Source organism: Mesoplodon bidens, assembly GCF_964165515.1.
Source record: "Mesoplodon bidens genome assembly, chromosome: X".
In the NCBI taxonomy this organism is placed as follows: Eukaryota; Metazoa; Chordata; class Mammalia; order Artiodactyla; family Ziphiidae; genus Mesoplodon; species Mesoplodon bidens.
The window spans coordinates 37,247,957-37,318,950 of record NC_138163.1 but is presented as its reverse complement, the minus strand read 5'-3'; the positions used below and the strand labels follow the sequence as shown (position 1 = coordinate 37,318,950).

The following is a 70,994-nucleotide window of genomic DNA, read 5'->3' as shown; positions in this document are numbered from 1 at the left end:
ACCATTAAATGAAATTTAGCATTTCCTTCAATTATGAATGTAGACAACAAACCATAGCAATAATAGCAGTACTTGTGAGTTTGACTGATAGAAATCATAGATCTTCTCCTAGCACATTACAGTTGTTGCATGTAACATGAAATACTGTTTATGCTGATGCCTTCAGTTCCTGAACTTTTCTGGGTTTCTGCAGCACAAACTGGCTTATTTCCTGTTGGCTTTCCCCATGCATGTACTTAGTCTCATAATTCCTCCATTCAGCTAAGCAAGTTTTATGTCCTTGTGGGTCCATATCTTTTATCCATTATCATTTTAGTGGGATTTCAGAGTGTTGTGGAGATGAAAACATGTTTCCAAAGTGTTCTATATGGCTTTAGATTTAAATCAGATCTGTAGTTATATCTTTTTTTCAATATTATTTATGTATACCTTTAATCTTTTTAATAGGTCAATCTTTTTTTAAATTATATTTATTTGTTTTGTAAAATTTATTTTTGGCTGAGTTGGGTCTTAGTTGCGGCACTCGGGTTCTTTTGTTGAGGTGCACGGGCTTCTCTCTAGTTGTGGCATGCGGGCTTGGTAGTTGCAGCATGTGGGCTTAGTTGCCCCGTGGCATGTGGGATCTTAGTTCCCAGACCAGGGATCGAACCTGTGTCCCCTGTATTGGGAGGCGGATTCTTAACTACTGGACCACCAGGGAAGTCCCAGTAGGTCAATCTTGATAGAGGTAAGTCTGTTATGTTAGCCTTTTCAAAGAACCAGTTTTTGGTTTTGTTGATGATCTCCACTTTTTTGGGGTGTTTGTTTTATTAATTTTGCTCTTTATTATTATTTTTTCCCTCTATCTTAGGGATGTTCTGCTCTTTCTCTAGCTTCATGAATTGAATGCTTTATGCATTAGCTTGGAATATTTTTAGAGGTGCACTTAACACTAAATTTTCTTCATGATTCCATTTTAGATGCCTCTCCCATGTTTTTATATGTATTTTATTGTTATTCAGTTTTAACTTTTTCATGATTTTCATTAGGATATTCTCATTAACTCGTTGGCTATTTAGGGTTGTGTTTTTAGTTTTTAGATGTATGTTTTTGCTGTCTTTTTAGTATTGATTTAAAATTTCAACATGCATGTTTAATTTTTAATGAGTTTAGAGTTGATAGATGGAGTTTCTAGTGCTTTAACTCCAGTCCTTCCAATAACACCATCCACTTTTCTGTTATGGTTGTAAGGTATTTGGGTTTCATTTTTTTAACCTCCCCTTTTTATATTAACAGTTAGTACATATTTAGATTTTACAAAGTCTTTACTCACCATTTCTTTTTGCTTTGTTCTCCTTTTTGGGTTCAGTTTCCTTCTTGCAAAAATCTTCATTTTAATAGTTATGTCAGTGAGGGTCTGTGAATGAATAGTAAATGCCCACAAGCTTTATATATCTAAAAATGCTTTTATTTCTCTTTCATTCTCAAATGAAAATTTAGCTGGATACATTTAACCAAGTACCTCACCTTTGCTCCAATGTCACATTTTTAATGAGGTGACCCTGACAAACCTTTAATAACTTTCAAACCATTTCCTGCCCCAGGCAGTATCAATTCCCTTACTTGTTTTTACCTATTACATAATTCACCTATTTGTTTATTGTTTATTTCCTATCTCTCCCCACTAGAATGTCAATTCCATGAGGGCATGGATTTCTGTCTATTTCATGCACTATGTATCCCAAGCGTTTAGAAAAATACCTGGCAAGCAGAAGGTGCAGAGTTTTAAAAAAATAAATTCATTGCACTTGCTGAGTTTGTTGAATGAATATAGAATTCCTGATTGACTTATTTTCTTCAGCACTTTGGAGATATTATTTTATCACCTTATTCTATCATCTTTGGTATCTTTTTTTTTGAGAAGTCTATAGTTATTCTTCTTTTGTTACTTTTTGGGTACTCTACCTCTCTTATCTTTTAAGATTTTCTCTCTGTTTTTGATGCTCTGCAATTTTACTACAACATGTCAGATGTGGATTTGTTATAATTTATCTTGCTAAGTACTTAAGGTTGCTCCTTTAGCTTGAAGATTTACTTTATTTCTAAAAATTTCTCAATTGTTATCTCTTCAAATATTGTCTGTTTCCCATTCTCTCCTTCTTGATTCCCTATTAGATGTGTGTTAGAATGTCTCATTCCCTCTACCATGTAACCAGGTTTTCCTTTTCTTTTTCATTGTTTTACTGTGTTGGGTTCCAGGTCATTTCTTCAGATATATATTCCAATTCAGTAATTCTTTCCTTGACTGTGTCTAGTCCATAATTTTTAAACTTTGTTCAAAATTTAATGATATTTTTTTAGCTGTTACAACCAGGAGAGTGCTATTGGCATCTAGTGGGTAGAAAACAGATATGCTGATAAAATTTCTGTTTGTATATTTTTCAAATCCATCTTTTTTAATGCTTTAACATGTTTGCTTTATGGTTCTTATTCCTTCCTTTTTCCAAAAGCTCTTTTGGATTGCTCTATTATCTCTAGTTCCTTAGATGTAAATTATCCCATTTGTTGCCTCTTCTGACTCCTCCCTCAAGGCAGTTAATTTCCTGATGTGGTCTGTAATCTTAGCTGTAAGCCCATCTTCATTGGGCTTGCTCTCTGTAGAAGTCCCATGTACCTGGGTATGACAATGTCCTTACAGAGAAAGTTTGTGTTTGCCTTTACTGGGTCCCTTGATTCCCACCAGTTCAGATCTGTTTTACTGTTGTTTTTGTTGTTACTATTGTTTGTCTCTCAGTTTGAGGGACCCTGCACTTTGCAGGTGTGAAAAACTTAAACCCTACTCCCAAGCATCTCTGGGCCTGATGCATCCTTGATGTTGCACACACTTTTGCATTTGCTCACTCTTGTGCAAACTACCTCATGCCTCCTGGGATTCTGTTTCGCTCTTCTGCTTCAATCCAGGATAATGGGGGATAATTAACAGTTTCTATCACACCCATTAAATTATAAACCACCCTAGAATTAGGATTCTGCTTTATACCTTTTATGAAATTCAGTGCTCACAAGGAGCTCAATAAAAATCTCTTAATAATGATAATTAATCCTTTTAGCAAACATTTATTCAGCACCTATTTTTTTCTTTCACCTTTTTTTCATTCAGCACCTATTCTATGCCAGGGACTATGTTAGGCACTGGAGCTACAAAAAAATGAAATTAACATGGGAAACAAAGACTTTACCCAAGAAGTATTGCTTTAAAGCAGGTATTTGAACCATTAACAAAAGCTGTCAGGCAGAGGAGGAGGGGGAAGATATTCCAGGCAAAGGAAATAGTTTATGCAAATTATCAGAGGTATGAAACAGCATGTCATGTTAGGAAATGCTGGCTGTCTGGTATACCTAGACCAGCGGTCTCAACCATGGGCTATTTTTCTAGAAACAGGTGCTAACTTCTCTGCCACTGTGACTTAGTTTCCACCACCCCCAAATTAGGACCCACAATCTGACAAGTTTGATTTTGTTTTATTATCATTAGATAATGTTTATAAAATGCTAGTCACGTGTGTCTCAATAAATAGTAGCAGTTGTATGTTGCAGAGAAGTCAAGTAAGGTAAACACTAAAAAATGTAATTTGGAACTGGGTCGTACCTTAGAAAGGTATAAACCTTTTGCTAAGGCTGGGTGACCTTAGCAAAGGTCATTACAGTGGAGTGCTGAATTTTTTTTTAAAGCTCTTTATTTATTTATTTTTTTTGGTCACGCCACACGGCTTGTGGGATCTTAGTTCCCCCGACCAGGGATCAAACCCAGGCCACGGGAGTGAAAGAGCCGAGTCTTAACCCCTGGACCTCCAGGTAATTCCCTGGAGTGCTGAATTTATCAGAATAGGTTAGGCTATGTTGCAACTACAGACAATACCAGAAATTTCAATGGTGTAAGATAAGAGTCTCTTTCTCCTTCATCCAAAGTCTGCAGCAGGTCCAGACAACTCCTTAAAACAGCTGCCTTCCCTGGCTTGACTAAGCAATTGAATATGCTTTGATATGTTAACTTCACCATCTCAACCTGAGGCTTCCAAGTTCACTTGAGCAGAGGAAGAGAGAAACTGGAGAATCACATAGAGGCTTTGCGCACGTATTGCTTCTGCTCACATTTCCTTGGTCAGATCTAGTCATGTGGCACTGTGTAATACAAGGGTATTGGGAAGTGTAGTCTCCCTATGCCCCATAAGGAAGGGAAACAAGATATTGGTCAGCATTAATAATGTCCCTGAGAAACGGTAAAGCCAAAAGAGGGCTTTTTTGGTGAGCTAAAGAGGAAGTGGGAGGAGAGATTGCATTCTTGTAGACAGTATGAGGAGCTCCATGGACCCACTTCCCAGTGAAACTGGTGAAGATTATTAAAAACAACAACCATTTACAGTCTCTGGAAATAATCCTAAGAGTATACACCAAATGAAGAAAATATCTATTCAAGAATATCTACTAGGATTCCATAAGAACAGCAAGAGCCTGTGGTATTTGAACCAAGACTGTTCTCTCCCTCCCCTTCCCAGTTCAGTGAGATGGAAGCTCCATTCCAGATGGGTGCAGCCAAGAATACAGGGCTCCCCCTCTATGCAGCTCCCATAGAGGACTATCTTCCCAGAAGGGGTAGGACATCACCATTTTTCATCCTGCCTCTGGCTACCTGTTGCTGAAGCTAAGTTCTGGGGTAATGTGGCTAAAAGGTCAGGGTCCCTTCTTTCACCCAGCCCCCTCTGGTGGGACAGAGGCTCTACCTTGAGCATGGTTGGGCTGAAAATACTGGGACCCTGATTACCGTTGCCCTGGCTGGTATGGTGGTTCCACACTGGCAGAGGCAAGCTAAGACCTGAGGCTACTGCCCCACCTCTACCTACCACTTAAGTCCTAAAGTGGGGATGTTTCTCAGAGAGAAGCAACCTCACCCCTCAATCCCATAGTCTTGGCTTGGAGATTTTTCTTTGGGGGAGAAGGTTACAAAACAATCCATAATCTCTTCCCAAAGGAACTGACTTCATCAGCAACACAGAATAGGAAGTTCGAGCTTAAGGGTATTCTCAAAAACAGTGGAGGTAGTGGCCTTTGGGAGGAGATTGGTAGGTTCAGTGGAGATCTATAAACTAAACTGTAGGCCACCTCATCTACAAGAGAGAACTGGGTAAGGAGACGGATCGGAGGAGCCCTCCTAGGCTCAGGACAACTCTCAAACATTGATCTCAGGAATTGTTCCTCCAAAGGAGCTCTAGGGACTTCCCTGGCTGTCCAGTGGTTAAGACTCCACGTTTCCAATGCAGGGGGTGTGGCTTCAATACCTGGTCAGGGATCTAAGATCCCACATGAAGCATGGCCAAAAAACAAAAACAAACAAAACAAACAAACAAAAACCAAAGGAGCTCTAATTTGTATGCTGCAGAGAAGTAAGGTAAATACTGAAAAATGTAATTTGGACAGTAGAGCAATTTATGTCCCAGGGTGTTGTTGAAGACAATAGAGCAATCATTTTGCACACAGAGTTTAACAGCTGGGCACTGTCAGGAAAAGAGACAAAGAAAAACCTGTCAAAACCACTGTCATCTTGGGAGACTATGGGTTCACTCAAGGCCACAGCCCTTGAGGACCAACATCAGAAGATTAACACTGGGGGGTGGGGGGATAGCAGGGATAGACTTCAGTAATGATCCAGCCATTCACTAAGCAAGTAACAATAATAAGCCCAGAGTGGTGGCTGGGGGGGCCTGCACCCAGAGTTAGTATATTACCTAAAACATTCAGTTTCCAAAGAAAATATATTATGAGATATACAAAGAAACAGTAAAGTATTACCCATACACTATAGGGTGGTAGGGAGAAGCAGGTAGCAAAAACTTCCTGTGAGAGTAATCAGATGTCAGAGTTAACAAAGACTTCAGAGTAGCCATTATAAATACATTCAAAGAACTAAAGGAAACCATGATTAAAGAAATAAAGTATGAGACAATGTTGTATCAAATAGAGAATTCAATAAATATAAATTATATATAAAGAAGAACTGGGGGCCTCCCTGGTGGCGCAGTGGTTGAGAGTCCGCCTGCCGATGCAGGGGATACGGGTTCGTGCCCCGGTCTGGGAGGATCCCATATGCCGCGGAGCGGCTGGGCCCGTGAGCTATGGCCGCTGGGCCTGCGCGTCCGGAGCCTGTGCTCCGCAACGGGAGAGGCCACAAGAGTGAGAGGCCCGCATACCGCAGAAAGAAAAAAAAAAAGAAGAACTGGAAATTCTGGAGTTGAAAAATACAGTAACTGAAAAGAAAAACTCACTAGAGAGTCTTATATTACCTTATTAGGGCTGCCATAACAAATACCACAGACTGGGTGGTGTAAACAGCAGGTATTTATTTTCTCACAGTTCTGGAGGCTAGAATTCCAAGATCAAGGTGTCAGCAGGTTCGGTTCTTTCTTTCTTTCTTTCTTCCTTCCATTTATTTATCTAGCTGTGTTGGGTCTTAGTTGCGGCATGCAGGCTCTTAGTTGCAGCATGTGGGATCTAGTTCCCTGACCAGGGATCGAACCTGGGCCCCCTGCATTGAGAGCGTGGAGTCTTAACCACTGGACCACCAGGGAAATCCCCAGGTTTGGTTATTTCTGAGGCCTCTCTCCTTGGCTTGCAGATGGCTATCTTTAACTGTGTTCTCACATGGTCATTCCTCTGTGTCCATGTGCCCCTGATGTTTCTTTTTGTATCCAAATTTCCTCTTCTCATAAGGATACTGCTCAATGGTAAGTAGACTTATCATGGCGATCACTTTGAAATGTATATAAATATTGAATCACTAGGTTGTATACCAGCGACTAACGTAGTGTTGTAGGTCAATTATACTTTAAAAACAAACAAATTCATAGAAAAAGAGATCAGATTTGTGGTTATCAGAGTTGGGGGGGAGGGGGAGTTGGATGAAAGTAGTCTAAAGCTACTGGAAAAAACACATACAATGTAAGAGCTGTGAGTTGAGTCTATTCCGTGTCTTACTGAGGACTGTAGCCCAGGAGACAGCCCCTCAGATAGCTCTGAGAAACAGTTCCGAAGAGGTAGGGGAAGAGCCAGTATATATAGTGCAGTCAAGATCTCGGTAAAGGTTTACTGTTCATGAGGATCAAATATCTCAGTCAATGATTTTAGTACTTTTCTAAGTATGGGAAGGTGCGAGCATATGGTGTCATTGAAATTCTTCCTTACATATGCATTTTAACTATCCAGGGGCCCATATATCCAAAACACACAATGCTTCATCCTGAATTCCTTTCAGGGTGTCCTTGTAGGTCAGTGACTGCAGTGGCTAATGACTTGATCCTTGTAGAACTGGAATGGCAGGCCACATTCTCTGTTTACAGTATAAACTTCCAGTTATAAGATAAATAAGTACTAGGGATGTAATGTACAACATGATAACTATAATTAGCACTGCTGTGTGTTACATATGAAAGTTGTTAAGAGAGTAAATCCTAAGAGTTCTCATCACAAGGAAAAATTTTTTTTCTATTTCTTTAAATTTGTATCTATATGAGATGATGGATGTTCACTAAACTTACTGTGGTAATCATTTCATGATGTATGTAAGTCACATCATTATGCTGTATACCTTAAACTTACACAGTGCTGTATATCATTTATATCTCAATAATACTGGAAGAAAAAAAATTAGGACACCACTCAGATTAGATTAGGGCCCACCCTAACAGTCTTGTTTTAACTTAGTCACCTTTTTTTTTTTTTTGCGGTACGCGGGCCTCTCACTGTTGTGGCCTCTCCCGTTGCAGAGCACAGGCTCTGGACACGCAGGCTCAGTGGCCATGGTTCACGGGCCTAGCTGCTCCGCGGCATGTGGGATCTTCCCAGACCGGGGCATGAACCCGTGTCCCCTGCATCAGCAGGTGGACTCTCAACCACTGCGCAACCAGGAAAGCCCAGTCACCTTTTTTTAAAAAGTTTTAATTCTTTTTTGAATTTTATTTTTATACAGCAGGTTCTTATTAGTTATCTATTTTATACATATTAGTGTATATATGTCAATTCCAGTCTCCCAATTCATCCCACTGAGTTTTAATTTTTAATTTTTTTTACAGTAGGTCCTTGTTGGTTATGTTTTATTTTATTTTATTATTTTTAAAAATAATTTATTAATTTATTATTTATTTTTGGTTGCATTGGGTCTTTGTTGCTATGCACAGGCTTTCTCTAGTTGCAGCGAGCAGGGGTTTACTTTCCATTGCGGTACGCAGGCTTCTCATTGCAGTGGCTTCTCTTGTTGCAGAGCACGGGCTCTAGGTACACGGGCTTCAGCAGCTGTGGCTCGTGGGCTCTAGAGCGCAGGCTCAGTAGTTGTGGCGCATGGGCCTAGTTGCTCTGCAACATGTGGGATCTTCCTGGACCAGGGCTTGAACCCGTGTCTCCTGTATTGGCTGGCGGATTCTTAACCACTGTGCCACCAGGGAAGCCCTCCATGGTTACCTATTTTAAATATAGCAGTGTGCATAGGTCAATCCCAAACTCCCAATCAATTTTTAAAAAAATTTTATTGGCATATAGTTGACTTACAATGTTGTGTTCGTTTCTGCTGTACAGCAAAATGAATCAGTTATATGTATACATATATCCATTCTTTTTTAGATTCCTTTCCCATATAGGTCATTACAGAGTATTTTTTAAATAGTTATTTATTTATTTGGCTGTGCCGGGTCTTAGTTGTGGCATGCGGGATCTAGTTCCCTGACCAAGAATTGAACCCCAGCCCCCTGCATTGGGAGCATGAAGTCTTAACCACTGGACCACCAGGGAAGTCCTGGTCATTATGGAGTACTGAGTAGAGTTTCCTGTGCTATACAGTAGGTCCTTATTAGTAATCTATTTTATATATAGTAGTGTGTAAATCTCCCAATTTATTCCTCCCCCTTAGTCACCTCTTTAAAGGCACTATCTCCCAATGTAGTCATATTCTGAGGTACTGGCGGTTTCAATATATGACTTTTGGGAGGGAAACAATTCTGCCTATATAACAGGTCTCCACAGTAAATTTGAATTGGCAGAAGAATTAATAAACTTGAAGATATATCCATAGAGATTATGCAATCCAAAGAATAGAGAGAAAAAAGAATGAAGAAAAATGAAGAGCCTCAGAGAAATATGGAACACCATTATGCACACCAACATATATGTAGCAGAAGTACCAGAAAGAGAGGAGTGGGAGAAAGGAGGGAAAAAATATATTTGAAGAAATAATGGCTAGAAACTTTCCTGAATTTATTGAAAAACAATCTACCCATCTAGGAAGCTCAATGGACTCCAAGTAAAACAAATGCAAAAAGATCCATAAACAGACACGTCATAATAAAAATGCTGAAATATAAAGACAAGGAACAAATCTCAAAAGCAGCAAAAGAAAAATGACTCATCATTTACAAGGGAATCCCAATAGGATTAAAAGCTGACTTTTTATCAGAAACAATGGAGGCCAGAAGAAAGTGGGACAATATATTCAAAGGGCTCAAAGAAAAAAAATGACAGTCAAGGGGGCTTCCCTGGTGGCGCAGTGGTTGAGAGTCCGCCTGCCAATGCAGGGGACGCGGGTTCATGCCCCAGTCTGGGAAGATCCCACATGCCACGGAGCGGCTGGGCCCGTGAGCCATGGCCGCTGAGCCTGCGCGTCCGGAGCCTGTGCTCCGCAATGGGAGAGGCCACAACAGTGAGAGGCCCGCGTACCAACCCCCCCAAAAAAAAAAAATGACAGTCAACTAAGAATCCTGTATTGAGCAAAGCTATCTTTCAAAAATGAAGGTGAAATAAAGACATTCCCAGGTATATAAAAACTGAGAGACTTCATTGCTAGTAGACCTACCTTACAAGAAATAGGAAGTTTTTTAGGCTGATATCAAGTGACCCCAGATATTAGTTCAAATCCATACAAAAAACCCCAAAGAACAAAGGTAAAGGTAATTGTTGGAGGATGTCATCAAGATGTGATTGTTGGTTGACCCGAAAGCTGGACCCAGGCAATTAGAGGCTCCTTATCCCCCCACCACCTGAGTCAGTGGAATATGTATTCTACCCACCATTCCCACACTAGGTGCCATTTCAAGGATGTAGCCTTGAGAGAGTAATGCTGAATTGTTGAGACCACCTGGACTGAATATGTGACTAAACCCCGTTAAGGCCTCTATGTAAACTTTTAAGATTCTGGTGGGTGGATGCAGAGATTTACTTAGCTTGCAACCACCCAAGACAAGCCTCCTATGTAAGTTCCCTTGCTTATTAAAACTGCCACCTACAAATCTGGAGTGGTCTGCCTCTTTCATTAGTATCTCCTTACCCTCCGTGTAAGGGGGCCAATTTCAGATTTCACCTGGGGAACTCCTGAGGTTACAAACCAACAGTAGTTGTATAATTATTAAAGACAATATAAATGCATATTTCTTCTCCTTTCTTCTCTTAACCAGTTTATATATTAACTGTAGAAAATGATATGTCTATAGTGTATTGTTGGGCCTATAACATATAGAAATGTAATATATTTTCCAATAATAGCACAAAGGAGGTGGGTGGAACAAAGATGTATTGGGCTAAGGAAATGATTCCAGATGGTAACTCAGATCTACCAGAACAAATAAAGAGAATCAAAAATGATAAAAAGAAGGTTAATATAACAGAAGGTATAAATATATACTTGTTCTCCTTTCTTTTCTTAGCTCCTATAAAAGTCATAAAATTATATAAAGTAATATAATAATGTATTATTAGTTTGTAACATTTATAGATGTAATATGTGTAACAGTAATATCACAAAAAGGGGCAAAAGGGAATAGAAGTATATAGGAATATTTTATATCTCACTGGAAATAAATTAGTATAAATCTGAAGCTGAATTTTTTTTATAAAGGATATATTTCTTTTTTTAAAATTAATTAATTAATTAATTAATTTATTATTATTATTTTTTTGCGGTACGCGGGCCTGTCACTGTTGTGGTCTCTCCTGTTGTGGAGCACAGGCTCCAGATGTGCAGGCTCAGCGGCCATGGCTCATGGGCCTAGCCGCTCCACGGCATGTGGGATCTTCCCGGACCGGGGCATGAACCCATGTCCCCTGCATTGGCAGGTGGACTCTCAACCACTGTGCCACCAGGGAAGCCCTAATTAATTAATTTTATTTTTGGCTGCATTGGGTCTTCATTGCTGTGCGCGGGCTTTCTCTAGTTGTGGTGAGCAGGGGCTACTCTTTTTTTTTTTTTTTTTGCGGTACGCGGGCCTCTCACTGTTGTGGGCTCTCCCGTTGCGGAGCACAGGCTCCGGACGCGCAGGCTCAGCGGCCATGGCTCACGGGCCCAGCTGCTCCGCGGCATGTGGGATCTTCCCGGACCGGGGCACGAGCCCGTGTCCCCTGCATCGGCAGGCGGACTCTCAACCACTGCGCCACCAGGGAAGCCCCTAGGGGCTACTCTTTGTTGTGGTGAGTGGGCTTCTCATTGCAGTGGCTTCTCTTGTTGCGGAGCATGGGCTTTAGGCACGTGGGTGTCAGTAGTTGTGGCACGTGGGCTCAGTAGTTGTGGCACGCACTCTAGAGCCTGTGCTCCACAACAAGAGAAGCCACCACAATGAGAAGCCGAAGCACGGCAGTGAAGTAGCCCCTGCTTGCTGCAACAAGAGAAAGCCCATGCGCAGCAATGAAGACCCAGCACAGCCAAAAAAAAAAAAAAGACATGAATGGTAAACCCTAGAGCTGCCATTAGGGAAATAATTCCAAAAATGTGAAAAAATCATTAAAGAAGTTAAAATGCTACATTAGAAAAATATTCACTTAATGCAAAAGAAAGCAGTAAAGTTGGAATAGAGCAACATAAATGAAAAAAAGTGAAATACAAACATACATTCAACTCTATCAACAGTAACAGTAAATGTGAATGGATTAAACAATGCAAAAGATAAAGTTTGTCACACTGGGTAAAAAAACAAGATCCAACTGTTACTGTCTACAGGAGACACACTTTTTTTGAGGGGGGGGCTGTGCCATCTTAGTTCCCCAACCAGGGATTGAACCTGTGCCCCTTGCAGTGGAAGCAAGGAGTCCTAACCACTGGACCACCAGGGAATTCCCAGGAGACATGCTTTAGATTCAAAGATATAAATAGGCTGAAAAAGATATATCATGTAAACAGCAACCACAAGAGAGCTGAAACGGCTATACTAATATCAGACATAATAGACTTTAACACAAAAAAATGTTACTACAGATAAAGAGGGACATTCTATAATGATAAAGGGGTCAATCCATCAAGAAGATATAACAATTATAAAATATATGCACTTAGTAAAGGAGCACCAATATACATGAAGGAAAAACTGACAGGAATGTAGGGAGAGATGGACAATTCAATAATTTTTGAGACTTCAATACCCCATTTTCAATAATGGATAGAATAAGTAGGCAGAAGATCAACACAGAAATAGAAAAATCTAACAACACTATAAACCAAATAGATCTAAGAGACACATCCCACTCTTAGAACCCTCCACCCAACAAGAGAATGTACATTCTTCTCAAGTGTACATGGAACATTCTCTAGAATGGACCAAATGATAGGCCAAAAAACAAACCTCAATAAATTTAAAAGGATAGAAAGAATACAAAGTATGTTCTCTAGCTACAGTGGAATGAAATTAGAAATCAATAACAGAAGAAAAACTGGAAAATTTGTCAATATATGGAAATTAAACAACATACTCTAAAACAATCAATGAATCAAAGAAGTCAAATGGAAAATTAGAAAATACTTTGAGATGAATGAAATGAAGACACAACATACCAAAACTTATGAGATGCAGCAAAAGCAGTGCTTAGTGGGAAATTTATATCTTTAAATCTGTACATTAAAAAAAGAAAAATCTAAAATTAATCACCTAACTCTCTACTTTAACACACTGGAAAAGTGTCTTTTCCAACTAAACCTAAAGCAAGCAGAAGGAAGGGAATAATAAAGATTAGAGGGGAAATTAATGAAAGAGAGAACAGAAAAACAATAGAGAAAAATCAATGAAACCAGAGTTGGTTCTTTGAAAAGATCAATAAAATTGGTAAACTTTTAGCTAGATTGACTAAATAAATAAATAGCAAAAGAGAGAGGACTCAAATTACTAGAATCAGAAATGAATAGGGAAGTCCCTGGATGTCCAGTGGTTAGAACTCGGCACTTTCACTGCAGGGCCTGGGTTCAGTCCCTGATCGGGGAACTAAGATCCCACAAGCTGTGCGGCGTGGCCAAAAAAAGAAAAAGAAAAAAAAAAAAGAAAAGAGGGGACATTACTGATGACCTTATAAAGATAAAAAGGATTATAAATGAATACCATGAATAACTGTAAAAGAAATTAAAGATTAAAATGAATGGAAAAACATCCTGTGTTCACTGATTAGAAGATTAACATTAATTTTTTTAATTACTTTATTTATTTTGGCCACGTCGCCATGAGGCTTGCAGGGTATTAATTCCCTGACCAGGGATTGAACCCAGACCCTCAGCAGTGAAAGTGTGGAGTCTTAACCACCGGACTGCCAGGGAATTCATGATATTAATTAATATTATTTAGATGGCAGTGCTCCCTAAGTTGATCTACAGATTCAATGCAATCTCTATCAAAATTCCAGCTGATTTATTTGTAGAAATTGACAAGCTGACTCAAACATTCATAAGGAATTCATAAGGAATTGCAGGAGATCCAGAATATCCAAAACAATAGGAGGGCTCGCACTTCCTGTTTTCAAAACTTTTTACAAAACAACAGTAATCAAGACCTTGTGGTACTGGCATAAAAATAGATATATAGATAAATGGAATAGAATGGAGGTCCAGAAACAAGCCCATCTGTCTATGGTCAACTGATATTTTTACAAGACTGCCAAGAACATTCAATGGTCTTTTCAACAAACGGTGCTAGGTCACTGGATAGCCACAGGCCAAAGAATGAAACCAAACCCTTATCTCACGCCATACACAAAAATTAACTCAAATTGGATCAAAAACCTAAATGTAAGAGCTAAAACTATAAAACTCTTGGAAACATAGGGGTAAATCTCTATGACTTCATATTTATTTATCAGATTTATGTATTCTCAGATGTGATGCCAAAAGTATGAATAACAAAAGAAAAATGGTTAAATTGTACTTCATCAAAATTAAAACCTTTTGTGCTTCAAAGAATACCAACAAGAGGGCTCCCCTGGTGGCGCAGTGGTTGAGAGTCTGCCTGCTGATGCAGGAGACACGGGTTCGTGCCCCGTTCCGGGAAGATCCCACATGCCACGGAGCAGCTAGGCCCGTGAGCCATGGCCACCGAGCCTGCGCGTCGGGAGCCTGTGCTCCGCAACGGGAGAGGCCGCAGCAGTGAGAGGCCCGCGTACTGCAAAAAAAAAAAAAAAACCCAAAAAGAGTACCAACAAGAAAGTAAAAAGACAACCCACAGATTGGGAGAAAATATTTGTAAATTATATATCTGATATGGGCCTGGTATCCAGAATATATAAAGAACTCTTACAACTGAAGAACCCAAAGTCAAAAAACCCAATTAAAAAATGGGTAAAGGGCTTCCCTGGTGGCACAGTGGTTGAGAGTCCGCCTGCCGATGCAGGGGACACGGGTTCGTGCCCCGCTCCGGGAGGATCCCACATGCCGCGGAGTGGCTGGGCCCGTGAGCCATGGCCACTGAGCCTGCGCATCCGGAGCCTGTGCTCCGCAACGGGAGAGGCCACAACAGTGAGAGGCCCGCGTACCGCAAAAAAAAAAAAAGGGTAAAGGACTTGAATAGACATTCCTCCAAAGATGACATACAGATGGCTAACAAGCACATGTAAAGATGGTCGTCATTAGTCATTAGGGAAGTACAAATCCAAGCCATGATGAGATATCACTTCACAGCTACTAGGATTGCTATTAAAAAAGAAAAGGGAAATAAGTGCTGGTGATGTGGAGAAATTGGAGCCCTCTTACATCGCTGGCAGGAATATAAAATGGCACAGCTGCTGTGGAAAACAGTTTGCCAGTTCTTCAAAAAGTTAAAGATAGCATTACTAGGGACTTCCCTGGTGGCACAGTGGTTAAGAATCCGCCTGCCAATGCAGGGGACACGGGTTCAATCCCTGGTCCGGGAGGATCCCCCATACTGCGGAGCAACTAAGCCTGTGCGCCACAACTACTGAGCCTGTGCTCTAGAGCCTGTGAGCCACAACTACTGAGACCACGCGCCTAGAGCCCGTGCTCCGCAACAAGAGAAGCCACTGCAATGAGAAGCCCGTGCACCGCAATGAAGAGTAGGCCTTGCTCACCACAAGTAGAGAAAGCCTGCGCACAGCAACGAAGAACCAACGCGGCCAAAAATAAAAAATAAAATTAAAAAAAGATAGCATTACTATATGACCCAGCAATTCTACTCCTAGGTGAATACTCAAAAGAATTGAAAAACAGGTACTCAGAGATATGTATACATTTTCAGAGCAGCCCTATTCACAATTGCCAAAAGGTGGAAAATAAAAAATGTCCATCAACAGATGAATGGAAAATAAATTGTGGTATATACATACAATGGAATATTATTCAGCCTCAAAAAGGAAGTTCTGATACATACTACAATGTGAATGAACCTTGAAAACATTATGTTAAGTGAAAGCCAGACACAAAAGACTACATATTATATGATTCTATTTATATGAAGTATCTAGAATAGCTAAATCCACAGAAACAGAATGCATATTGGTGGTTGCCAGGAGATGCTGGGAGGAGAGAATGAGGAGCATTTGCTTAATGGGTATGAGGCTTTCTTCTGGGGTGATGAAAATGTTTTGGAATTATATAGAGGTAATGTCACCAAACTGTTCCTTTTAAACCGGTTAATTTCCTGTTATGTGAATTTCACTTCAGTTAAAAAAATGTTTGAAAAAAGGTTAAACAGTTACCATATGACTTAGCATTTCCACTTCTAGGTATCTCCCCAAGAGAAATGAAGATGCACATCCACACAAAAATGTGTGTACATGAATGTATCATTACTCATAATAGCCAAAATGTGGAAACAACCCAAAGTCCATCAACTGATGAATGGATAAACAAAATATAGTATAACCATAAAATGGAATATTATTCAGCCCCCTTAAGGAATATATTGATATACTCTACAATATGGATGAACACTGAGAGCATGCTCAGTGAAAGCAGGCAGTCACAAAAGGCCACATATTATATGATTCCATTGATATGAAATCTCCAGAAGAGGCAAATATGTAGAGACAGGAGATTACTGGTTGCCTGGGGGGATGGAGAGTGACTGCTAATGGGTATGCTTTTCTTTCTATTTTTTTTATTAGCAAATTTTTTAAAATTTTTAAAAATTAAAAAAAAATTTATTGGAGTATAGTTGATTTACAATGTTGTGTTAGTTTCAGGTGTAGGGTATTGTTTTTCTTTTTGAAGTATTGAAAATTTTCTCAAATTAGATAGTGGTGATGGTTGCACAACCTTGTGAATATACTAAAAGCCACTCAAGTGCATATTTTAAAATGGTGAATTATATGATATGTGAATTATATCTCAATAAAGCTGTTACAAAGAAGAGTACATGGGAGAGAAACAAAAGACATTAAGTATACATTATTCTTGGTTGGGCGAGAGGGAAGGAGAGATAAATAGCTAAAGAGGAAGATCAATGGAAAAAAAGCAAGGGAGTGATTATCATAAAAATCAGCATAGTGGTTACCTGTGTGTGTCATCTGGAGAATCTGGATAATGTGATGGGCTTCTTGAGTGTTGTCAGTTTTGTATTTCTTGACCTGGGTGGTGGTTATGCAAGGGGTTCCTATGTAACTACTTGTTATACTGCAAAGTTGTGTCTTACGTACTTTTCTCTATGTGCCTCTCTCCATCTCACTAAGTGGAACCACTTTCCACCTGGTTGCTCAGGTCAAAAATCTTGGAGTCACCTTGACTCTTCTATCTTACACCTCATATCTAACCTGCCAAGACAACTTGTCAGTTTTACCTTCAAACTACATTCAGAATCTGACCCCTTCTCACCACCACCTGGTTTGAGGCACGTACCATCTCTCACCTGGACAGCCTTTTTTTTTTTTTCTGGCTGCATTGGGTCTTCATTGCTCTGTGCTGGTTTTCTCTAGTTGTGGCGAGCAGGGGCTACTCTTCGTTGCAGTGTGCAGGATTCTCATTGCAGTGGCTTCTCTTGTTGCGGAGCACAGGCTCTAGGCGCACGGGCTTCAGTAGTTGCAGCATGCTGGCTCAGTAGTTGTGGCGCATGGGCTTAGTTGCTCCGTGGCATGGGGGATCTTCCCGGACCCGGGCTCAAACCCACGTCCCCAGCAATGGCAGGCAGATTCTTATCCACTGCGCCACCAGCAAAGTCCCAACAGCAGTAGCCTTCTAACTGATCTCTCTGCTTCATCCCTTGACCCACCTGCCCTGGTTTATTTTCTACATAGCAACCAGTTTCTTTGTTTTCTCCTTTGATCTGAAGGTGTTTCTTAATGAGATATAATCACATACAATGAAATGCACATACATGTACAGTCCAGTGAGTTTGGACAAATGTAGACACCTGTGTAACAAACACCCTGGTTAAGATATAAAACATTTCCATTATCCCCCGTAAGTTCCAGAAGGATCCTTTTTAAAGCCAGTGTTAGATATGTTAGTCCTCTGCTCAGAACCTCCCAGTGACCCTCCATGTCACTGAGAATAAAAACTCAAGTTTGTACAATGGCTCATAAGGCTGTACACAGTCTGCCCTCGCCCCCCCCCATTACTTTTCTTATCTAATCTTAGAGTTCTTTCCTCTTCCTTCAGTCCACTCTGTACGGGCTCCCAAAACAGATAATTACATTTCTTCCTCACTGTTCCTAGGACGCGTCAGGCACTTTCCTGCCTCAGGGCCTTTTCACTTGGTGTTCTGTCTGGAATGCTCTTCTCCCAGATATCTGCTTCATTTAGGTCTCTGCTCAAATGTCACCTTATCAGAAGAGGCCCTCCCTGACCACCCTATATAAAATAACATGGCCCCCCACCCCGCACTCTCATCCCCTTACCTTGCTTCATTGTTCTTCATAGCACTTAGCTCAATCTATTATATATTATGCATGTATAATTCTGTTACTCTCTCTCATGTAAGTTCTAGAGTGCAGGGAGTTGAATGCTTTTGCTTTGGCTGTTATCTCCAGTGCTTAAAATCAATGCCTGGCATATAGTGGGTGCTCAAAAACTATTTATTAAATGAATGTCCACAGCCTCCGGTCTAGTCCAGTCTGCCATCATATCGTCTGGACTAGTGCACCAGCCTCCTAACTGATCTCCCTGTCTTGTGTCCGATCTCCACAATCCATTTCCCACACTGCAGAATTATCTTTTTAAAATTCAGATCTGATCATCTCACTTTCTTTCTTAAAACCCTTTGATGGCATCCCTTTGCCCTTCTGATAAAGTCCAGAGTCCTTAACATGACTTGCAAGGTGGCTGACTTGGCCCTGACTACCATCTGTCTTTTTCCTCCAGCATCCTGGTCTGCTTCGAGTTCTTAGCTGAAGCCAGTCTCTCTCTTCAGGTCCTTGGTGTATACTAACCCTCTGACTGTGATACTCTTCCTACCACCCCCCTTTCAGGTCTCAATTTGAGGGTCATCTCCTAGGGGAGCCTCCTCTGAGCTCTTAGACTAGGTTAGCCCCTTCAGAGTCCAGCGGCAACTCATCTCTGCTGGCATGCTTTCTTCCCCCCCCACCGATATTTATTTTTTTTTTGCCACACCACAAGGCTTGCGGGATCTCAGTTCACCAACTTGGGACTGAACTTGGGACACGGCAGTGGAAGCCCGGAGTCTTAACCACTAGGCCACTAGGGAACTCTCTCCATATTTAATTTTTTTTAAATTTGTAGGAATAACTATTTAGTTTTCACCTATGAAATGAAGTTGCACCGTTTAATTAAAGGTGATAAAAATATTTCTTAAAAAAATTTAATCATAAACTTCGTAAACATGAAAAATACCTTGAGTACACCACTGATTTTTGCTACTCATTGTCCTGTTTCTTTCCATGACACTTTTTAGAACACTGTCTTCCTTTGCGTTCCACCTCAGTGTAAGCTTCTCTTTCTCCATCTGCCTCTACAACTTCCTCTTTCCTGTTCTGCAGTTTTTTTGTCTCATCTCTTTTTTTGTTTTTGTTTTTGTTTTTTGGGGGGTATGAGGGCCTCTCACTGCTATGGCCTCTCCCGTTGCGGAGCACAGGCTCCGAACGCGCAGGCTCAGCGGCCACGGCCCACGGGCCCAGCCACTCTGCGGCACGTGGTATCCTCCCAGACTGGGTCACGAACCCGCGTCCCCTGCATCAACAGGCAGACTCCCAACCACTGTGCCACCAGGGAAGCCCGTCTCATCTCTTAAATGCTGTTTTCTGTGTGATGCTTTCTTTAGCCCTTTCCCCACTAGGCTTCTCATGTATCCCCACTGTACTTAATACATTCTGTTAAAGAATGTTATCACATATCAAGTGAGTTTGATTCTGAACTCTCCCAAAGGCTGGGATTGACTTAATCCTGAGAGATCAACCCAGTGCACTTTTGTTCTTGTACTCATCACACCTGCACTATTTGATGTCCAGCTCCATGAGGTAAGGGGCTATGTCTATCTTGTTTGCTAATATCCCGTATGCCAGGCATGGTGCCTGACAGAGTAGTTACTCAAAGAATATCTTTAAATGGACTAACGAATATGAATATAAAAACTCTAACCCACTATTTATTTTTACATCTGTTTCCTGGGATCAGCCCAAATTCTAGTCAGATCAACAAAAATTTACTAGTCATTTGCCCTAACTGGCCTCCCTACCTTCCATCTCCCTGCCATCTATCTGATAGCCTGCAACCACAGTAACATTAAAAAAAGTCTGATTGTGTTCCCCTCCCCAAGTCTCTATCTCGTCATTACCAACAGAATGTAGTCAAAGCTCCTCCGCTTGGGTTCAAGGCTGTGGCCCTGATCTCCTTTTTCAAACCTCTCTGGGTTTATTTATTAAGTGCTTATTATATGCCAAGCACTGGCCTGGTCACTAAGGAGTTCACAAACTAGTTGGGAAGACAGGTAGGTACATAGATTAACTTTTTTTTTTTTTTTTTTTTTTTTGCGTTACGCAGGCCTCTCACTGTTGTGGCCTCTCCCGTTGTGGAGCACAGGCTCCGGACGCGCAGGCTCAGCGGCCATGGCTCACAGGCCCAGCCACTCCACAGCACGTGGGATCCTCCTGGACCGGGGCACGAACCCGTGTCCCCTGCATCGGCAGGCGGACTCTCAACCACTGTGCCACCAGGGAAGCCCTAGATTAACTTTAATAGGGCGTGATCAGCTCTATTACAGGGTCTGAGAGAACAGTTTCAGACAATGGATTATAAAATGTCAGGTTCACAAGTTCAGTCTAGAACTGCATGTCCAATACGGTGGCTACCAGCCACATTTCAAGTGCTGAACAGCCACACGAAGCTAGTGTAGTGGCTGTCATACTGGACCGCGGAGCATAGGCCATTTCAGTCATCCATGGCCGGGGGGTTACCTATAGGTGCTTTAAGGAGAGCAAGGAGCATCTCCCATATGCACAGGCTGTGCGGCTACAGCTACCAGTCTCGCGACCCAATTCTCCCACTCCCACTGCTGCCCTCAACCCCCAAAAGACACACCTTGGCTGAGGTGTATTTTGAAGTAGTACGTGCTCCCAAGACAGATAATGTATGAAAGTACTTCTGTAAATTATTAAGTGATGCAAAAATGTGCTATAATAAATAGGTCCAGTTCTTGCTTTCATCACAGCTTTGGTCACTTCAGGCAAATTCTAGCTCTTTTCTCGAACTTCTCCCATCCCCCAAATTTATGCTAAAGGGTTTTGAAAAGTATCTGTTACACACAGGCAGCATTTATACCAGGTAAAAATCCAGATTATACCTACCTTGGTGCTTTTACAAGCCATCCGTCCAGGACCCTACTTCACCACCCGCCTTTTACTCTCACTTTCCCTAGAAAGGAAGGACACAAATTAAGATTTCCAAAACAACAAAACATTTATTTTGAGATTTGAGAATAATGGGAAAATTAAGTAATGGGAATTGGACCCTCATCGGGGTCTTCTGGGAAATCGGAAGCACCACCCTCTTCTGCAGCTCTATGCTTCTCCAGTTTAGCAATCAATTCTTTCGCTGGATTGAAGACGCCATTGGTCTGCTGGTCACAGACATAGCAGCGCGGGGTGGTGCGGAAATGCTGCAGCGCACAGCTCTCGCAGAAATAATGCCTGCACTTGGTGACAACTGGGTTTTGGAAGGTCTGGCGACAGATGAAACACTTGAATGGTATTTCCTCCTCATCGCTTCCCACTTCATAGTTTTCGTCCTCGTAGACACCATAGCGACCCTCATCAAGCTCACGTTCGATCTGCCACCCATGCTTGTAATCTGAACGGTCATGGAGGAATTTGCAGCTGTCTCCGAAGCCGCAAAAGCCAGTCTCCTTGTAGTCCTTACAAATGTCGGGCTGGTAATCCCAGCGCACGGTGGCACGCAGATGCTCGGGAGCTCGGATGGGGCCCTTCCTCACCATCCCGGAGGAAGCATTGCCCATAGACGTATCCTTAGGCTTCATGTATTTCTGATAATTATTGATTCCCCGATAGATCTTGTCATCTTCCTTGCCCCTCAGCTCCTCCTGGATCTTCTGGCTGCGCTCAAAGATGGCTTGCGCGTCACGTTCCTTCTCTGTGTCTAGTTCGTAGACAGCAGTCGCCCCCATATCCTCTGGCCCCACGGGTTTCGCCGAGCGAGTGGACTTATAGACAACGCCGAGGCTCTCGGGCTCGTTCTCCCCCTCCTCCTCCTCGCTACTCAGGTCGCCGTAAACCGCCTTCTGTTTACCACTGCCACGGGTTTTCTGTATCATCGGATTGTGGGTCGCCCGCTTCTTTTCCGGGCGGACCACAGTGTTACCTTCGTCACTGCTGCTGCTGCTGTCTCTGGACTCTCGGTGGCAGACCGGGCGCTTTCTGCGGCCTGCAGCCCCTTTTCGCACAGGCTTTTTGAAAAGAAAGGTGCACACCTGGTCTGTCGTCTTTCCTGGAGAAAGTTGCTCTGCCATTTTAAGAGTTTCGAGCTCCGAAACGGCTGTGGCCTGCTGGGTGGCGCGGAGCTGCTTCACGTCACTGCGCGTCTTCCGCTCGACCGCGAGTCGGTGCAAAATCGGCTGTGGGGAGACGACTGTGGGTGCAAGAGTGTGCGAGAGCGCAGGCGCGCACCACTCTTGGGCCCTGCCGCGCCCCGTCGCTTCCTCCGGACGCATACGTGACCCCGCCCCGCTCATGCGCTGCCGCGGAAGTTACCGGAAAGGGATTGAAGCCGGGTCACCTTTAAGGAGCTTGGAAGGAAGTGTTTGGCCTTGGTAACGGTGTCGCGATGTGGTTCGAGATTCTCCCAGGGATCGCCGTCATGGCCGCGTGCTTATTCATCCCGGGAATGGCCACTGCACGCATCCACAGGTTCACTAACGGGGGCAAGGTAAGGCGGCTTCTCCGGCCCGGCGGCTGACTCCACCGGCTGGCGTTACGAAATGGGCGGTGGGGTCGGGAACCCGTTAGGACCCGGAGCCTCTCTCCGAGATGGGGAGTACCGAGATCGGCCCTTTTTCTTTTTATTGCCTAAAAGTCGAGGCTTGCGGAACGAAGCCAACGAAATAGCTGGTTGCTAGGTGAAGCGTGGGCAGGAGGGCGGAGTAGAGTTTTGGGGGCTGGAAAGGCAGGAGATTGAAAGAGGTAGGTCCAAACTGCTAGGCACAGGAGAGAGGCGTCAGTTACCCTTGGACCCACTCCCTCTGACCTCTGGTCTCCTTTCTTGCTGGATTTTGATTTCTCGCATCCATATCTTGGTATCTTCTTGTTTTTCACTTTTTTCCTAGCCTTTTTTTTTTTTTTTTTTTTGGCCGCGCCGCGCGACCTGCGGGATCTCAGTTCCCCGACCAGGGGTTGAACCCCGCTCGGGCAGTGAAAGCGCCCACTCCTAACCACTGGACCTCCAGGAAATTCCCCTTAATTAGGTTTTTACCTTGACATTTTTTTATCCTCCCACTTTCTCTTGCAAACCTTTAGGAACTTAGGTCATGCTCCTGTTTTTCACATTAGGATTGTGATTTTCCTCTCTAATTAGTCCTTCACATTATTTCTAAAGTACAGAGTATAAATGTATTTACTTTCTGGTTTTGTGATTGTCTTTCACTTGTGATCTACCACTGTTGTTTCTTCTCACTAGGGTCCCCAAAGGGAACAAGTAGTCATGACTTTAAAAAAAAAAAAAAGAAAGGAGGAAAGAAAAAAATGATGCTGGTTAAAATAGAAAGTGTAAGAACTCATGGTTACCATCTTAACTCTAAAGTTTAGTGGTCTGATTTTATTTAGGATTCTGGTCTTATATTGTTAATTTGGTTTTTATATCAGTGATTCCATTTTTCTGGAATGTCACTTATTAATATCCCTCTATTGGGTCACTCATCTTTATAAACTACAATAACAGTTTCTTTTAATTGTAGGAAAAAAGGGTTGCCCATTATTCATATCAGTGGCATTTGATGGAAAGAGATAGGCGCATCTCTGGAGTTAATCGTTACTATGTGTCAAAGGTAAGATGGCTCTGACGCTAGCCCATCTGTCAGAGTTGAGGTGCATTCTGGTTAATGTTTTGCCAAAGGTCTTACAGCAGACTGGGAAAATGCAAACTAAAATAGCACTGTCTTTTACATATTTAATGATCCTTTGCATTTCTTATTATGTGGATCATCTGCCTATATCCTTTCTTGTTCTGTTGTCTTTTTCTTTTTGATTTATAGGGCTCCTTATATATATATTAGAGATATTAATCTTTTGTCTCTTTTATATGTGGCAAGTATTTTTCCCAGTCTGCTGTCTTTTTTACTTTATGGTGGCTTTCATCAGATAGTTTTTTTTTAACATCTTTATTGGAGTATAATTGCTTTACAATGGTGTGTTAGTTTCTGCTTCATAACAAAGTGAATCAGTTATACATATACATATGTTCCCATATCTCTCCCCTCTTGCGTCTCCCTCCCTCCCACCCTTCCTATCCCACCCCTCTAGGTGGTCACAAAGCACCGAGCTGATCAGATAGTTTTTAATCTTGATGTTCAGTTTATCATATTTTATCGTTCTGGATTTTGGGTTTTATATCTTGTTTACAAATGACTTTTGTACCCAAGATTCTAAAAATATATTTCTACAGTTTCTCCAAATACCATTACAGTCTTTTTTCCTTTTTTACATTTAGTGCTCTGACCTGTCTACAGGTCATTTTGGGGTATAATGTGAAGCAAGGATTTAACTTTAGTTTTCTCCAAGAAACAGCCAGTTGTCACAGTTATCTACATATGGAAAAGTCCATTTTTTATTTGAAATACCACTCTAGTAAACTAAATTTCCATAGACACATGGGCCTGTTTCATGAATGCACTCTACTCCATTGGTTTGCCAGTTCCTGCACCAGTACATTAAAGAATTACTATAATTTTTTATTTGATTGAATCATATGAAACTGCTGTTTTTGTGGGTCAAACATGGCCAAGCAGTAGCATTTTCATATGGTTCAACTTAATAGTATGTCTTATATATTGTAGGAATTCATCCTCATTATTCTTGTAAAAATTTTTTACTATTTTATACTTTCTCCTTGCTAATTCACCCTTCACAGCAAATCTAGGTAAATATTAATTCCATTTTATAGATGAGAAAACAGAAAGTCAGAGTGATTAAATTACAGTATAAGGACTCAACCTATGTGATCTGCCTCTCAGTATAGTGCTATTTGAGAATCTAATCTGATGAACATGATGATAGATATCTACTCATCTAGAGTGGTATTTCTCAAAGTATGGTTCAAGAATAACCAAAAAAAGGGGGAGTGGGGGAGGAATTCCCTGGCGGTCCGGTGGTTAGGACTCTGAGCTTCCACTGCAAGGGGCAGGGACATGGGGCACGGGTTCGATCCCTGGTCAGGGAACTCAGATCCTGCAAGCCGCACAGCCAAAAAAAAAAAAAAAGAAAAAAAAAAGTATGCCATCAGGATCACCTGGCATGTGAGATAAAATACAGATTCCTAGGACCCTGACTGGATCAAATGAATTAGGATTTTTACAGGGTGGCTCCTAGGACTATGCAATTTTAATTTCTCTCAAGTTGATTCTTCCTTCAATTGGAACAGAATACATGGAATGTGTTATTTTAACCCCTGGAAGAAATGTCATCACTGATTACTCTTTTACTTTGTTGTTTCTGAAGTATTTGGTTGTGAACTGAGTAAGATAGAGTGGTCTTCTGAATAGTGTCATGCTTACAGGGCAAGAGTTCCGGAGTTGGGGGTCCCTGAACTTGAATTCTGGCTTTACTGCTTCCTTACTGACTTAAACAAGGGACTTTAAACCTCTCTGAGCCTCCATTTTTTTCACCGGTAAAAAAGTAGAATGGGGCTAATAATATCTTCCTGATGTTGGCTGTTATTTTATAAAATGGATTTACCTTACTGTCCTCTGACGCTGAGGGTGCTCTGTAGAAGGATCCAGGTGGTAAATAGTTGCTTTACTTTAGTTTTGATTGCAAGTGGAAGGGGGGGTTGTCTTTTCATATAAAGTGGTATGTTTGCTACTGTCAGAAAATGAAAATTAGGAGTCATTATAGGTTATAGGAATCATTGTAGGTTATAGTACATGTACATCTTTGACAGGAACAGAATTCTCACATTTTCCTTTTTAAACTGTTTTTCAGGGTTTGGAGAACATTGATTAAGGAAGCATTTTCCTGATTGATGAAAAATAACTCAGTTATGCTTGTCTACCCCTGCTAGAAGGTTATGCAGTGTATTGTGTTGCATGCAGTGTATTTTGTAGTGTGTAATAAAAATAAAACAAAAAAGTAAAATCAGAGGTTTTCTTTACTTTTTAGAATGGTACTACACAAGATCAAGCAGTCTACCCAATGTAGCTTTATCACTTTAAAAAAACTAAAGGCAACTGAGGCTTGTAAAATTATAGACGTAATGTACACCAAGTGCCGATCACTGTGCCTGGTGCCTAATGTGTCACAAATGGTAGTTCCTGCTATTGTAATATTACTGAAAACCATTGTTTCTTCAGAGATTGCTAGGAGAATACAGAAAAAGTAGTACTTTGTTTTTTTTCTAGTTCCTTTTCTGGGTGAATCCTATGTGCTTAAAATTGCAGACCGCACCTTCAACTTTCATGCACTCTGTATCCAGCACATAGTATTCACTCAAGTGTTGATTTTTATTTTAGATTGCTGTGTAGAGCAGCAACAACAGTGATTATGTTTATTAAAATGAGTGTACCGACCATTTGAAGTAAAGAATTGCATGTTCAGATAATATGAAGATCTGAAAAGGTGTAACTACTGTGAAGATGGTGATACTCCGTGTGTACGGATCAACACCCCAGGTGACCACAGGACCTCTGGGTGAGAAAACTAAGTTATTTGTCACCCCCATCTTTTATTTAGTTTAACATTCGATCTGCTGGTTACCTTAAACACACCTGCACTGTATAGTTTCCGTTGACCTCATCTTACAGGACAGGGCTGACAGAGGAAGGAGGTGGCAGTCCCACTTAGAGGAATACTGTATATTGTGCCACCCTGTGATGATGAAACTGTTTAAGGAAAGCTGTGGTCATGGTTACAAATTTAATACAACCTCTAGTCTTTATTTAGTGCTACACAGGGCTCATTTTGCTGACTGTTATGAGAACTATCTCTGGAAAGGAAGAGAGAGGGCAGGTAGTACAGATAGGAATACAGGAGACTTACTGACAACATTACTAAATTTGTCACTAAATCTATTGATTTTTAGGTCTGTTCTCTGTCCACTGTACCTCTAGGCGGGGCTCATCCACTAGAGGATTCATCCTCAGATGAATGTCAGGGCTGTATAGGGAGGGGCTACAAAGTGACAGAAAATCAGTTGGTCAGGTTTAGCATTAGCGTCCGAATTCTTCTCTCCCTTTTTTGTGGCACTTGCTATGAAATTTAGCCTTATTTTTATACTCCACTGCCAGGGAGTAAACCAGATTAAAATGCACACTTTGAAGCTAGAAGACTAGAGTGGTGCGTTGTAGCCTGCATTTCTCTTGATTTTTTGAAAGTGCAGTTAGCCAGAAGGGTTTTCTTACAGCAGCTATGACAGATGTGGTCTGGCTACTGACCTCGGGTCCACTGGTCACCTGCTTTTAAGGCAAGTTGAAAGGATGCTTGGTAAACGATGCCATTCATTTGGTTTTATTATCTTTTTAATTTATGTTTATTGAAGTATAGTTGATGTACAATATTATGTAAGTTTCAGGTATACAACAAAGTCACAATTTTTAAAGGTTACACTCCATTTATAGTTATTACAAAATATTGGCTATATTCCCTGTCCTGTACAATATATCCTTGCAGCTAATTTTATACATATGGTTTTATTCTTTAACTTTTAAAACAGATACTGTATTCACATGGCTCAAAAATCCAACAGTATAAGGTATTCAGTGAAAAGACTTGTTCCAGTCCCCTGCCCAGCACCTGCCCCACTATCACACTACCCCAGAGGGTGGGTCTCTATGCATGTAGAAATACAAACACGTGTTCTTCTGTCTTCTGTGATGGTAACATTTGATACACAGTTTACCTTTATGTCACTTGTTTGGAAGAATGGTTCTTGTTTGAAATTAGATCTGCCAGGCTGCCATCATTACTTGTAGGGTGAAATGAAATAGTCAGTAGGAAAAGAGTTTGAAAAAGTTTAGAGGAAGCCATACACATTCAGAAGGGGGTTGAAAGAGGATGGCCCTGCCCTTTGGGAAACACTTTTAAGTGAAATATTTATGAAAAAAAAAAGACAACGCTCTAGAATCAGCAATTCCAACTTATAAGGACCCTTAGACATCTAGTCCAAATTCTGATTGCTCAGTTGAGGAAACAAAGGTTCAGCGATGGGAAGCCATCACCTGGCTAGCTAGTAGCAGACCTGGGACTAGAATCTCCGTGTCTAGACTCCCAACCTAGTGCACTTTTAACTGTTCTTTGTGGCTCACTTCAATAAACACTGCTGAGTGACTGCCACATGCCAGGTACTGTGTCCCAGATTTGAATAAGACAGCCTCGCCCTTCTGGAGCTCAGTCCGGAGGACTGCAAGGCAATTACAGGATGGGGTGGTGAGTGCTATGACAGGGGTCTGCAGAAGGTGCTGTGGGAGCACACAGCTGGGATCTGACCCAACCTTCAGGTGGGCGGAAGGGAAAGGGCTTCAGGTAAGTTCCAGGTGATGCCCACACCAAGCCAAGTCTTGAAGGTTGGGGAGCATTCACGAGATAAGCAACTGAGGCGAGAAAGCAGCGCGAGTGTGAGGACACAAACTAGCGTGGCTGTGTGGGAAAGAGCCGCAAGTCTGTGCAGAACTAGAGCAAAGAGTGTGAGGCAGGAAGGAGAGGGAAGAGGGACCAGAGAGGCCGGCAGGGCCCAGAACACCAAGGGCCTGGCCCGTCTCCCTTGGGTGTCAGACTTTGTCCAGGGCAGCTGGAAGCCTCTGGGGCGGCAAGCGGGAGAGTGAGGTGGGGACGTGCAACCACCTGCCGGGCTGCTCTGCAGAGCACGGACTTAAAGACGTGCTTCTCAGCCAGGGTGAGTTTGCCCGTCAGGGCACATTCGGAAAGTTTGGAGACATTTTCACCGTCACGTGGAGAGTCGGGGGAGGTGCTACTGACATCTAGTGGGTAGAGCCTACAGTGCAGGGGCCAGCCCCTCCCAGGACAGTTTTAGGGAGCCCACGACGTCAACACTGCTGAGATCGAGAAACTCTGAAAGCAGCAGGGTCTCCATCAAGCAACATGCCAGGAAGTGTTATTTATTTTTTTTATTTTTTATTTTTGGCACGGCTTGCGGGATCTTAGTTTCCCAACCAGGGATGAAACCCGTGCCCCGTGCAGTGGAAGCTCGGGGTCTTAACCACTGGACCGCCAGGGAAGTCCCGAAATGTTGCTGTTTTTTTTTTTTTTTTTTTTTTTTTTTAATTCCTACTTATTCAGGTCAGGAGTCTATGGGAGTAATTCCCCTTTTCCTCTAGTTCCTCATTCTTTTTTCATTAGAGTTCAGATCCCAGATTCTCTCTCGGCTCATCTGTAAACCTGAACTTTATCCCATCCCTGGAGGCATTTGTTTTCCCATGGATGTATCCCAACTCACTGCGAGTGACGTGCTTCAAGTCGAGAAGGCAAAGAACAAACCGTTTCTTTTCTGAAGGGCTGTGGAGAATCGGAACTTTGGGGGGGTCAGCACATCAGGAGGCTCGCCGCCTCCAGCTGTGTGACCTCACGCAAGTCACTTCACTGCTCTGAGGCTCAGGTCTCCTCCTGTCTTCCAAGGGAGGATAGTACGCGCTCTGCACACGTCCCTGGGTATCTGAGACAGTCAGGACGTCATGTATGTGGAGTAGTTTGTAACTGGGCAGCCCTGTGCCTGTGGAGGGGATCACTGCTGGTGCTGCAAGCACCCCTGGAACAGCTGTCCAGTCCACTCCCAGGTCGCCCAAAGGCACCCGAATGTGGTAGGAGGACCCTCAGGCCCGCTGCGGAACCAAGTGTAGGTGGCGGCAGCAGTCTTGGGTCCTCTCTTAGAATGAGTGATCACACCTAGGGATTCGCAGAACACCGCAACAAAGACAACAGACCGCACTAACCTCTTTAAGGACACGCATTGCTCTAAAGGTGTGTTCTGAGAGCAGAGAGGAAAATGCAGTTTCTTGCCACCGTGAGGACCGAGTGCCCGGTTACCCCTCTCGGCAGACACGACCTGCTCTGTTCTAGGAGAAGGTGGTGACCGGATGGGACTGAAGCTGGCCGTCCTCAACAGGGAGCCTTTGGATGGGAGGAGGGTGGAGAGATAAACACCACTTGGTTTTCAAGATTTCATATCACCCTGATACTTTTGTGACCTGAGAACTCAAATGATTCTACTACACTTCTGTGACACACAAGACACACGGAACAGTTATCGAGGTTTTTCTTTCCCAAGTATGTCGATGCAGATTTTACGTATCTAAAGACTCTGGCGTTCAGCTTCTTGGTTGGGGTCCCCGTGTGCTTGTGTAATGCTGCCTTCCTCCACCCCACCTCATCCACACACCCCTGACCCAATATTTCATCTCTTAGGTTTGCATACTCGGGAATATTCTTTTGGGATGTGCTCTTCCTTTGCTTCCCAGATGAAGCTGGAGTAGACCCTGAGGGGTTCAGAATGTTCTTATGACCTTCACACATGGGGCACTATTGATCAAAGATGAGGACATTTCTGTAAGGAATAAATCCAATGCTATGTTTGCATAATCTTTAATTGTTAAAGGTTTCTTTGGCCTATTTGTGTACCCTCTGTGTCTGATGCTTTTGGCCATAATATACCTCTTCCACCCCCAAAGTCTCTTTAGCAATGCAGAGCCAAGTCACTGCTTTTGGGATTTCTACAAATATTGATTGAGGACTAAAGACCTAATTGTTCTTTTCAGGGCATCACTGAGAAAATGGCCTAGCAGATCTTACTTGTGTAAACCCATGTAACTGGTGCTTTACTAGTTTGAACACATTTTGTTTCATCTGTTGTTCTGTTTCTTGGCAGGCGTCTTCCTAGGTTCTAGAAAACATGGAGAAACCAATTATGATATACGGGCTAGAGAGTAGTCAGGTAATAAAATGTACAAACAAGTATGCAATTTCAGTTATGACCCTAAAGGACTGTAATACCAAAGGCAATAGGAAAAACGGGAAGACGATGGAAACACTGAGCATCACTGCCCCCAAGAAAACAAGAATCTTTTCCGTGTGTTTAGGAGTTTCTTTGGTATACCTGCCTGTCCCCCTGTGTGCCACCTACCACACGGCTGGGGAGTGTCTCTTTCACTTAGCAGACAGATTTTTTTCCTTCTAGGTTTAATACCCTTTGTTTCTAGAGGCCAGAAAACAGCATAGGCCCCCAGAAGCCCACTCCGGTCTCTCCTCTCTAAGAGCCTGGTCTTTGGGGCAAGGTGGGTTAGGTATCTAGGGCAACTCTAGAGTTTTCATCCAGTGTCTGTTGGGGGCAGCCCAGTGTGGTTATGACCATGGAACAGAACATCAAGGCATCACCATCAAAAGTCCAGTCATCCAGGAACAGCTCTGCCATAGTACTTGTGTTCTGACCACGGCACTGTTCAGTGTGGCACTCGCCCTATGGCAGACCTGCATGCTCAAGAACAGCTGGAACGTTCTGAGAGGTCTTTATGACATCATGACTGTCAGGGATCCACCCACCTGGGACTGACTGGCACAGTACAGTTCTCAGGGTGTGTGGCCTTTATGGATGGAGAATGGGCCTCAGTTTAGGAAAGGCCCTGGGCTCCTAGCACCTCCTCTCCCTTCCCGGGACAGTGTGGTGGCCTTTTAGACTGGAAGTGAGGTCACTCTGCCACACACTTAGAACCTGCCCCAACCCAAGATGCCTTGCTACATTTGACTCATTGGTTCTCTTTTCACGTGAGCACACCTTATCTTCCCAACTAGATTGTAGGTGCATTGAGGGTGGGAACCTTGTCTCACTCAGCTTCACTTCACCACAGTGCCTGCCACCTGTCCACTTTGCAGTACTTAGAAGATATGTGCTGGCTGACTGGGCTCACTTGACAGGAGAACGTCAGCATTTAGCCCGAGCTTCATCGCTGAGAACTGACAGCCTTGCTGGACATAGGCAGGGAGGAGGAAAGGCGGGGTGGGAGAGTAAGAAGATAAATAAGGGAAGGGGGTGACTGGGTGAGCATGAGGGTACAAGACGAGGCAAGGGCAGGAACTGGGTGGGAACTGACATGACTGAAGGGCTACAGGTGGGAAAGAATAGAATCCAAGGCCCAAGGTGTGGCTTCCTTCCTCGTGCGCTGACGTCAGTCGCCCCGGCCAGCACCCCCCAACTGCCCTCAGTTCAGGAAGGAGCTGACAGCGACGGAAGCAACTCCTCGCTCTAGTGAGCACCGCATCCTGGGTACAAATTCGCCCCACTTCCCGTATGCGGGGGGCAAGTGAGGCCCCTGCCCTCTCCCTCCCCTGGCGGAAGGAAGGAAGCCCAGGAGGCGGGCTCACACGTCTGACCCCGTGTGTGTGTCGATGATCTCCCTGAAGCGGACCGGGCACGCTCCGCGCACTCACTGGGCTGCCGTCAGGGTCTGGAAGGGCTTCGTGGCGGGTCTGGGTCCGCGGGGCACATCTTTGCACGCAGGCTCCACCTTCTTGCAGGGGCCAGGCTGGACCAGGCGCCGTGTGTGTGGGAGAGGGGCTGCCAAGGCTTATTTCCTGCTCCCGCCCTCGTGCCCCACCTGCACCTCTCCGGGGCTCCGTGCCACTTCTCCACACTCAGCTGCGCCGGGAAGGAGGCACCCGAGGAGGGTGTGCTTTGGAAGAACCTGTCCTCAGTGCTGCCTGAGAGGTCAAAAGGCCTCTCAACCTGCACAGCCTGGAGGCCAGAATTTGTCGCTTCAGTGAGCAGCCTGGCTGGGGGTAGGAGGTGAAGTTCTGGCCCACCCGCTTGCAGCTCCTGCTTCAAAGAGGAGCCTTTCTAATCGTCTGGGAAATCTCTCCTGGCTCCCCCACGCAAACACTTTGTCTTCTAGGAGTTTCTCATAGCTGGCCTGCAAGTCTCTCTCCTCCGGGCAATTAAGAATCCCACTGCCCGCCCTTCCAGGCCAGGTCCTCACCCTGGGCCTCACACCAATGGCCCCAGGGCTTCTTAGGAGAGGTCTTGCTGCCCCTGCCCACAAAAGCTTGGCATGCAGGAGGCTGGAGCTCTGCCCTTTTGCAATGCATCTACGTAGGGCCTAGTGTTTCCACTTTCTCCTCTGTCCCCCAGGGAACCCAGGAGGAGGGCGGGGTGTGGACCAGGGCCTGCTATGGCACTAGAAGGTTCATGGCAGTTGGTCTGATGGACCTTGTGGGAGTCAGATCAGCAAACAGAACTGAGGCCAGTCCTTATCATCAATCGTTTTCGTAGATCAGGAGCCTGTGGGCTCACCAAGGGCAGTGTCCACACGAGTCCTCCTCCTGCCTTGGCTCCTGGGCACCAAGCCTAAACAGTGAGAGCTCAAGACACACCCGCCCCTGTTATCCTAGGCACATTCTCCTAGCTTTGGGGAAGTGACCGGCTCTTTCTGACTGCTGTACTTTTTTTTTTTTTTTTTTTTTTTGCGGTACGCGGGCTTCTCACTGTTGTGGCCTCTCCCGTTTGTGGACCACAGGCTCCGGATGCGCAGGCTCAGCGTTCATGGCTCACGGACCCAGCCTCTCCGCGGCATGTGGGATCTTCCCGGACCGGGGCACGAACCCGTATCCCCTGCATCGGCAGGCGGACTCTCAACCACCGTGCCACCAGGGAAGCCCCTGCTGTACTTTTTGATTCTCCCCGTTATGGTTTGTCTTTTCATCGTCATGATTGTGGTACCTAATGGTTATTGGGCACTGTGGACAAAAGAAAGTCGCCTGCCATTCTACTAAACAAACAATGTTGCCCGCCATCAGGCCAGGAGCCATTGCAGCTGCACCCCCAGCCCAACAGAAAACGATACTGGCCCTAGATAGTTAAGATGCATATCTAAGGAATGATTTCAATGAGCCCAGACTCTGGCATCTTCACATACAGAGAAAAGCACTAAAGTCATGAACTTGAGATGTTTTTTGTGATTAGCAATAATCGTTTGATGTTTGACAACATTTTTTTTTCAGCAAAAACTCCTGTATATCGTGGCTCCTCCCTTAGCTCTTCAGAACGGTTCCTCAGAGCTCTCTGAGATGCTGTCTCATGGGCTATAGTCCTCAGTAAGGTCCCTGAATAAAACAGAACTTAAAACTTTTAGGTTGTGCTTTTCTCTTCTCCAGTCAACAGCACTTAGAGTGTGCCTGTCCTTGTTTTGAGCGCTCTGCATGAATCGCTTCCTTTCATCTTCCTATCAGCCTTACGAAGTGATGCCTATCAAGATCCCCATTGTACACATGAAGCTCAGAGAAGTGAAACAACCTGCCTAAAGTCACAAAGCCAGTGCATGGCAGAGCTGGGGTTTGAAATCCTGTCTGTGATCAGAGTCTGAGTTCCTCCATCTAAGCCACAGTACCTCCCACCCCAGTCCATCCCCAGTCCATCCCTACCTCATTACACCATCTCAGCAGTCTCTGTGTGTGGGTCCTGGATCTGTGTGTGTCTTCCAGGCAGTGAGCTCAGCATTTCATCCTGGATAAAGAGGACACTTAGCAAAGCACTTTCCTTTCTTTATTGGGATTGAGACCAACTGTCTTATGGTAAGAAACCAACCACTCCATATATAAAGCACAGTGGTTAAGCGCAGGGGTTCTGAGACTTAGGGCTTTCATGGATTAAGATAATTAATAAAATAAAACTGGGTCCGGGCTTCCCTGGTGGCGTAGTGGTTGAGAGTCTGCCTGCCGATGCAGGGGACACGGGTTCGTGCCCCGGTCTGGGAAGATCCCACATGCCGCGGAGCGGCTGGGCCCGTGAGCCATGGGCGCTGAGCCTGCGTGTCCGAAGCCTATGCTCCGCAACGGGAGAGGCCACAACAGTGAGAGGCCTGCGTACCACACACACACACAGAATAAATAAAAAATAAAATAAAATAAAACTGGGTCCTAACACAGGGCCAATGACTTTTGATTTCACCATTTAAAAGAACACTATTTATACTACTACTACTACTATTAATAGTACTACTAGAAATAATATCTAACCATTATAGAGAGAGGCTATGATGTACCAAGCACTGTTCTCAGTCTTTACGTGAATTATCTGATTTGATCCTCATAAAGAACCCTATTCCATAGGCACTGTTATCCCCGTTTTATAGACAAAGAAACTAAGAAACGTTAAGTAAATTGTTCCTGGGTCTGTGCTGATAACCACTACAATATAAGCTCACCCTTGATTCATAAAAGACATCTTTGAAAAAAGTCAAGCACACAAGGGAGACTCTAACCTCAGAATTTGGGAATAAATAAGTAAAAGCTCAGTGAAGTTGGACAGCTCTGGGTTTGAGTTTGGGGCAACTTATTTAATACTCTCTGTGCCTCTGTTCAACTGTAATGAAAGCACTGACACCTACCTAATGGGGCTATTGTGAGGAGTAAATAAGCCCTTCCCACGGTGACTGGCACATAATAAGGACCCCCAGTACATACCAGCTGCAGGCTTACTATTCCTCCTGGCACAGCCCTGTGAGCCCATCTGCTGGGGAGAAGCTGGGTATGGACAGGACAGCTTGGTCCTGCTTTGCAGGTCAGATTGTTGCTGTGACTGACTGTTCACCTCTCTCACTAACAGAAGCAGTCAAACATTTGGGCTTTACTTCCCATTGGTTGAAATTGGTGTTGCCTTGGCAGCACGTGTAAACATTCTGGCTGGGAATCCTGGGGAAAAGCTGCCCAGAGACTTTCTGAGGCTTCCCGGGCTACTACTGTTCCGCACAAGGATCTGGTCACTCAGGTACTGAGGGTTATTAAGGGTGGGAGGGTTCCACAAAAAGGACCTGCAGTTGTTCTCCCCATTCATCGCTCAGACCACAAACTTGGCCCCGGCCCTTCACACCCATTTTGCCCATTTGGCCTCTCATTAGGAAGGGAAGGGGAGAAAAAGAACTAAGAGAGGCCAGTTGGAGGGATGCTTTAGACTGGTGCCCACAGATGTGTGAGGGTAACATCTGAACTTTCCTGAGCCCTGCTCCCCCCTTTCCCTCTGCCACTGGAGCACAGGGCTCCCTGGGTCCTTCCATAGACAAGGCCCCTACCTTATTTGCTAGGTGTCGAAGGGCACAGATTTGGCTTCCAGTCAATTTGTCAAGAAGCAGTTTGCGGAAAGCCAAGTCGCTGAATGACCAAGTAGCCAAATGGGCCATTTTCTGAAGGATCACGTTGCTGTATGGTTAACTCACCAAAGCCTACCGAATTTACCAATTTACCGAAAAACTATTGTTGTCTAACTATAGAGTTTACGGCAAATTGCTTTGGCCAAATTGGCATGGGCCTTGGGCTGGGGAGAGCTAGTTCTCTAGAGCTAAGGGCCTCCAGACACCCTTACCGCCACCCTTCAGGTCCTCCTCACTCTGGGATGGGCAGCCTGAGAAGATTCCACTTTCCTCCAGAGGATGACGCTGTCCACCAGTTGCAGCAACAGGGAACTGAGGCAGAGGCAAACGAACTTAAAATGCTGACGTGCAACGCAAATGAACACGAGTCAGTATTATTCCCAGAATGTTTAAAGGCTGTTCACACCACTTCTGGCCTGACGGACAGGGGAACTGGGGTTGCTTTGTACAGCACTCACCACACCTTGGGACCCGTGATGTCCAGAAAGGGAACAAAGGGTGACTGTTCTTGAAAGAGGCTCACAGAAAGAGAGTGAGCACATTCTGGACGGCAGACGGAAATGTGAGATCAGGGCCCCAGGACTCTTTGTGAATCTTGGAGGGAGGAGAGCGGGGTGATTAAGAGCACAGGCTGTGGAGCCGGATGGTCTGGTGTGAGCTTGGCTTCCTCATCTCACACGGTAACAGGAGTCCCTCTCTTTATGACTCAGGGCCCCAGCAGGAAATTGTTGGCATATAGAAAATAGGAGAGGTGGAGAAGTGTTAAGTAAAGGGAATATTTACAAAGGTGTGGCCAGAGGGTAGGGAAAGGAGGGGCTGGTAAGAGTGGGGCCATGGGGTTGAGGGGAGAGGAAGGTTACCCTCACCAGACTGACAAGTTGTGAGCAAGCTGCCCCGGGACAGATGGACACCTCCTCCACACAGCCAGCTGCAGGTGACCCTGGAGGCGGAGAGCCCCGGTGAATACATGCCCGGAGCTCACTCTTCTCCCTTCAGCCTGGTTTCCCCATTGTGTGGCACCTCCTGGAAGCCAGAGGGCATGGGAGAGCCCACTGCTGCAGTCCCAGCAGGTCAGCGTTCCAGGGCAGAGAGCGGGGGAGGTGGGGAGAGTGGGCCTGGAAGGGCACAGGGAAGGTCTCCAGCCATGATCTCACAGCCCTGTGCTAAGAGCTAAATGGAACGAGGCCCATTAAACACTCCAAATTGGGAGTTGCTATTTTTACAAAAATAAATAGCTCCCCTGGGAGTGAGAGAGCCACTTTCATGCAGGGCCCGCTATGCCGGGATTGCCTACAAGGGATTTATAACTGGCGCTAGAAGTGAGTGACTGCTCCTCAGTGAGGAGACTTCAGTATAGCAGGGAAAGAAGGAATGCAAGACTCAAGGGAAAAAGATGGAAAACGTGCAAAGACTTCTAGCTCTGTGACGAACCCTTCACAGCCCTGATAACTCTAATTTCCACAGTCTCAACAAATGCTAAAAGCATTTGGAAAATTTTAGTTATCACTTATAAACATCTTACTAAAATAGGAGCAGACAAATGTTTTCTGAATAAATCTCAAGCCATGAGCCAGCATCATACTTACTGGTGTGACACCAGAAAGCACGCCCACTGAAGCCCGACGCGAAAGAAGCAGGCTCACCATCTCCACCTTCACTTCCATTTTTCTGGAAGTGTTACCCAAAGCTAACACTTATATATTGTAGGAAAAGAGATAAAAAAATGATAGTTTCCGGCGGATAATTGTATACCTGGAAAATCCAAGAGAAAAAAACCCTGAAAAACGAACCTCTCCTATACTGTACTGTCTCTAATCATTTTGATACACTTTTTTAAAGAGCCACGTGCCCTCAGTGGCCTAAAGCAGGGGTTGAAGTTCTAAGAAAGACTCAACTAGAAATCAATATTGTTAGAACTCTAAGGAAGTTAGGAATCATTCGGCTATGTCTTGCTGAAGTCTTCATGGTTATGAGAATTGGCAAATCCTTGGTTTTCAGGAATATGGACCTCAGCAGCCAGGCACAAAGGTAAAGAGTGAGGCCTCTCTCCTACCCCAACCCCTAATCGCCTCCCTAGAGGCAACACCATTTCCTGTGTCTTGTGATTCTTCAAGAGATAGTCTGTACTTAGACGAGAGTGTACACACGCGCGCGTGCGTGCGCGCACGTGCACACACACACACATACACACACGCAAAAAGTAACTTTTTGAGTTTCTTTTCCCAGTCAAAAGAAAATGAATGTGACTAAAAATGTCAAATTTCAGAAGGAAGTAGATGTGGATAAAGGTCCCTACAAGCCAGATGATGGATACAGAAGACACTCAAAATGTAACTGAACTAGCTCTAGCTTTAGCCAAGAATGCCATCGCTGCTACTATCAAGTCCATGGAAGGTAGTAATCCTGTTGGGGTATGTAAAGGATGGTCTCATTATGTAACAGCACACTAGGAGGCAACTAATAAACTCATACCTTGTTTGTAGAAGCTGAAAACCCCATCAAAAATATCAACTGGATCACACAGGGTGAATTCACAGAAGAAAGGGGCTGTAAACAAATTGAGGAGTTCATTTCGGTAAGTCCGTTGACCACTCCAGCTCAGCACAATTAAAAGGCTCCTGTTTGATGCACAATGGAAGTCCTACTAGGAAGCCTAAGCAATGATATCACAGGCGACCTGAAATAAAAACTGTCCTCATCTGGGTTGCAAAGCCAAGGTGGGATAGTCTTTGAAGGTGAAAAGCCGATTGTATTTTCCAGTGTTTTTGTTGTCCTCACCGTACACTTCCCTAGGAAAATTGGATCTTCTCAGCTAAGCAATTTCCCCATGCTGCTGCTCTAACTGGGGGCCTAGTGGCCTAAGGAGGGAGATGCCCCTCTAAAACAGGGGTTCTCCAGCCCCAGCTTTAGAGTTCTCATATTAACAGAGGGGATGCACACAGATCACGAGTCTTTTTGATTTAGCTTTGAAATGTATTCACTGTACAGTCAGATGCACATGCTCATGAATTTCTTTTCTTTTTCCTCCTGGTCCTGGCTCTGACCTATTTGTGTGGCTTATCCCAGCAGCTCTGGGGAGAAGGCCCTGGGTGGCTTTGCATAACTGGTGGGGTGGATGAAGAAGAATGGCCTGAAATCCCCACTCACTGTATTTCCTTAGAAGAGAAACCAGTTAAAATTGGTGGAGGCAAACCCCCCCAGCCTGGGAGAAGTCTCCAGCTGTCTCAGTTCCTCTGACCAGCCCATCCAAGCCTTCCACCCTAAGGGCACTTTCCCAGGCCCAGGAAGGCTTGGTCAGGTGGGAAGGAGGAAAAAGGTCAGGGGTTCCTGGCTCCACACCCTCCATCCGTGATTGCGGCACAGCTCGCCATTGCCATTGCAAGGGGTATCAAGAGCACAGTGAAGAGAAACGGTGCAAAGTACTAGTTACTCTTGGGCCTTCCTGCTCTGGAGCACATCTCCCATTTGGGTTTGGGTAAAAGTTCCTGCTTGCTGCACCCAAAGTTTGTGAATCAGACTGAAATTGGACACAGAACAAGCAGGAAAATGTTCCCCTGCAGATCCTACTGGTTCTGAGTAAAAGGCAAAAGTCAGTCCGGACAGTGGCCTATAGGGCCCGACATAATCTGAGTCTCCATCCCCCCTTCCTCCCAACTGACTGCTCAGACTCCATCACCCACCACCTTCTTCCCGTTCACCTTCCTCACTCCAGCCATACTTCCCTCCTTGCTGTTCAACTGCCAGGCATGCTCCCACCTCAGGGCCTTTGCACTTGCTGTTCCCTCTGCTGGAACCCTCTCCCCTGAGATCTACTCTCATGGTTTGCACTTTCCCTCTCTTCAGGTCTTTGTTAGGATGCCTTTTGCTCACTGAGGCATTTCCTGGCCACCTGATCTAAAATTGCACCCATCTCTCCTCTGACCTATTATTTTTTTCCATTAGCACTTACCTCTACCTATGATATTAGATTTTATTTACCCTATTGCCTTTTTTCCACATGATCCATGAGGGCAGAGACTTTTGTTCATTGCTCTGTCCCCAGGCCTTAGAAAGGTCAGATACATAGAGGATGTTCTATAAATATGTGTTGAATACATGAACAGATTTATTCTCTCCATACCATTATTCTTCACAGATGAAAAGCTATCACAGATGAAAAGCTAAGTCAAGGGCTGTTGTGAGGACACAGAAAATTAGAAAGTAGAAGGTGATGGCAAAGCTAAAAGCTCTATATAACTCCGGACATAAAATCACCCTGTTCCCAGCCCCACTAATGCAGCAAGCCCTAGAAGTGAAGTCTATCATCTAAATGCTAGGCATTTCTGATGGAGAACTTTTTCAAGCCTATTGCAGATTTCCCAGAGTCCACCATACACCAGGGGACAGCAAATTAGGAGTTACCATTTCCTGAGTGAGCACTGCTATGTGCCAAGCACCACTAAGCACTTCACATGCATTATCTCATTTAATCCTCACAACAAACCTGTGTATAGGTACCTCAGTGTACCCATTTTACAGATGACGAATCTTGAGGCTCAGAGAGGTTGGGCAATTTGTCCAAAATCTTTCTGATTAACCAGCAAAATGAAGTTTGATCATTGGTCTGTCTGATATACTTCTTCCACCTTAACAGGAAAAGTACTTTTTGATGACAGAAATAATGCAGTTTACTATCAATGAAAAATGAAAATTCAGAAGATTTTAAGGTATTGCAATGTGAAAGGGGGCACGGGTTCAATCCCTTGGGAACTAAGATCCCGCATGCCATGCGGTGCGGCCCCCCCCCCAAAAAAGAATGATTAAATCTGGTATCACAAGGCTTGTGTGTTTATGGGGAGGGAACCGGTGTACTTATACATTGCCAGTGGGCATAATAATTGGTTAATTTTCTTCAGGAATGCAATCTGGCAACAAGAATACACAAATAAGTTCTTAATATAAGAAAAACTGGAAAATCCCCCATGCCTATCACATACTTAAAATAGTTTTACAATAAAAATAAGACATCATTATTAAAAAAAAAAACTCTGAGCAAAAAGACATACAGTAGAAAATGAAAGTTCCCAGATCTACTCCCTCAAATGTCACTTATCATCGATAACAGCTTTGTGCATATACTTCCAGGTGCCTGTTGATTTTGAGTGTCCAGTAATATGTAATTGGCTAAGCCATCCATGGTTGAGTAGCACAATGAGATACTGTTTCCTGGAAATGAGTATATGAAGCAATGTTATGTAAAAATGATAAAACATGGGATAACACACACTCACTGCACAGAGATAAAAATGGGAAGAGAGTGGCCTGATGGAGATAGCTGAATTTACTTTGTCTAAGGCTGCTTTAGAAAATCCTAGAACTGAGACATCTGATGGGGTGGAGAGAGCACTGCTCGGGAGCCCTCTGAGCTGGCTGCTCGGGAGCCTGGGTCCCAGCTGTTGTGTGGGATTGTCCCTTCCTATTTCTAGGCCCCAGGATCCTCATCTACAAAGTGAGGGGCCTTGTTAGATGATCTTTAGGGACCACTCCAATGCTACAAAGTCTATGATTGTGTGACAGATTAAACATTAGGCCTGAAAAAGTATATCAAGTAACACAGAAAGGTTGGGAAAAAAAGACATGCTCCAACGGGCCTCATGGGGTTGGCTGGCGGACTCCTTCACTGAAAGGGAAAATGATCTATGTAAGAAGACACAGAACTGATCTCAAGGAATCTAGAGTCTCTGGCTAACTGAAACAGCCAATTGGGTATAAGTTTGAAATAAAGTTAGCTGAGGCAGAAGGCCAGCCTACATTTTTTTGTTTTAAAGGAAGGCCTAAAGTCTTTTTACCATCTGCTCCCAAACTCTCTCTCTACATCACTGGGATTGTTAGACAATCCTACTTCCTTCCTTCTGTGGACCTTCATCTTAATTCAAGATCTTTTTTAGGAAGCTTTCTGTGCCCCAATAGCCTCTGGCATTCAAGGCCTGGTGCTCAGACTCAAGGCTACATCATGCCTTGTGCGGACCCTAGGTGTTAGTAAGATCTGTGCTTTGGAGGGGGAAGCTTCTCCAAGGGATCTGAGGGATCTGAATGATCCCTTGCCTGATCTATTCCTTTTCTGACCTTATTTTACCTACCACCTAGGGCTGCAATGAAGTGAGTCTGATTTTCCAAAACAGCTTGTGAAATCAGCCCCCTTATTTTCTAGTCACACCTTTAGGTCTTCTGGAGTAGAGTGAGCAGAACACGTGTCCTAAGCACTTTCTAATTATTTTCCAATTAACCAAAGTTGCCTTCCAAGGTCTGGAAGGAGGTTAGTGTGTACGTGTGTGTGGTGTGTATGTACACACACTGAGCGTGGGCCCCTGAGCTCCAAAGCCCAATCTCAAGCGATGTCTGCACTATTCACTTATTTGACGTTTTAGCTCCACCTTTTCTCTCCCCTACCTGTGGAGATAAGTGGGAGTTGACTGTAGTTTGAATCCCCGTCAAAAGTGTTAGAAATGGATCCAGAAGCAGGGCTGTAACCCCTACTGTTGTGTGCTGCCTTCGTCTAGACAGCTTGAACAGAAGTCTGCTTTTCTTCCTTTGTGTGCTTTTTATTTTTTTCTATGAAACAGAACTGGGAGTATCAAGGCCACTGGGCGCACTACACAGAGTTTTTAAAGAGGGAAGATGTGATTCACAGCTTCCACTACATCTACTGTGTACACTGGAGCATCCCAACTGCTCGGAGACCCATAGCACGAACCACTGCCAGTGTCTACTTCACCATCAAGATCAACACAAACAAACTTCCGGTAAGCGCTTTCCTTTTCTGCCCTGTTCCCTTCAGTGAGGCTTCGACGAGAATAGAGACTTCTCTTGTCAAGGCCATCAATGGGCCCCTTCTTTGTGAAACACAACGGTCATACTTCTGTCCTCGTCTCACTTGGCCCATCTGCAGCACTTGCCATAGCTGATCGGAGTACTCCCTCCTCCGTGAAATGTTCCATTTGGCTTCTAGAACAACATTCTCTCCTGGTTTTCCTCCTGCCTCACTGACCATTCCTTCTCTACTGGTCTACTGGCCTCTCCTCCTCTCACCAACCTCTTCATGTTGGAATGTCCCAAAACTCAGGCCTTGGATCTTTTCTCTAGCCTCACCTCCTTGATGATCTTATCCAGTCTCCTGGCTTTAAATGCCACCTCTAGCTTATGATTCCCAAATTTCTATCTCCAGCCCAGATTTCTGCCACTTGGATGTTTAATAAACATCTCACTTATTGTATCCAAAACTGAACTTCTGATTTGCCTTTCCAAGTCCGACCTACCTGCGCCTTTCTCATCTCAGCTGATGGCCAAAATCCTTGGCGTCATCCTTGACTCTTCTTTTTCACTCACATCCATTAGGAAATCCAGTTGGTCCTACCTTCAAAAATAGGCCCTGATGGGACTCCCCTGGTGGCGCAGTGGTTAAGAATCTGCCTGCCAATGCAGGGGACACGAGTTCGAGCCCTGGTCCGGGAAGATCCCACATGCCGCGGAGCAACTAAGCCCGTGCACAACTACTGAGCCTGTGCTCTAGAGCCCGCGAGCCACAACTACTGAGCCCGCGTGCCACAACTACTGAAGCCCGCACGCCTAGAGCCCATGCTCCACAACAAGAGAAGCTACTGCCATGAGAAGCCCGCGCACTGCAACTAAGAGTAGACCTCGCTTGCCGCAACTAGAGAAAGCCGCGCACAGCAATGAAGACCCAACGCAGCCAAAAAAAAATTTAAAAAAAAATAGGCCCTGAATCCAAGCGTTTCTTCCCACTCCACCTCTACCACCCTGGGCCAAGACACCATCATCTCTCACCAAGGTTATTTCAATAGGCTTCTAACTAGTCTCTCTGCTCCCACCCTTACCCACATCCTGTCTCTTTTCAGCCAGCCGGAGTGAGCCTTGGAAAAATGAAGTTATGTCACGCGTCTGTTTTGAACGTTCCAACATGCTTTTCAAACTTCAAAGTGCATGTGAATTACTCAGGGGTCATGTTAAAGGGAAGATTCTGATTCAGCAGGTCTGGGGCTCAAACTTCTGCCTTACAAAGAAGCTCCCAGGTGATGCTGATGCTGCAGGTCCACAGACCATACTTTGAGTAATGAGGGCCTACAGGCCTTGTGTGATCTGGTTCCTTGTTATTTTGACTTTCCACTACTCCTTCCCCCTCACTTACTCTGCTCCAGCCACTCTGACCTTGCCACTCCTTACGTAAGCCAGGTATTGTCCCTCCTCAGGGCTTCTGCACTTGCTGTTTCCTTTGACTGGAACCCTCTCCCCTAGGTACGTGCACAGCCTGCTGGCTCACCTCCTCTGCACTTTCTGCCTCACCCCCATGATTTTGCTTTTCCTCCATAGCACTTTATCACCTTCTGATTGTCTGTGTAACTTCTTATCTTGTTATACTCTGCTCCCCCACCAGAATGTAAGCTTCAGGAAGGCAGGGATTTCTGTCTTGCTGTAAAACAAAGCCTGGTAAATAGCAGGCGCTCAATAAATACTTGAAGGAATGACTGCTTGTAGCCACTAGGTCGACCGTGAATATGAAATATGTTGATAGCTGGTGTGAAAGGAGTCCAAATAACATGTATGAATCCAAGGCTAGGGTCCTTAGAACAGGGTTGGTACCAAGCATAATGCCTGGAATACAGCAGACATAAAAATGTTATTTCCCCTCTGCCTTCATCCTTTCAAAGTTATTTGAGGCTCTGCCTGACTCTAAGGCTTTATATATGACCACACAGTGAGCCAACTATGTCCTATATTCATCCTATCCTAGTACAAACTTACCTAGTTGGAGAGTTTGGAACCTGGAATGATCCAAAAAGGTAAAATCTGTGAGTTCTCACTTCTCCTGGTCATATATCCCACCATCAGCTGTCTTGCTAACTGGCGAGCTCTAAGATCGGAAAGTGAGGCTGCTGGAGGTGAATGAGACCATGACAAGAGACCACACAGAGAGAGGGCTTGGGAGCCTCGCTCTAGCTCAGAATTCCGAGTATAATTTTGGAGGGGACACTGGATGGGGACCACTGAGACGGCATTACAACCTAGATTTTTATGCTGCTTTTAAAATGTTTTTGAACCATGTTCATCTATATGGTTTCATTCCTAGGCCATCCCTACAAGGTAAGTTGGTACAGTTGGTTGAGTAAACTGGAGCGCGTAAAGAAGGCACATGACTTCCTCATGCTCCTAGTAATGAGAGCACAGCCTCTCTTGACTTGTTTTCAATTTTGTGGATACTCTTAAGGTATTTGTTGCCAAAAAGATCTTTTGCGGAACACAGGTTTGAAGTGAAAAAGAACTACTACCTACAGACCTCCAACTCACAGGGAAAATGAATTCTAGAAATTGAGGAGTCTACTTATGGACACTTGTAACAATGGAAAGAATCATGAGTTGGTGTGACTGGTCTTGGCTGACAGTTGTCTTTTTCTCTTAGAATACACCCATTGATGTCTCTTACGTCTTTGAGAGCCATTCATTGGTTCACAGGTAATGAACATTTAGAGACTTACTTTAAAAGGGTGGTGGGAAAACTCATCACACTCCAGGAGCCCAGCAGGCCCACAGCCGCAGGTAATTTATGTAATGGTCACTTTTCTTCTTTGGACCACCTACTCCATTAAGATGGGCTGAAAGTAGGAGTCTGCCTTTGTTCTAGAAAATTGTTTTTATTTTTAGTGTCTCGTTTTTCAGTGATTATAAATGTGAGGATTAGTTGCTGGAGTAGGATGGGGCCAAGGTAGGTCATGTCTACTGTTTCTATGTGAAACTTCACAGTCACATGGAACTAACTCACATATAATAATTCCTTTTATTTGTACAGCGTCTCTCTTAAAGAATCTTTACATATAAACTCATTAAGCCTTTTATTGAATGGGCCTAAGGAACAGAGACGACCTTTGTCCCCCAGCCACAAAAGGCATTTTGCTCACTAGAAATGTAACAGAGTAAACAGGTAATCAATCCCTGGCTCAATGTTTTGTTTCATTTTAAAAGCTTCTGTTGTGTTGGTTTTTCTTCCTCTGCAGACCAGGAATGACTCACTTTCAAGAAAAATGCCTGAGGGACATTATTGAGGCCAAATATATTTTAATGAATTCAAGTATCTTCCAATTCAACAGTGCCAGAATCTTCCAGAATACTTTAGGAATAGATTTCTCATCGGAGTGTGTTAAAAATACGATACTAAACATCAAACCACAGAATATTTATTGAATAATAAACTTGTGGCACACAATCCGGCTGCATTGGTTTTCTTTGCATTCATTCATTTTCCAGTTGGCAACTTCCATCACATTAGCAGAGTAACCAGTAAGTTGTCTTCTATTTTCTAAAAGGTTTTTCCCATCACTATCTGCATCACTCAGAGTCTTACAGGTACAAAAGTTGAGTTTAGGGAGTTGCTAAAATTCACCTCGCCACCCTTACTATTTCTTGTCTTCTTCCCATCCTCACACCAAATCGTTCCTACCATCCCTGTGAGGTTGTCTTGCCTGGCTGCAAGGTTTTAAAACACCAAAGACAAAATTATGAGTGATTACTTACAGGTACATCAGAATATGTATTTACGTACACAAGCACTGGAAGGGAACACAGAATACTAAAGACAATTGATGGGGTAAGACTGTGGGTAATTTTTCTTTCTTCTTCTTTAACTGTTGCATTTGTGCAATAAATTTAAAAGGAGGGGAAATCTCATCAGAGCAACAGGTGAGGAGGGGGGAAACTAGGTAAGTCTCCTTGGAGAACAAAAAATATATTTCAAATACAATAGCCCTCCCATTTGACTTATGGCTCAGGTGACTAAAACACAGTTTGAAGCAGTAAATCTAATAGGCTGAAAATAAAATACTTTTAGCCCTTTTATTCTTCCCTCCTCTTTCCCAAAGAACATGCTACTGAAGCTATTCTTTGGCAGATCTTTCCTGAAAAAACCTTGATGAAAGATATAATAAAGTTCTGAAATAAATTAATATATTTTCTTTCATTTATTCAACAAGCATTTGTTGAGTATCTACTCTGTGGAGGAGACAGGAGAATCCAATGAAAATCCACAATATTCATATATCACAAAATTGTTCCATTTAAACTACCCTGCCTACTGAATGAAAATCAGAGAACAAACCCATTCAGTCTGTAGGAACCAGTAACAAAAAGTAATGTTCTTAGAGAACAAAATTTTTATTAAAAAAAATTTTTTTGGCCACCTGCGCAGCTTGTGGGACCTTAGTTCCCCGACCAGGGATTGAACCTGGGCCCTCGGCAGTGAAAAATGCCGAGTCCTAACCACTGGACCACCAGGGAATTCCTGAGAACAAAATTTTTAAATGGGCAATATAAATTTAGGTTTTATTACACAGGGAAGTGGATGGATTATGACTCACAAATTTGGGACCTAGTTTCCTTTTAACTTTTGGAAATAATACATTTATTAGGCTAGGCAACAATGATGATAAATTGAAATCACTTCAAATTCAGGGATCATGAATGTTGCTACATGCCAACTGGCTGTTTGGTTCATTAATTGTGGGTTAAAGTTAGACATTTTCCTAGAACATATGTTAAGTAGTAAAAATTTTATCTATACTTTGATAAAGTATATAAAGTATATTTCACTACCTTGTTTTAAAACATTTTTTTTGAAGAGTACACTGCATTTATTTAACCCCATAAATTATAACATCTTAACACATGTAAAATTTTTGTATTTTTAAAGTGCTTTGAAAGATATTTATTTATTTATTAAAAAAATTTTTTTAGTTTTTTATTTCTTCAATATCCACCAGCCATTGCGTGACACACCAGCCACCTCCCCAAGGAGCTTGAAGGTGTGGGGAGATGCCCAGTCTTGCCCACCACTTCCACAGGCCCAGGCCAGCCACGGAGTCCTCAGGTTTGGGGACAGTCCCACCAGCCACTTGCTAGTCATGCTTCCCTAGGAGTTGCTGAAACCCAGGTCACAGTTTGCCGTGGACTTGCAGACAATGGCGTCCAGAGGGCTCGTGTTTTACACAGGCACTAAGAACTCCTTTATGGCTCTTTATCTTTCGAAAGGACGTCTGGTCTTTGCACCGGGCGCAGGAGGGAAAAAAATGAAGCTCAAAAGCAAAGTGCAGTGACGGGAAGTGGCACACGGTGGCATTTGGGCAAGATGGAGAAAGGGGGCGCTTGGTTGTGGATGGTCTGAGGGCCCGGAAGGAAAGTTTGCCCTGAAATTCCACCGTCAGCCTCAGAGCACCAGTTTACCTGGGATCGTCTCCATCAGGAAAAGCAAAGACCCTCCCCCAAAACAGCTTTGTAGGGAGGCCTGAGGAACTTTCAGTTGGATTTGAAACCCCTGGACACTGCTTCTGCAAGCTTTGGGGTGTCTCCCTGCTTGGATGGCTCTTTGGAGAAAGGCATCTATTTTTCTTAAGAAGGAGGTCATGTCATCCTAGTTAACTCCGTGCTTTTGGGCCCAGAATTTAAGCTTGTTTTCAGCATTCGCCTGAGAAGTCTCACTGGAATTCTAATTCACATCGGAAGTCAACCCGGGGAGCACTTATGTGTTTATATGGAGGCAGGAAAGGTCACGGCCTCTGTGGGCAGTGAGGCAGGTGGGATCCTGACATTGGTCACACCAAAGCAATCTCTGTGTGATGGACAGTGGCACTCAGTGACAGTCACCATAAAACAGCACATCCTGCACCTGAAACTGGACGCAGACTATAGTTCCACTGCTGGACTGCACCCTGTCCCCACTGCCTGCACGCAGGAGCATCTGCACATTGGAGGTGTCCCAGCTAATCTGAAAACCCTGAAGCTTCCTGCGTGGAAATCCTTTTTTGGCTGCCTGAAGAACATTCAAGTCAACCACATTCCTGTCCCTGTCACTGAAGCCGCAGAAGTTCGGGGGACTGTCAGTCTGAATGGCTGTCCTGACCACTAACTCAAACCCATCACAAGGCAAGGAGGTTCACCTGATTACCCAGCACTGATTACCCAACGCCCCTCCCTCTCCCCCTCAAGGTCGTTCTTGACTTAAGACACCATCCTGATGGGTTTATTAGCAAATCTCATTTTTAATTCCAATCACACATACCCATCATTTTGGCATTCAGTGCTACATATATATTTTACATAAAAATCCCATTTCTTGAAGAGGATGAACAAATCCTTACATGCTTCTGGTAATATCATTTTCCACTAAGTTTGATGTCTTTTAAAGAACATTATTTTCCACTTGTTAAAAAAAATATCTTTCAAAGCACTTTAAAAATACAAAAATTTTACATGTGTTATGACGTTATAATTTATGGGGTTAAATAAATGCAGTGTACTCTTCAAAAAAATTAAAAAAAAACTTTATTATAAGAAGAGAGGGCATTTTATAACAGCAAAGTCAGAAATTCCCCATCACTCAGATAATTTAAATTTATCCTAGGCACATAATAATGCAGCTCAAAACAACCTTAACAAAAACAGCCAAAACTTCTACTATCCCCTCCCCCTTCGCTAGTATGTCCTAACAACTAAACTTTAACAAAAGGAGGGAAGAAAAAGATAATGATCTCACAGTCCCAGAATTTTCCATTTCCCCCAAACTTAAAAGCCAACAGTAGCCATAAAAACGTGAGAAAGTGAGGAGTTCTATATGAAGTTACAGATTAAACTGAATGACAGATGTAAAAAATAAACTGAAAAGTTTAACAATGCTTAAAATGAAATCCGCGTATTACAAAGGACAGACTTTAAAAACATCATTTTAGCTTCATCCTAATGAAGCAACCAAGTTAAAACAATGAAAACAATGACTCATATTTTTCCTTATTAAACTCCTGATCATTGTTGACTCCCATCCATTTCTAGTATTCAAATAATGATCTAAATACAGCTCAGGTGGAAATAATGTACTTACATTGGCACAACAGGAGACTTCCCAATATTTTATATTTGAAATAACCATTTTTAATTAGCCTATTAAGAATTTTAAAACTAATGTTCACGTTTTCAATTCAACAAGTCTGTGGGTTAGTTTGCTTTTTGGTTTGTTTGTTGGTTTTGGGGTGGAGGTAGGGACTAAAATCAAAACACATTACTTCCAGAGCTGACAATAATATTGTAATATACAAGTCAACCTTCAAACTCCAGATTTGCTTTTTTTTCAGCCATGCCTTCATTTTGTTAACAAAGTGGCCTCCTGTGTGTTTCTATCAAGTCCATTTATAACACCTTCAACATAGAGGAATGATAATTTCTCCCAAGTTCAGTTGGTACGGGTTGGGGAGTGGGCACCATGTAGAGCTAATGGGAGCACTGTCCCGTGGTGTGAGAGTGCAGTTTCTCACCTCACCAGCACCTTCTCTCAATGCCACCTCCCTCAACACAGTAGAGTTTCATTCATAATTTGGATTTTTAAACCAGAAGGTTGTTTTGGTCAATCCAAAATAACCCAAAGAGCTTGCTAAAGTTACATCAATAAGCAGCTTTTTATAGAAGGACTGAAAGAATTAAATAGAAGGCACAGTAGCACTGTAAAGCTTTTTCAGATCATGGTAATCTTTTTGTGTGTATATACGGAACCCAAACTTTCTTTTTTGTTGTTAAAAATGTCTGATGAGGGCTTCCCTGGTGGCGCAGTGGTTGGGAGTCCGCCTGCCGATGCAGGGGACGCGGGTTCGTGCCCCGGCCTGGGAAGATCCCACATGCCGCGGAGCGGCTAGGCCCAGGCCCGTGAGCCGTGGCCGCTGAGCCTGCGCGTCCGGAGCCTGTGCTCCGCAACGGGAGAGGCCACAACAGTGAGAGGCCCGCGTACCGCAAAAAAAAATAAAAAATAAAAAAAAAGAGTCTGATGAACAATACGAAAATCTTTATTTGTCTTCTTTCCCTTTAGTTTTTCTGTATACCATCTCTCGAAAACTGGCCAGAATCTTGTTTTCTCTCTTTCGTCTCTCTTCTTGGTTAAAGGATGCAAGGGCTCTCTTCTCATCAGCACTATAGATCTGGTTCTCTTTTCGCAGTCGCACAGCCTCCATTCGGCGATGCCTGGAAATAATTTTATTTTTGGCTTAATTTCTCAGTAATTATTTTCATAGTGCTTCCTCACTAATCCTTTCTTAATACAGAGTAGTCTATTTAAAAAGCCGACAAATAGAAACTTTCTGTAATGGGTTAGATTTTCAAAAGGTCATTCATTTTATCTGCTGACATGTCCTTTGATTCATTTCTAGTATTCAAATAATGATCTCTGTGGTTCTGTCAATAGGGTGAACGTTATTAATTTCAAATACTAAAGGCCTAAGTCTGGTTCTGTTATTTCCAGTAAAACAATTAGGAACAGGCAAATTATTAAACTTCCTAAGTGATATGTAGACTTGATAGTAGGATAGATAAGATTTAAGTTGTCATCTAGCAGGTGGAACTTCTCCAAAGTTCTAATTTATCATACAACCAAAAGAACCAGGTTTAAATTTACAATTGAATTTTGGGGTGAGTTTTGTGGGTGGATTTAACTTCCTTAGAATTCAGTTGCAGCTCAAAGAAAAGAAAGAAGGGATTTTAGCACAAGGACCAAATCAGTAAAGTATAGGGGTCGAGGCAGAGGGAAACTCTTGCATCATCTTCAAAAGGTCTGCCTATTTAGAAGGAAAACTTTATGAAAACCTGCCTCTTTTATGTATATGTACCCAATCCTACACAATCAATTCAAGATGAAGCTTGAACTATGCCTAGAAAAACAGAGCAAACTGAGTAAGGAGCAGAGGGGAGAATCATTTCAGGTTAGTGTGAAGGTTGGGGAGTGGCAGGTGCTAAGTCAAGGAGATGACAATGTATTTAGGTTGCTCAGGGTATAGTGAGTAGTTTATCTGGAACGGAAAGTGCCACGTGAATGATGCTGTAATAAACATCAATGTACACATCTCCTAGTACACGGGAAAGATTCTCTTGGGTATGTAGGTATGGAGTTGCTGGGTCATAAAATATGTGAATGCTCAACTTTCCAAGATAATGTCAGAATGTTTTCCAAAATGGTTGTACCGATTTACACCACCACCGGCAATACTTAAGAGAGCCTGTGGATCCACATCCTCTCAAATGCTTGGAATTGTTAGAACTTTGAACTTTTCTCTATCAAATGGGTGTAAAATGGTATTTCCATATGTTGATTTCCATTTCCAATGATAACAAACATCTTTTTTGTATGTGTAGGCCATATATTTTTTCCTTCTGACAAATGCCTGTTTGTGTCACTTTCCCACTTTTCTTTTGGATTGTTTATAGATATTCTTTAAATACTCTCAATACTAACTATCTGTTGTGTGTATTACAAGATCTTATCCCAGCTTGGAACTTGTCTTTTTACTTATTTTGTCTTTTGATGAACAAAAGTTCTTATTTTTAACTCAGGCAAATTTATCAATATATTATTTTATAGTTAGTGCATCTTTTTGGTCTTCTTTAAGAAATGCTTCCCCACCCCAAGATCTAACAGAAATCTCCTCATATTTTATACTAAGAGTATTAAAGTTGTTTTTGATGTTTAACTCCTGATCTAGCTGCAATGATTTTTAAATACGGTGATACAGGGCTCTACTTTCAGCTTTTTCCATACAGATAACGATTTTCTTCCTGCTCCATTTATTGCCTAGTTCATTCTTTCCCCACTGATCTGACATACCAGCTCTTTCATGTAACGAAGTTCCACACATGTATGGCTCTGCCCCTGGGCTCTGTATTTTATTCCGTTGAACAGTTCATTTGTTACGCCACTCTTTCCAAAGTGCTGCAAGCTTCATAATAAGCCCTCATATATGGTAGGGCAAATCACCTTCCTGCTCCTCTTCAGAAGTAAGATGGCTATTCTTGGCCCTCTAGTCTAACATATAAATTTTAGAACCATCTTATTACGTTTCATGAAAAATCTCAGTTGTGATTTTGATTGGAACTGCACTGAATCTACAGATTAATTTTGGAAGAACTGACAACTTTACAATATTGCCTTCCTATTCATGAACATGATACCTCTCCATTGATTTAGGTCTTCTTTAATGTCTCTTAATAATGTCTTATAGTTTTCCCTGTAAAGGTCTTGGACATCTTTTGTGAAGATTTATTCCTAAGTCCTTCATATTCTCTGATACTATTATAAATGTTTTCTTTTTATTTAACTGCATTTTCTAGTTCTTTGTTGCTGGTACATAGAAATGCAATTGATTTTTGGGTGTTAACATTATATACAACTATTTGTTAAACCTTCCTATTATCTGTAACTTATCTGAAGATTCTTTAGGATTTTCTATGTAAAAAATCATATCATTCACAAAAAATGACAGTGTTATATCCTCTGTTCTAATTCTTATGCCTCTAATTTCTTTTTCTTGTCTTATTGGTCCTTAGATATAATGTTTTCAAATATCAGTCCTCAGAATTCCAAGATTCTGGAGATGCTTCAGGGGTTCCACAAATATTTGCCTCCAATTTCACTTAAAAATGTTTACCTACTTTTATATTTACCCACTTTTAAAAGTTTATGAAGTTTTAAAAAATCCAAAATTCAGTTTGATCTGATACCCTATTAGTTCACTCTCCTTGTTCTTCCTGGGACTTTGCTTTCTCTTCCCAATTTTGTATTCCTTTTCTCATGCTAAATCTGATCTCTGCCATAATCCTTTTCTGCTCTTTATTCTCAGAGTCCAGAGAACTAGAGCGTCCATGTTCTCTGACTCCACAGAGAACTAGAGGCAAACTCAGAAAACAGGAAACACTGTCTTATGTAAATGCTTTCCTAACTACCAGAATGCCACATTCCTCGTGGGGCAGTGATAAATAGCTGAATTTAACTATATCCTCCGGAGGATAAACTATCTGTACCAAAATATGGATTAGAAAAGGACACTGAAAAGACTGATTCTTTGAAGTTGGAGACACAGCCGACTTGCATACCTACCTGGAATTTTAGACAACTACATTTATACTAACAAAACCAATATTAAACCAATATTTATACTTTACTTTTCATTAGGAATGGTCACTTAATGAAAATCTGTCACCAAAATATAATTTTGGTAGTGAGAAAGGAAACTGACCTCAATGCCAAGAACATACCTGCTACCACTCATTACGTAACCCGAGCATTCAAATGATGCAATTTCTTCACTTGTCAAGCCAATTTCACCTCTTCGTGGGATACGTTTTCCAGCTTTTACATATTCAGCCATAGCTGCACCTTCACCAGGTAACAGAGCATGGCCATAGCTACAAAGTAATATAGAATTCAGAAATGGTTCATTATAAAAAGTTCATCATCTAAAGAGAGCACAAAAAACCATTTCTCTCAGAGAACAGTAGGAATAACAGTTGCTGGGCAGCATGCTGGGAAGCCCAATGTAAATAACTTAAACTTAACTAGGGAACACTGCACTGTGACCTATATCACTAACCCAGAAATGCAGAGATACTTTGGAAGAATAAAAGAACTGATGTTAGTGAGCATATATTCATGGTTTACAATTATGGATCAATTTTCCCCACAGGTATTGCCTTTATTGCTTCTGCCTCCAGCGAATTCCTTTTACCTTTTTCCCTTTAAAAAAAAAGTAAAGAAATAATATATCTCAAATTAACATATTTATTAGACTTATAACCAATAATAATGCTATATAGTAACGGTTCTCAAATAACTTTCATTCAAGGGGACTTTGAAAACTACCATCGCTTCATTCAATTCATTGAATTCTTCTTGAATAGCTATTAAACTCAAAGCTTGTAATATAAAAATAATCTGTTCTTATGGCACTTACATATTAATAAGGATGATATAACACTAATACAACGTAGAATATGTAACACATTGCACAAAAGAAAGAAAACGCTATGAGGACTAAAGGATTAAAGAGGGGTAGGAGGACTTCCCTGGTGGTGCAGTGGTTAAGAATCCACCTGCCAATGCAGGGGACATGGGTTCGATCCCTGGTCCAGGAAGATCCCACATGCCGTGGGGCAACTAAGCCCATGCACCACAACTACTGAGCCTACGCTCTAGAGCCCACGAGCCACATCTACTGAGCCCGTGTGCCACACTACTGAAGCCAGTGCACCTAGAGCCCGTACTCTGCAACAAGGGAAGCCACCGCAATGAGAAGCCCGTGCACAGCAATGAAGAGTGGCCCCTGCTCGCTGCAACTAGAGAAAGCCTGCGTGCAGCAACGAAGACCCAATGCAGCCAAAACAAACAAACAAACAAACAAATAAATAAAAATAAAACAAAGTAATAAATAAATAAATAAAAAATAAAGAGGGGTAGGAATCACACCTACCTGTGGAGGGAAGATATCGGGAATCAGCATATGCCCCCTCCTTTTGAAAAGGGCTTTGAAGAATGTTAAGCATTTTAACAGGAAGAAATTGGGGGTAGTAAAGAAATCAGGGCTGGGGAAAGAAGGGAAGGCACATTGGGGGAGAAATAAGGTGAAAGTGCACAGAGAATACAGGGAAGTTTTAGTTCAGCTCAGCTGGAACCTGGCGTCTAAATAAGGGAGTAGAGGAAGATAAGCTTGGAAGAGGAAGTTAGGACCATACTTTTGGGAAGGTACTTTAGAGATTATAAACACACTCTTACTTACTTCAAAGGTTTATCATCTTGAGAGGCAAGTGTTTTGGGAGCCTCTGGGCCAATCAAATCTGAGGGTTCTTCAGGCTCTGCACAAAAGATGTTCAGAAACATATTCACATTTTGACTGATCAGTTAATTTAATGTTTTATCTGTTCTGAGTCGAAGTCTATCAGAAGAACCTACTTGATCGATCCTTCCAGGGATTCTCCAGAAACTCTTCTTGGGACTCTTTAGAACTTGAATCACTGGAATCTTTTCTGCTCTTCTTAGACTTCTTTTTCTTATATTTCTTCCTGTAATGATTATAATTTGATATAAATTGATTTAATATTCCCATGCTAAAGGGCATCTTATTTTTTTTCAAGGCAATGAAGGACTGACTGAAATGATCTGGATGCTCAGCTAATTCAAACTTATTAGAGAAGAACTTTAATTATAAAAATCTAACTTATTTAACCAAATCATGTTTCACTATAAAAAAAAGATCCCGGGGCTTCCCTGGTGGCACAGTGGTTAAGAATCTGCCTGCCAATGCAGGGGACACGGGTTTGAGCCCTGGTCCAGGAAGATCCCACATGCCACAGAGCAAGTAAGCCCGTGTGCCACAACCACTGAGCCTGCACTGCAGCGCCCATGCGCCAAAACTACTGAGCCTGTGCTCTAGAGCCTGTGCACCGCAATGAGAGAAGCCACCGCAATAAGCCCACAGGCACTGCAATGAAGAGTAGCCCCTGCTCGCCAAAACTAGAGAAAGCCCGCGCGCAGCAACGAAGACCCAATGCAGCCAAAAATAAATAAATAAATTTATTTAAAAAAAAAGATCGCTAAGGGAACAATAAAATATAGTTCTCATGTTGTAGAAAGACAGCAGAAATAAAGCAGTTTAAAAAACAGCTCTTGGGTTTCCCTGGTGGCGCAGTGGTTAAGAATCTGCCTGCCAATGCAGGGGACATGGGTTCGAGCCCTGGTCTGGGAAGATCCCACATGCCACAGAGCAACTAAGCCCGTGTGCCACAACTAGTGAGCCTGCGCTCTGGAGCTCGCGAACCACAACTACTGAAGCCCGCGTGCCACAGCTACTGAAGCCCGTGCGCCTAGAAACCGTGCTCCACAACAAGAGAAGCCGCCACAATGAGAAGCCCGCACAGGGCAACAAAGAGTAGCCCCCGCTCACTGCAACTAGAGAAAGTCCGCACACAGCAACAAAGACCCAATGCAGCCAAAAATAAATAAATACATAAAATACATTTATTTAAAAAATTAAAAAAAATAAAAAACAGCTCTTACCAATTTGAACATCAACAATTTTCAGTGTAATGGATTAAAATACATCAAACATGTTCGAATTCTTGGGTTCTTAATGATACTAAAAAACCCCAACTCATTATTTTGAAAACTCATAAAACAAAAAAAGTAAGCAATTATTCTGCCCTTACTATACCAACTATACTTCAGAGTAACCAAGTAGTTAATGAGGGTAGGTTTCTCATATAGAATTATTCTACCTAATACATGAAGAAAGAAAGCCAGAAGCAGACCATCACCACTTGGCAATGATATAAGGGACCTAGACAATGACTACTGATGCCGGTTAATATGACAAAAAGAGACAACCAGACATTATCTGCCTCCTGCTGCAAGTACACAGCACTGCCTATGAAGTATTCCCGCCAGAAACTCAAATCTGAACCTTAACAAGTGTCTAGACCTAACTGTCAATCTACAGGAAATACAAAGGACAGAAAACATGTTAAAAGAACACTGTAAGAATACAACCAGCAAAATCCATACTGCAGGAAACCCTCCAGGGCAAATGATTTTGTTTCTGCTACAAAAAATTTGCAGGAACAAAAAGGGAAGGGGAAGCTATCTATTTAAAGAGATGTAAGAGACATATCAACCAATCACAATTTATGTACATTGTTTGGATCCTAATTTGAATAAACTATACCAAAAACTACTGAGAATTGAATGAACAATTACTGTTTAACATTTTAGGCGGATTAACAGTATTGTACTTTTTTTTTTTTAAAGAATGCCTATCTTTTAGAGAAACTCGCAGCTTTATGGATGAAATGATATCTGGTATTGGTTTCAAAATAATGGGGGGGCGGGCAGCAGAGACTGCCAATGAGTTGATAATTGTTCAAGCTGGGTGATGGTTACATGGAGGTCCATTACACTATTTTATATAATTTTCTATATTTTTGAACTTTTCCATAATAAAAATTAAAGAGAAAAACTGACGATCTGCGTTTCTTCTTCTTTTCCTTTTTCTTGGCTTTCTTTGCTCTCCTTTTTGTATCTTCATCTGCAAATTAAAGCACATTATAATTTAAAAAATTTTTAACTCTAAAACCCCAATACTCTTGAGTAGATAAATATCTTATTACTCTTCCATTTGTTGTTACAGAGAAATTCATTCATTCAAATTCATTCAAACATTCATTTCTACTTGTTAGGAAATGTGCTAGGTATGGGGGGACATAGAAATTAAGTTGCATTTGGTCATATAGGGTATTATTATTAACCTTATTGCATGAGATAATAGTATTGTGGTTAGATACTAAAATGTCCTTATTGTTTAGAGGGGTATACAGAAATATTTAGGGTGGCAGTGTGATATTTGTAATTTACCTTGACTATCTCAACAAAAAAATCCCTATTTGAAGCAAATATGTCAAAATGCTAACAAATGTTAAACCTGAGTGACAAGTACTGTACATGGCATTAATTACACCACTCCCTTTAGTTTTCTCAATGTTTGAGTATTTTCATGATGTGTGTGTTTGGGGGTTTGCTTTCCAGGAGCTCATTCTAGTGGAGGAGACCACAGGGAAAGAGGCAAGTAGAATCTGAGTGAGAGGGAAGCATGGGGTGCTCTGGGCATACAGAGGAGTCTCAAAATCAGGCTGATTTGGGGATAGTGGTCGAGGAACGGTTGACCAGGAAAAGGTGACTCTTAAGCTAGTTCTTTTTAAAATCAGTTTCATTACAAAAGTAATGCATGCCCATCATAGCAATGAGTAAGCCAAGCCGCGTGCAGGGAGAGACCGGCATTGTAGGCAGACGGACTCTCTGTATCAAGCGACAGAGTCAAGAGAAAGGACGTGCAGTATCAAGGAGATGGAAAGTCATCCTTAGGCCAAAGAGGACGCTGTAGGAGAGCCACAGGGTATGTGTGGTGCGAGAGATCAATCGGGATCTGACTTTACCCTGAAGGCCGTGGAGAACTGCGGAAGGATTTTAAGTAGGGACCGCCATGCTCAGATTTGCGCTTCAAGAAAGCTCAGCCTTCTAGCAGTGAGGAAGAAAGGTGACAGTGAGGGCCAGGAAACCCAGGTGACATCAGAGGAAGGGGTGCCTTAGTGTAACGTGTCCCCAGAGGAGGCACCCTCTGTCAGCCATCAGCCAGGAGAGGGCGCAAAAAGGTGACTTTTTTGTGATGTGTCGCCCCACAGGAAGTGTGATACATAAATCAGCTGCTGGCCTGAGTGAGTCTCCTATGGTGTACCTTTTTGAAAATTGCACAAAGGTGCCCATTGAGTGTGAGAATCTCACAAAAAAGCTGCTCCACTGGGCTGAGGCAGCCCCCTGTGGCTTGGTTTGGTACCACACGTCTCACAGACTAACCCCAACTTGGTTCAGTGCCACATGCCTTGTATAGCTACACACAACCAATCTGGAGTCACACGGCTTAGGTTTGAATCCCAACTGTGTGGCCTTGGGTGCGGTACTTATAACCTGTTCTGGGCCTCCATTTCTCCATCTCTAAGATGTGTCCTACAGTGACTGTGTGGATTAAATATCAATAATGCATATCAAGCACTTATCAGGGTGCCCAACACAAAGTCAGTGAGTGTTCAAAACTCTTGGCTATTATTGTTTTTAAGAACCTTCTTCTAAAATAAGCTTTCAAGAAGTACAACTAGTTTTGAAGCAAGGCTCACAGAAGGATGTTGGCTTTCTTACCACTGGAGTCTGTTTCAGAATCAGAGTCACTGTCACTATCATCAGAATACTTCTTGTGTTTTCTTTTAGATGATTTTTTCTTCCTCCTTTTCTTGGACCTTTCTTTTGAATGATTAGACTTCTTCTTCTTCTTCTTCTTTTCTTCTACATAAAATACAAATAAAAAACTAACTTCTAAAGAAGTATTTCTGAGCATCAATTTTATTGTATTAAAAATACTGAAAAGGAATCGATGACAGGCGATTTGAGTAAAGTCTAATGTTCAACTGTTTATAAACGTATTTTTTAAACTTCTCAATAAAAAAGTCCTATATTTAAAAAATACCTTCTGAAGTAGTAGCTGAAGTGGTGCTTTTCTTTGGCTCTTCGTCCTCTACTGGTGTATGTTCATCAGAGCTGAATTTAAAGAAAATTGTAGTAAGAATCAGGAAAGTGATAAAATATGGACCATGCAGTATAAAAATATACACTTAAAATTTTTCAGTAACAAATTGATTGTCCAAGAACCATTCAAAGCCAGCAGCTGACTGCTTTTGTAACAGTACAGCTTATCGGCCAACCACCTTCATAATAGTAGAATAATAATTTACATTTGCATAAAGCTTTCGAGTTAACAAAATGCAATTCACACTGAAAGCAGCATGAAGGATTTATATTTTCGAAGAAACCACAGGGCAAATGCAGGGAAACAGGAACCACAAGGGAAGAGGAGAGAAACTGGAGATAAGGAGGCTGAGAGAAGACTTAATAATTTCATTCTACTTGTGGAACAGACATACGGTAGAGCAGCAACTGTTCTGTCTCCCCAGAGCAAGAATCTAACACACTACAGCTATAGAGATTTCATCCTCTTGTAAGAGAATTCTGAAAATGAGTATTATTAACATTCTACAATAGCTTAAAAAGGGAATTTCCATATCACAGTCTTTTCCTCTGAAGATCACATCTGGAATAATTTAGAAATTGCCTAGAAAATTATTTTTAGGATTCCTTTCAACTCTAATTCTTTGAGTATTCTTTCAAAATAAATGTATTTATTTATTTATTTATATTTTTGGCTGTGTTGGGTCTTTGCTGCTGCGCATGGGCTTTCTCTAGTTGCAGCGAGCAGGGGCTACTCTCTGTTGCGGTGCGTGGGCTTCGCATTGCGATGGCTCCCCTTGTTGCAGAGCACAGGCTCTAGGCACGCGGGCTTCAGTTGTTGTGGCTCACAGGCTCTAGAGCGCAGGCTCAGTAGTTGTGGCACCTGGGCTTAGTTGCTCCACGGTATGTGGGATCTTCTCGGTCCAGGGCTCAAGCCCATGTCCCCTGTATTGGCAGGGAGATTCTTAACCACTGAACCACCAGGAAGCCCTCTTTGAGTATCTTAAAGGCATCTGTTAGAACAAGTTTCAGTATCTCAACATAATAAAGACAATATATGACAAGCCCACAGTTAACATCATACCCAATGGTGAAAAGTTAACAAGACAAGGATGTCCACTCTCACCACTTTTATTCAACATAGTACTGGAAGTCCTAGCCAGAGAAATTAGGCAAGAACAAGAAATAAAAGGCACCCAAATTGGAAAGGGAGAAGTAAAACTGTCATTATTTGCAGATGATATGATATTATATATAGAAAATCCCAAAGACTCCACCAAAAGACTGTCAGCACCAATAAATGAATTCAGTAAAGTTGCAGGATACAAAATCAATCCACAGAAATCCGTTGCATTTCTATACACTAATAACGAATTATCAGAAAATGAAACTAAGAATACAATTCCATCAAAAAGAATAAAATACCTAGAAATAAATTTAACCAAGGAGGTGGAAGACTTGTACACTGAAAACTATAAGACATTGATGAAATAAATTGAAGAAGACACAAAGAAATGGATTTTCTATGCTCACAGATTGGAAGAATTAATATTGTTAAAATATCCATACTACCCAAAGCAATCTACAGATTCAATGAAATCCCTACCAAAATTCCAATGGTATTTTTTCACAGAAATAGAACAAACAGTCCTAAAATCTGCATGAAACCACAAAAGACCCTGAACAGCCAAAGCAATCTTGAGCAAGAAGAACAAAGCTCGAGGCAACATGCTCCCTCATTTCAAATTATACTACAAGGCTACAGTAATCAAAACAGTATGGTACTGCCATAAAAACAGACATATAGATCAATGGAACAAAACAGATAGCCCAGAAATAAATCCATGTATATATGGTCAATTAATTTATGACAAAGGAGCCAATAATATACAATGAGGAAAGGACAGTCTGTTCAATAAATGGTGCTGGGAAAACTGGATAGCTACATGCAAAAGAATGAAATGGACCACTATCTTACACCATTACACAAAAATCAACTCAAAATGGATTAAAGACTTGAATGTAAAACCTGAAACTATAAAACTCCTAGAAGAAAACATAGGTGGTAAGCTCCTTGACATAGGTCTTGGCAATGCTTTTTTGGATTTGACACCAAAAGTAATGGTAACAAAAGCAAAAATCAGTAAGTGTGACTGTATCAAACTAAAAAGCTTCCGCACAGCAAAGGAAACCATCAACAAAATGAAAAGGCAACCCGCTGAATGGGAGAAAATATTTGCAAGTCATATCTGATGAGGGGTTAATATCCAAAATATATAAAGAACTCATACAATTCAATAGCAAACAAATAAAAAATGTGATTTAAAAATAGGCAGAGGATCTGAATAGACATTTTTCCAAAGAAGACACACAGATGGCCAACAGGTACATAAAAAGATGCTCAACATCACTAGTGATCAGGGAAATGCAAATCAAAACCAAAACGAAATATCACTTCACACCTGTTAGGATGAATATTGTCAAAGAGATAGGAGATAACAAGTGTTGGTGAGGATGTGGAGAAGAGGGAACACTTGTACCCTGTTAGTGGGAATATAAATTGGTACAGCCATTATAGAATCCAGTACGGAGGTTCTTCAAAAAATTAAAAATTGAACTACCATATAATCCAACAATTCCAATTCCATCTGGATATATATCTGAAGGAAATAAAATCAGTATCTCAAAGAGATATCTGCATTCTCATGCTCACTGTGGCATTATTTACAATAGCTAAGATATAGAAACAACCAAATATCCATGAACAGATGAATGGATAAAAAAGAACTGTGAGAAATATACACACACACACACACACACACACCACAGTAGAATATTATTCATCCTTAAAAAAGAAAGAATCTTGCCATTTTAGACAACATGGATGGACTGTGAGGGCATTTGCTAAATGAAATAAGTCAGAAAGAGAAAGACAAATATCATATGATCTCACTTATATGTGAACTCTAAAAACCAAAAAACAAAAAACCACCAAGCTTGCAGATACAGAGAACAGAATGATGGTTGCCAGAGGGTGGGGCATGGGTAAAATGTGTGAAGGGTATAAAAAAGTACAAACTTCCAGTTATAAAATAAATAAGTCCTGGGGATGTAATGTATAGCATGGCGACTACAGTTAATAATACTGGGGCTTCCCTGGTGGCGCAGTGGTCAAGAATCCGTCTGCCAATGCAGAGGACACGGGTTCGAGACCTGGTCCGGGAAGATCCCACGTGCCGCGGAGCAACTAAGCCCATGTGCCACAACTACTAAGCCTGAACTCTAGAACCTGTGAGTCGCAACTACTGAAGCCTGCACACTTAGAGCCCATGCTCCGCAACAAGAGAAGCAATGAGAAGCCCGTGCACCGCAACAAAGAGTAGCCCCCGCTCGCCGCAACTAGAGAAAGCCCGCAAGCAGCGAAAAAGACCCAACTCAGCCAAAAATAAAAATAAAATAATAATAATACTGTATTGCATATTTGAAAGTTGCTAAGAAAGTAAATCTTAGAAGGTCTCATCACAAGAAAAAATATTTTATAACTATGTATGGTAATGGATGTTTAACTAGACTTATTGTGGTGAATGTTTTGCAATATATACAAATATCAAATCATTATGTTGTATGCCTGAAACTAATATTGTATGTCAATTATACCTCAATAAAAAAATAACAGGTGGTGGGAAAAAAATAATTTTTTTAAGAAGAAAAAAGAACTTTCAGATAATAATGCTTTATCACCCTGTTACAAATAACAGGTTTACCTGTCAAGCACATTGTCTCAATTCAATCTAAAGAAAACACAGAGATAAAGGAGAGGGAAGAAGCAGCTTATGAACAGCACCAAAGAGAATAAAAAATGGGCAAAAAGAAAAAGCATTAGGCCTTCAACAATACTGTATGCAGGAAACTAAACAAACCCATATCAGTATATTCATTTAAAAAAACGCTTTTTAATGCTAATGTCTGACATTCAATCAGTTACTGGATTGAGAAAAATAATTCAAAATAATATAAATGTGTTTGTTTCAACACTGAACCCTTCTATGAATAGGAAATTAGCACCTCATGAATTACAACTTAAAGAGAACAATTAGCATGCTAAAATCCACTAGGAGCATGTTTTAATCCTTAGGTATGTCCAATGTTTTTAAAACTTAAGGAGTAGAATAGCATAAATCACAAGAGGAAAAAAAAGAGCTGTAGTTAAAGTTCTTAACAAAAAATTTGACAGTAGACTCTGGATTTAAACAAATGTTGCATTTAAAATATATATTTTTAAATCACTTACTCTGGTTCTGGATTCTTTGGAGAAAGTCCCCATACTTCAGGAGCTCCCAATTCTCCAATCCTCTCTCTCTCACTTAATCTCCTAGAAGAGATAAGCAGTTAAATTATAACTCCATGGCTAAACTGTATCCTAAATATACAATAAAAGTCAAAGGAGTCCAGTTAAGTTCCATTTTCCCTTTACAGTTTAAACTTTAAACTAATAAAAACTTGGTTTAAATGAAAACTCAACACTTAGGATCTGATGTTCTGACAGTCCTATCAAATGGTACAGACTACAGACAGCCTGACAGGCGGGGCCAGAAATTCAGCCTGGGAGGCTGTCGAGTGTGTCCCTTCTGCCACATGCACGACAGAGCTCCTAACTGCTCCTTTCACCTTCTGCAATATGTGACAGAGACAGTCTTACATCTGGAAATAACTTCATTTGTTTATGTATCCTTATGAAAGTGAAGAGAATTCTCTACTTTTGATAAGGTCAAACCTTCTGTTTTCAGAAACTCAGGAAGTAATGAAGAAAATAACAACAAAGCATTAGAAGTAGAAAATAAAAGGAGCTCTGAAAGTGAAAGAAAAGTTTTATTTGACAAAAACTGTACTCAATGAGATACAGCACTTGTTTTCTCTGTTTTCCCTTTAATTCCTTTTTCAAAAAGGAGTAAATCCTCTATCTACTCTTGGAAGACACAAAATTTTTTGTTTTTCTTGTGTTTGTGATTTCTTCTTTTAATTTTTGATATTACTTATAAACACACACACAAAACACAAAAAAACTAAGGCTTAATTCCTCAAAGTTTAGCTGCTGTGATGCCACTTGTTTAAAAAAAACCTTACAAAATAAATATAATTGGTTTGATTTATTAAAAATAAATTAGTTTTCTTCTTTATTCAGGGTAAAAGGTGTAATCATGCAGAGTCAGACTCAGGTTTCCCACTTGAAGTAACATGGACCTGGAGTCTGTCATACAGAGTAAAGTAAGTCAGAAAGAGAAAAACAAATACCGTATGCTAACACATATATATGGAATCTAAAAACAAACAAACAAAAAGAATGGTCATGAAGAACCTAGGGGCAGGACGGGAACAAAGACGCAGACCTACTGGAGAATGGACTTGAGGACATGGGGAGGGGGAAGGGTAAGCTGGGACAAAGTGAGAGAGTGGCATGGACATATACACACTACCAAATGTAAAATAGATAGCTAGTGGGAAGCAGCTGCATAGCACAGGGAGATCAGCTCAGTGCTTTGTGACCACCTAGAGGGGTGGGATGGGGGGGTGGGATAGGGAGGGTGGGAGGGAGACGCAAGAGGGAGGAGATATGGGGATATATGTATATGTATAGCTGATTCACTTTCTTATAAAGCAGAAGCTAACACACCATTGTAAAGCAATTATACTCCAATAAAGATTAAAAAAAAATCTAATGGGGACATACTTACAGACAAACTTTGAATATATACATATAGGACAAAGAATGCCTGACAGGCTGAAAAAAGCAAGCAGTCAAGTTCTTATCCCTCCCGCCACCTGACTTCATCTGTACTCTTAAGATAAATTATTTATCTTCTAAATGTACAAATGCAAATTTCATCCAAGGAATTCTGACATCTTTTGGTGAGGAATGTCTAATAAGAAAACTGGATGCTTTTTGATCGACACAGCCTGGGGGTAACTTTCTGGAAATTCTAATTTGGAAAAGTAGGTCTCCAACCTAACTCAGGACTGTTTTTACTGTTTCTGCTCCCATGCCCAAAACACTAACAGCTAACACTTAAGGACTATTTATTATGTTCCAGGCACTAAGTCATTACAACTCTTAAAAAGCTTTTGTGCTATTTTATCCCCTTTTAAATGGTGAAGAAATGAAACTCAGAGAGGTTAAGTGACTTGCCCAAGGTCACACAACTATTAAGCAGCAAAGGATGGCTTCAAACTCAGGCAGTCTGATTCTGGAGCCTGTCCTCTTCATCACTACGTTTTATTACCTCCCACTCCTGGAAGAAAAAGATTCATGAAGACATCTCTCACCTGTTGGAACCTTAACCTGCTCCTAAATGCCTGTTATACTTTTTAATTTCCTGGTTTTTAAAAAACACATACAGTATGGTAAAGCACTCAGTACAGTAACTGATACACAATTTAACAAGCAATAAGTGTTAGATATTAAGACTTACAAAGCATATAATAACTATATATGAAGTATAACCTTTAAAAATTGTGAATCACTATATTGTACACCTGTAACTTAAAACACTGTACATCAACTATAATTCAATTTTTAAAAAGTAAAAAAAAAATTTTTTAACTTACAAAGCAATAATTATAACCCTTTTCCTCTCTCCTTCTTAAACTATTCATTCTCCACTCCAATACTCAGTCTCATTAGAGGAGATCTGATCTCACCCTGACCTCATTTCTCATGGTCAAGATTGAGACCACTTAACAAGATCTTTCTCAGTGTAGTCCAATCTACAGTTTAGCAGATCACTTTTCCTACATTTATTCAAACATCTTGTTTCAGAGGTTTTCCTCCCCTCCAATTTAAACCTTAATCTCAACCCTTCCCAAATCGCTACAAAACAATTCCACTCACTTACCCTATCATCTCAAACCTGTTTGATCATTCAACAAGCAATGGTTGCGCGCCTACAAAGTGCTAGGCACTGTGAATTTTGTGATCAATAAAACCGGGCTCCTCCCTTCCATGAGCTCAGTCTAGTGGGGAATAAAACATGCTCACGAATGATAACGACACACCAAGTAAACGCTATAATTCCAGTACGTCTGAGGCTCTTGGCCATGTCCGCTACAAGCCAGGAGGCAGGAGGGGGTTGAGGGAGACCAGGGCACTAGATGAAGGGGCCCGGGTTTGAGTGAAAACCTAGGGCAGAAAAGGCGAATAAGCTGTTATCGTGGGTGGACTAAAGGAAGGGATGAAAATGGGCGCAAGTCAGGGAGAGAGAGCGAAATGGGTATAGTCGGGAGCAAGATGAACGATAAATCGGACACTGAAGGCTGGTGGCTCACGAAAGATAAGGTGCGTTCGTTTCACTCACTTCTGCCGCAGGCTCTCTTCCCTCTCCTTGTCCAGGAGGCTAGGCCATGGCTTGTCGCTCCCGTAGGGGCGTGAGTAGCCGCCATAATAGGCGGACGAGGAGGCAGAAGCGAAAGGGGCGCCCCGCGGCGCGGAGGGCCGCTCTCGAGAGCGTGACCGCGAACGGGAGCGGTAGGACTGGTTTCGGGAGCCTTGGCTGGGGCCATTCAGTTGATGGCTAAGGCCATTCCGGTCCCCGGACCGAGAGCAAGAGTGCGAGCGAGAGCGGCGGCCCCGCGGGGAGCGAGAGGATCTGCTGGGCTTAGGGCTCTTCGACGAACTGCGACGCTTCACCCCGGAGCCCGAGGCCTCCCACTCCGAGCTGCGGGAGCCAGACACCGGAGCCATAGCTGTTACTGGGTCCCCGAAGCCGAGGGAGAAGGGGGCGCTCTCGCGAGCTGGGAAGATCTCCGTCGCCTTGGCTACCAGGACCAGAAACCACGACACCACCCGCGCCCGAGAAAACGTTGTAAACAGTTCTGAGTACGTCGACAAATTCCTTCCCCGGACCTAGGCGGTCCTGCCAATGGGACGGGATGTGTGTATCCGTATAAAGAAGCCGGTGGGGCAACCAGGTCGGCTCATCCTTCGGGTTCCGAGTGAGGCTGCTCAAGTCTAAGCTCTACTGGAGACCTTGTACTTTTTTTTTTTTTTGCGGTACGCGGGCCTCTCACTGCTGCGGCTTCTCCCGTTGCGGAGCACAGGCTCCGGACACGCAGGCTCAGCGGCCATGGCTCACCGGCCCAGCCGCTCCGCGGCACGTGGGATCCTCCCGGACCGGGGCACGAACTCGTGTCCCCTGCATCGGCGGGCGGACCCTCAATCACTGCGCCACCAGGGAAGCCCGAGACTGTACTTTTTTCAGCTTTGAGTTGAAATAGTTGAAGGGAAGGACGACAGGCCACAGGACACGTGTCACTGAGCGGCCGTATGAACAATAACTACGTTGTAAATAAGTAAACAAATAAATGTGTCTATGTATGTATGTATGTATGAGTGCGCGGGCACGAGCACGCGCGCACACACATACACACACACACACACACACACTTTTTTTTTCTTTACAATTCCAAGTAAATTAAAGGGGGTTTATCTAAATTGGTGGAGAGCTACAGTGTCTAAGCCCCATATTGCCCAGTTAGCTTAGAGGTCACAAATTCTGTATTACTCATTTGAGCCTGTTAACATTCCAGTTAGGTTCGCAGCACCGAGGAAAACTGCATATTTATCCCTCAGCCACCCATCGCCACCGATGTGCTCCAGAAAAAGGAATTTATAACCCTCTCCTTGTCTAGCTCCTTAAACTAGTCCCATAATATGTGAGGACAAAAAAAAAAATGTTGCCTGCCATACCAATAAACTAGGAATGTTGCCCTCCCTCAAGCCACCAGCCACTGCAGCCGCCTTGACCCCCACACCCTACCCCTGAGGGGAATTCAGGGTGTTGAAAAAACAGGATAGTGGCCCTAGATAGGGAAGATGCATATCTAAGGAATAATTGCAATGAGCCCAGACTTTGGCATCTTTCCATACAGAGAAAAGCACTAAAGTCATTAACTTGAGATGTCTGGTTGTTTTGTGATTAGCAGTAATCTTTTGATGTTCAACTACAGGTTTTTTGTTTTTGTTTTTCAGCAAAAACTCCTATATATCGTGGCTCCTCCTTTACCACTTCAGAACAGTTCCTCAGAGCTGAGAGGCTGTCTCCCAGGCTATAGTCCTCAGTAGGGTCCCCAAATGAAACATAACTGGCAACTTTTAGGTTGTGTGTTTTTCTTCAGTCGATATATACTAGCTCAGCAATACATGGTTAGTGGTCATTATTTCTCTTCATTTTATACTGTTTTAAATGAAAGAGCATTAAAACACAAATTATACTAATTTTTAAGATTTATTTTTTAAAATTTTATTGACATATAGTTGATTTATAATATTATATTAGTTGTATCTCATGGTTTTGATTTGCATTTCTCTGATGATTATCGATGTTGAGCATCTTTTCATGTGCCTGTTGGCCATCTGTAGGTGTTCTTTGAAAAAATGTCTATTCAGGTCCTCTGGCTATTTTCTAAAAAAATTATTTATTTAATTTATTTATTTTTGGCTGCATTGGGTCCTCATTGCTGTGCAGGCTTTCTCTAGTTGTGGCGAGCGGGGGCTACTCTTCGTTGTGGTGCCCGTGCTTCTCACTGCAGTGGCTTCTCTTGTTGCAGAGCACGGGCTCTAGGTGCACAGGCTTCAGTAGTTGTGGCTCATGGACTTCAGTAGTTGTGGCGCACGGGCTTCAGTAGTTGTGGTGCACGGGCGTAGTTGCTTGGCAGCATGTGGGGTCTTCCCGGACTAGGGCTCGAATCCATGTCCCCTGCATTGGCAGGCAGAATCTTAACAACTGCACCACCAGGGAAGCCCCCCTCTGCCCATTTTAAAATCAGGTTGTTTGTTTCTTTGATATTGAGTTGTATGTGCTGTTTATATATTTTGGATATTAACCCCTTATTGGTCATATAATTTTCAAATGTTTTCTTCCATTCAGTAGGTTGTCTTTTCATTTTGTTGATGGTTTCCTTTCTATTGACCTTAATTTTTGAAGGCAGAATGAGTTTGCTCTGGAAATTATTTTTTTAAAATTATTTCCAGTTGTAAAGTACATTTAATGGTAGGAAATCAATAATGATGATAGTAATGGACACCATTATATTGAGCACATTCTATGTGCACAGCACTTTACATGTACTATCTGTATTCCACATAACAACCAGGGTTAATATTCTACATTTCAAATGTTTTTAATAAATGAGTCTCAGAGAGACAAATGTGCCATAAATCAAGTAAATGGCAGAGCTGAGGTGCAAACCAAGATATCTAAAAAGTCCAGATTCTTAGATGTCAATGAAAGGTGGTAGAACATTTTTCCCTTTTCTAATCTCAGTCAATCTCTCTTCCACCCTCCGTGTCTTCTTCTGTCCTGTACTCAGTTCCCTGCCCTGCCCCTCACCTGCCACTGCTGTGGGAATTCTGAATCCAGTCTATCAGTAGTTAGATGGCCTCTGGGGTTTTCCTCTTAAGAAGTAACCTATCAGACCATGAAAACTAATGCCATTGATTATTGGAAATCTCCTTCTTTTGGAATTTAAGAGAAAGATGTACAATATAATGTTAAATGGAAAAAGCGGACCACACTACTGGATATCTTCTATGTAAATACAATTAGCCATGGGGTGAGGACCAATAACTGAATTGAGTAAGAGAAGTTATGTTATTTGGGATGGGGATTTAGGGAAATTTCTAATAAGCCAGTTTTCAGTGGAAAACCTATGCCTAACTTTTGTGACACCTGGCTGTACACTTTCACATCAATTGCCTGTAAAAGCCAACTTCGGAACAGTGCTTGGTCTACCTGCCCAATGGCTGGTAGGCATGCATTTTAGTTCCAATGAGAAATCCTAACCCTACACCTCTGATTTGCATGTTACACTTATTGCTCAGCTTCCTTGGAGCAGCCTGTTTTTTTTTTTTCGTTGTTGTTGGTTTTTTTAAATAAATTTTATTTTTGGCTGCGTTGGGTCTTCATTGCAGCGCGCGGGCTTGTCATTGCAGTGGCTTCTCTTGTGGCGGAGCACGGCGCGCAGGCTTCAGTAGT

The 70,994-nt window shown here is 42.4% G+C and overlaps 4 protein-coding genes across 5 annotated transcripts; 2 read left to right on the top strand and 2 right to left on the bottom strand.

The window, feature by feature from the left end:
* Positions 1–21,099: 21,099 nt before the first annotated feature.
* Positions 21,100–22,406, bottom strand: RNF113A (ring finger protein 113A; the record flags this gene model as incomplete). The annotated part of the gene is made up of 1 exon (XM_081222596.1): positions 21,100–22,406. The coding sequence occupies one exon, from the start codon at positions 22,404–22,406 to the stop codon at positions 21,150–21,152; it is 1,257 nt and encodes a 418-aa protein (XP_081078722.1). The 3' UTR covers positions 21,100–21,149.
* NDUFA1 (NADH:ubiquinone oxidoreductase subunit A1) lies at positions 22,403–26,019 on the top strand. Its single transcript, XM_081222611.1, has 3 exons — positions 22,403–22,600; positions 23,625–23,714; positions 25,867–26,019. The coding sequence occupies exons 1-3, from the start codon at positions 22,499–22,501 to the stop codon at positions 25,885–25,887; spliced, it is 213 nt and encodes a 70-aa protein (XP_081078737.1). The 5' UTR covers positions 22,403–22,498; the 3' UTR covers positions 25,888–26,019.
* Positions 26,020–38,215: 12,196 nt separating this feature from the next.
* AKAP14 (A-kinase anchoring protein 14) lies at positions 38,216–46,451 on the top strand. The gene is made up of 5 exons (XM_081222606.1): positions 38,216–38,417; positions 38,507–38,598; positions 42,626–42,805; positions 45,478–45,530; positions 46,070–46,451. Exons 1-5 carry the CDS (start codon positions 38,300–38,302, stop codon positions 46,254–46,256), a joined length of 630 nt encoding a protein of 209 aa, XP_081078732.1. The 5' UTR covers positions 38,216–38,299; the 3' UTR covers positions 46,257–46,451.
* Positions 46,452–47,736: 1,285 nt separating this feature from the next.
* Positions 47,737–67,854, bottom strand: NKAP (NFKB activating protein). 2 transcript variants are annotated; one of them, XM_081222595.1, is made up of 9 exons: positions 67,317–67,854; positions 64,259–64,339; positions 59,930–60,000; positions 59,605–59,745; positions 57,880–57,943; positions 55,816–55,925; positions 55,643–55,718; positions 54,126–54,275; positions 47,737–51,065 (listed from the first exon to the last, which is right to left on the bottom strand). In XM_081222595.1, exons 1-9 carry the CDS (start codon positions 67,700–67,702, stop codon positions 50,891–50,893), a joined length of 1,254 nt encoding a protein of 417 aa, XP_081078721.1. In that variant the 5' UTR covers positions 67,703–67,854; the 3' UTR covers positions 47,737–50,890. The 2 variants fall into 2 exon arrangements, with proteins under 2 accessions (XP_081078721.1, XP_081078720.1); XM_081222594.1 differs by having other exon boundaries at positions 47,738–51,065; positions 59,605–59,748.
* Positions 67,855–70,994: the final 3,140 nt, after the last annotated feature.

What these genes read in the sequence shown, in the direction of transcription:
- NDUFA1 (XM_081222611.1), top strand. Translation starts at nt 22,499, where the DNA reads ATGTGGTTCGAGATTCTCCCAGGGATCGCCGTCATGGCCGCGTGCTTA. An exon ending in GGTTCACTAACGGGGGCAAG is followed by an intron (nt 22,601 to 23,624) that starts GTAAGGCGGCTT and finishes TTTTAATTGTAG; the next exon opens with GAAAAAAGGGTTGCCCATTA. An exon ending in ATCGTTACTATGTGTCAAAG is followed by an intron (nt 23,715 to 25,866) that starts GTAAGATGGCTC and finishes ACTGTTTTTCAG; the next exon opens with GGTTTGGAGAACATTGATTA.
- AKAP14 (XM_081222606.1), top strand. Translation starts at nt 38,300, where the DNA reads ATGTGGATAAAGGTCCCTACAAGCCAGATGATGGATACAGAAGACACT. An exon ending in AAATTGAGGAGTTCATTTCG is followed by an intron (nt 38,599 to 42,625) that starts GTAAGTCCGTTG and finishes TCTATGAAACAG; the next exon opens with AACTGGGAGTATCAAGGCCA. An exon ending in TCAACACAAACAAACTTCCG is followed by an intron (nt 42,806 to 45,477) that starts GTAAGCGCTTTC and finishes TTTTTCTCTTAG; the next exon opens with AATACACCCATTGATGTCTC.
- NKAP (XM_081222594.1), bottom strand. Translation starts at nt 67,702, where the DNA reads ATGGCTCCGGTGTCTGGCTCCCGCAGCTCGGAGTGGGAGGCCTCGGGC. An exon ending in TTCTGAAACAGACTCCAGTG is followed by an intron (nt 57,944 to 59,604) that starts GTAAGAAAGCCA and finishes TTTAATTTGCAG; the next exon opens with ATGAAGATACAAAAAGGAGA. An exon ending in CAAGATGATAAACCTTTGAA is followed by an intron (nt 54,276 to 55,642) that starts GTAAGTAAGAGT and finishes ATTACTTTGTAG; the next exon opens with CTATGGCCATGCTCTGTTAC.